Here is a 71,931-nt window from a genome sequence, read left to right on the forward strand (position 1 = left end):
AGGACTGGGGCCCTGGCCTTCCTGGTTGCCCTTTTCCTGGGCCAGGAAGAGCCGCCCGTCTGGGGCTCCCTGCCCGCTGTCTGCTGTCAAGCGACAGAGCCCACTGAGCATTCCAGAGCCGAAGAAACAGAAACTCTCCAAGTTCACAGCTGTGGAGAAACACTTACCCAGTTTGTTTTAAATCAAACGCCCCATGCTGACACTGGGTCTCCATTCAACCATTTAAAAAGTTCCACTAGCAAATAAACACTTAGCCAAATATTTGCCCTTATGTGTTTTCAGTAGTAAATACCAGCTATATTGCTCATCTCCATATAACACCCTGGCTGGGCCCATCCCTGGTTGCTCTGGAGCCGAGTGGCCTCTCCAAGGATGGGTGGGACCCCCTTCCTGACCTCCCACCGCGGAGCCAAGAGCAGAGGGCCCTCCGGTGAAAAACGGCCCCTCTTACCCCAAAGGCCAGACCCGCTTAAGACCTTCGCGTGGGATTTGTACTGACGTGTAGCTTAGCCCCCAGGATGCAGAAATGTATTCCTGTTTCCCTCTCTTTTCCTTGGGCGCTCAGCAGCCAGCCTGCAGTCGCCAGCTCATCTCTGAGGGTCGGGTCAGGGTTTGCTGCCGCTTCTCACCCAGTCCTCTGACCCGAACGGACAGTGGGGGAGAGTTTAGGAACTGGGGGTGCAGAATGAGAATGAGAGTGAGAGGGCCTCAGCTTTCACAGGGACAGCAGGGTATTTGGGCACTCCAGTTACACAAAACACAATTCCATACAGACGCACATGCATACACACAAACACACACCTTCCCACTCAGCAACCATGGCATGGGTGAGCATTCCTTGGTTGCTATAGCAACAGATTCCTCGGCTTGGAGGAAGTAAGGGGAGCTTATAAGAGAAAAGGTTGAAAACCAGGTTTGGAAGAGACAGTGCTCTCACTGGAAAGAATGTTCTACTATTTTCAGTCCCGGACACTCTGCTTGTGAATCATGTTCCAGGGAGGAACCAGAGGAGGACAGGACACCTCCATTAACAGTCCCTCAAGGCTCAGTTGCATTGGTTTTCAACTTTTTTCACACCCCAACCCACACGAAAAGTATTTGCAAGACATAATGGGGTGAAAGGATGAGGCTGCTCTAGGCTGTAAGTCACTGCTGGACACTGCTCATTTCCCGAACGGGCCTGGGGCCTCAACAACTCAGCAAGCTTGTGCCCATTCATAGCAAGTGTTGGGAAGCTCAGCTGTTTCCAAGAGGGAAAGGTAACTCCTCAAAATACAATCAGGATGCTATCAACAATAGCACATGGCACAGAGGCGGAGTACCATCTAACCGCCAACGTGCACTAAGGCTTCCATCATGGTCCACGAAACGATCGGAGCTGCTCTCCTGCCTTGGTTGCTGCCTCCGCTCCTCTCCATCTCATTCCGGCCACAATATATTGACTTCCCACCTAATTCCCCTCTCAGTATAGGGATAGCAAGCAAATGCATTTATATCTCTGCTCACACATCACAAATCTCTCCTTCAAAAGACCCAAAGCCTGCAGAGCCCAGGCTATGGGTTATTGGTTTTTTTCATTGACACCTTGAACTGTACTCTACACACAAGTCATCTGCAAAACAGACCCCAGACTTAGCTGAACCCTATGCTCCAGACAAACCACTCCCATGGCCCCAGACACACTCTCCTGTTTACACGTCTGCTTGGGTGCCCTTCTTCTTTTAGGATCTCTGCTAACGGAGACTCTTGATGTATACTTATAAAATAAATGATGAGAGAGGTCAGGTGGACTCTCCCCAAATAATAATCAGGTTGAAGCATCAGATAATCCAAAGGTGTTCATGGTAGTCTTCGTTTTTCAAAGCTTGACATCTGGATTCTCTTATAGAAATCCAGTCTTGATCCAGTCTGCCATATTCTTGGGCTGGCAAAACCATAATGTTGAGGGTTTCTGCCAATTGATAACCCATGAGAAATAAAAGAAGACCTGCTCTGAGACGACCACGCACATTGATGAAGAAATGGGATTTGATTTACAAGACCTTTTGATGAAGTCTCAGGAAGTCTCAAGAAAAGAGAAAACTAACTTCTGAAGAGAGCTTACCTGTGCTAGGTAATTGCACTTGTTATCATTTCATTGCATCTTTTCATCTTTTCAGCAAACCTTTGAGGTAGATGTTATAATTCCCATTATGCAGATGAAAATACTGAGGAGTGATGTAGAAATATACCTGGGCTTGTTTTTTTAAATGACTGCTCTGAAGCAGAGCTGGGGCTCAAACTCAGGTGTTGTATGTTTCTGTTTTACCTCTGCAGCTCTTTGCCTGCCCTTTCTCTAGGATCAGTGATTTTTTTGAGCTATGGTTTTTGATGCTAACTGGCACCAAAATTACATGACAAGCCACCAGACTTCTTGCAACACGGGAAAAAGACACTCCTATTTGGTTAAGCTGCTGTTACACGCGGCTGTGGTGATCCAATCCAATATTAGTGAAAATATTGAATATATAAGTATATAAATGCATAGTTGCACTTAATAAAGGTAGCTATTATTAGGATAATATACAGATATACATTTTAAAAAACATTCAGTGTATGCAAATCTATATTTATTAATGGGATACATTGATGGAAGATTTTTAAAAGGAAATTCTGCTTTGCTAATGACTCAATAATTCATGTGTTTCTATAGAAAAAAGAACTGGACACTACAAAAGGGTATAAAGTCAAAAATGAAGACTTCTTTCTGCCATCCCCTCAATACTTCTCTCCAAAGGTAACCTGTGTATGAGCCAAAAACATTTTTCTATGCAGACAGGTTGGGACTAGGGTGAGGCAAGGAAGTGCCTAGGATGCAAAATGTAAGGCAGTGCTCACTCTCAGGTTTGTGCAGGTGCAGCGTGGATATGTCCATGAGCCTGGGGGTGGGAGGGGTGCTTCCTTACATTTTGCTCCCTATACACTTTGCTTGAATCCCCTCTCGTCCTGGCCCTGCTATGTACTGCATATATTTATGTGGGTCTTTATATGGTTAATTGAAGAAAACTGGAACTTCCCTGGTGGTCCAGTGGTTGACTCCACACTTCCATTGCAGGGGGCACAAGTTCGATCCCTGGTTGGGGAAGATCCCCATGCTGTGTGGTGTGGCCAAAAAAAAAAAAAAAAAGTGAAAAAAAACCCACAAACAAAACTGAAATAAACTATTTTATTGTGGCTTTTTTTAAAACTCAACAATGAATTAGGATCCATTTGTGTCCATTCCTATAAATTTAGTTCAAATTTTTAACAGCTGTGTAGTATTCTGTGCTATGAATGAACCATAGTTGAGCCATTGCCCTACTGATGAACATTTACATTTTAATTTTGCTATCATGATGTGTCTTAGTCAATTTGGGCTCCTGTAACATAATACCATAGACTGGAGGCTTAAACAAAAATTTGCTTCCTCAGTTCTGGAGGCTGGGAAGTCCAAGATCAAGGTGCTGGCACGTTTGGTTCTTGGTGAGGGCTGTCTTTCTGGTGGTAGACAGCCATCTCCCTGGGTGCTCACATGGCTTTTCTCAGTGTGTGCTCATAGAGAGAGCAAGACCCTCTTGTCTCTTCCTTCTTTTATCAGGGCACTAATCCCATCACGAGAACCCCACCCTCATGACCTCATATAAACCTAATCACCTGCTGAAGGTCCTACCTTCAAATGCTAACACATTGGGGGTTTGGGTTTCAACAAATGAATTTAAGGGGACACAAACACAAACATTCAGTCCATAACACAGCAAATGCTATGAAATAGATAACCTAGGGCATAGGTACTTGCAAGTATTTCTGGGTGATAGATTCCTAGAAGTAGAAATGCTGGGTAAAGGGGTATTTTACATTTTTGAAAGCTGTAACCGAAGCTCCCTTTGAAAGTTTGGCACCAATTCATATTCCCATCAACAGTACAGAAGGATACAATGGTAGACAGTTCACATTAGAATTATCTGTGGGATTTTAAAAAATAGCCGGCTTTCTTGGTATTTACGATTTCTCCAATTAGATTCATGTGCCATTTTCCAGCAGTCAGTTGACTGACTAGATCCAGACGGGCTGGCTGAAGCGTGTGTGCTGCCTTCTGGGCCAGTCCTTTGCCTTGCTGCTGGGGAATTCCACTGGCAGTGGTCGCTCTCGCTTTTCCTACAGGCCTGAGGTGGGTCTGGGCTGGCCGTGGGGAGCCAGGCACTCTGAAGGGCTTTCCCACGGGTCAGTATTTCATCCTTGCTGTCCAATCTCTCCAAAGATCAGTGCAGGATCGTGCAAGTGCTATGGGGCGTCAGGAGGTGACAGCTGTAGGGGGCAACTTCTTGGATACACAGGAGCTTGTGGAATCTTGATCTTTATATGTTGGAAACAAATAACTTGAGGTGGCATAGTGCTCAGCCACCTTGGCAAAGAGGCAGAGTGCTGGACCTCATGGCCATCTGAGATTTTGGAAATCCTCCTCCTCCCTGCAATTCTGGATGTCAATTCCGGTCCATCCACCTTCTAGATCAGGAGTTGGCACACTTGGCCTATGGCTCACATCTGGTCTGCAACCTCCGTTTGTAATAAAGTTTACTGGACCACAGCCATGCTCATTTGCAGATTGTCTATGGCTGCTTTCGCAACTGTGGTAGTTGTGACAGACGGCACGGCCCACAAACTCTGAAATATTTATTGTGTGGCCTTTTATAGACAAAGCGGACCAACTTCGGCTCTAAATGTCTTTTGCATTTGTCCCCTCTTCTCCCTTGTTAGCTCATCTCATCCTGCCTGGACTGCTACAGTAGCCACCAAGCTGGTCCCCTTTGGTGTGAGCTTTCTGAGATGCAGATATAAGGGTGGCAGGCCTGCAAATGCTTCCATTTCTCCTGGTTGCCTGCGGTGAGTGGCTTGTCCCCTAAAGCCCTCTGATTCTGCAGGCGGTGTGCAGCCATCTCTCCACTTCACGTATTTGTGTGCCCCACGAATACTCCATAGTCAGTTACTTCATCTGGAACGCGGGGCTAAAAGCACCTTCCTGGTGTTTCAGTCCCTATGAACTACTGACCTTCCCAAACATGCCGCTCGCTGTCTCACCCTTTACCCTTGACCCACGCTGGTCCCTTTGCACAGGGGTCCCTCCCCATGTCCCTGATGAACTGACATTTCTTCACTGATGCATTTTCAACTCTCTCATTAGCAAAGACCTTTACCCCTTCCTCTTTATCCCCAGTAAACTGCTCCAGGGCTGTCTCCCTCCACTGGAACACTTACCTGGCATTATTGGTGATTACAGGCATCTTTCCCTGTCTCCCTCCCTGATCTGTGAACCCCAGCGTGCAAGGTTCCATCCCCCCTGCCTCTAACAGGGCCTGGCCTGCACAGGTACTAAAGAAATGTTTGTTGAATGCATAAACACTAATATTGTTTGAGCCCTTGCTGTGTATCCATAGTATCTCAGAATCTTCACAGCGACCTTGTGGCATAGACAGTGTTATAGCCCCACTTTATAGATACAGCAACTAAGGGCATAGAGAAGCCACATGCCTGGTCTCAGAGCTTGCCAGAATACAAACTAGGCAGCTAGGCTCCAGAGCGTATGCTCTAACTCCCATGCTAATAGTAAGCTAGTGAAGGAATGAATGAATTTTGTGAGATTCTGTGAACTGAAGGCAGAAAAGGTAAATGTTTTTTCTGGACTTAGGAAACCCACTAGTAGGGTTTACAAAAGAAAAACACAAAGATTCCAGGAGACCTCGCAGGGATGGAGGCTACGAAGGGATCAATAGCCCACAGAGATAGGGCTTCCCTGGTGGCGCAGTGGTTGAGAGTCCGCCTGCCGATGCAGGGGACACGGGTTCGTGCCCCGGTCTGGGAAGATCCCACATGCCGCGGAGCGGCTGGGCCCGTGAGCCATGGCCGCTGAGCCTGCGCATCCAGAGCCTGTGCTCCGCAACGGGAGAGGCCACAACAGTGAGAGGCCCGCGTACCACACACACACACACACACAAAAATAGCCCACAGAGTTCAGCGAGAGTTTAATTTGAGTGAAAAATCAGACCATCCTGTGAATTCCTGGGAGTACTTGAAGAAGCTGAGGGGCCCCAGGTACACTACCAAGGCCTGTCCCTCTGCATGTAGGGAACTGTACCATTCACGGCATGCCACGCTTGACACTATGCCATCAAGTGTCATGTACGCTAGCTCACAGGATGAAGATTGCCCCCTGCCCACAAAAACTTTCTGACACCATACATTTTCACTGACTAGCTATTATGTGCCAAGTCCTTGAAGTAGATGCCAAGGAAACAAAAATGAATGGAACTCTAGGGGTCTCCAGCCTAGCAGGGGAGACAGATGAATGTATAATTCTAGCAACGTGCTCAGTGCTATCAGAGAGATACAGCCAGGAATACAGAGGGGACATAGCTCAGCCTGGAGACATGGAGGAAGACTTCTGGAGAGCAGTGACTGAACTGGGCTCTGAAGGATGAATAGAAGTGGACAAGGCAGGGAAGAGCTTCCAGACAGAAGGCAAGTCAGTGCCAAGGCACAGAGACAAGAATGTCAGGGACTCTCTCTCTCATGTGAGCATACGACAAGGAGGTGGTCATCTGGAAGCCAGGGAGACTGCTCTCACCAGAGCCTGACAGTGCTGGCACCCTGATCTGAGACCCCCAGCCTCTCAAATTGTGACATGTAAATTTCTGTTATTTATTTCACCCAGTCTATTGTATTTATTGTAACAGCCTGGACTAAGACAATAATTAAAAATAATAATAGCTAAAAAAAAAAAAAAAAAGGAATGTCAGGAACCTACCAACAATCTGCTGGGGAGGAACGGCAAGTGAGGTCGACCAGGGAGGGTCTCAGAAGGCGTTGCCGTGGAGACTGGCTTTCTCCTGTGAGGTGATGGAAATACAGCAAAAGGGTTTGTAAGCAGATGGTATTTTTTTAAAAAATGAGATGGTGTTTGCATGATGGTAGTGTGGAGGAGACAAAGAGAGGCACGGCTGGAGGCCGGGAAACTAGCGAGGAGGCTGTTACCTGGTCCATGTGGGAGGTCATGCAGGTCTGAGCTAAGGACACAGGCAGGGGAGGTGAAAAGAGAACCAGAAAGCCAGGAAGTCTTGCTCTTGAAATGTTAAAATATGCACTAACCACCCATTTTTTTGAAAAGCTTGGTTATTAAGATCTTCATTTGAGGAGGCTGCACACACACAATACTGGTAGAGTGGCCTGTATCTGGGGAGTGCACACGCATATGCACACATACACACATACACTGCAGATAAATAGTAGAATAAAAGCATCCAACAAAAGGAACAAATACACATAACGACTACTCTATTAGTCTAGTCTAAATAAGTGGGTGTGTTGTGTAGGATGGAAGTAGGCAGGGAAGGTAGGAGTGAAGGTACGGCTCTGGGAGGGGCGAGATGAATTAGTTATCTAATGCCGCGTAACAAATTACCCCCGAAGTTAGTAGCTTAAAGCAGCAAGTATTTTTTTTTAAATTGAGGTATAGTTGATTTACAAGGTTTCAAGTGTACAGCAAAGTGATTCAGTTTTGTGTATGTGTATATATATATATATATATATATATATATATATATATATATATATATGTATATTCTTTTTCAGATTCTTTTCCGTCATAAGAAAAGATATTGAATCTAGCTCACTGTGCTATACAGTTGGTCCTGTATATCTATTTTATATATGGTAGTGTTTTCTGTTAATCCCCAATTCCCAGTTTATCCCCCGCCCCCCCCTTCCCCCTTTGGTAACCATGTTTGTTTTCTGTGTCAAAGGAACAAGTATTTATTATCTCACAGTTTCCATGGGTCAGAATTTGGGGGTGGTTTTAGCTCCGGATCGCTCCTGAGGTTGCAGCTGGGATGGATGCGTGGGGCTTGAGTGGGGCTGGACCACCTGATTCTGAGATGTTGAACTCATCTGGTTGGCAGAAGGCCCCAGTTTGTCACCACAAGAACCTCTCCATAGGGTGGCTTGAGTGTCTTTGTGACATGCAACTTGCTTCCCCCACGGGGAGTAAGCCAAGAGAGCAATGTGGGAGCAGCAGTGTCTACCATGACCTTGCCCAGCCGTTGTTCCCACAGTGCCCTAGCGGCTATGCAGCTCTGCCCTCCTCATGTGGGAGGGGGCTCTACAGGGTTGTGGGTGCAGGCGGGCAGGGTCATTGGGAGCCATCTTGGAGGCACAGATGGGCCTGGGGCTAATGGGGGGCAGAGTAGGTGTGGTGAGCAGGAAAGGGAGCAAGGCTTGGAGACAGAAGCTGATTAATGAATGGTCATCCTGCCTACATTCTGCAATGAGCCTTGTCTAGGAGATGAGGCTCCACAGTCCAAATGCTGGTGGACAGTAGTGAAGGTCATTTGAGAGAAGGCTTATAAAATGCTTTTTGGCACCCACAGAGCACTATAGTATGGTGCTGTGTAAAGTGACTGCACAAACGGAAGAAATCCTTCTGGATGGGAAGTTTAGACTTGATGAATCTAGGGGGACCTCACTGAAGACACTTCATCCTTTATTTCTGTGGCTGCAGAAATCCAATAAATACCATTTATTTATCTGCTACTTCTACACTCCAGGAGAGGCACAGTCATAATTTCATTTCATTTTCTCAATGATGCTGACAAATGGGATCCACAAGCCACACTTTACAAGAGAGGAAAATGAGGCTCTGTGAGGTTAGAAAACTTGCCCCGAGATCGAGGGAGCTGGGGGTGCAAGCTCAGGCCTGCCTGACCCCGATGGGAGATAGGCCGATGAGAGACGGGCTCAGCAGGACCTGGGCTGCATCCCTGCTGTCCATATCTGGGACCTGGGACGTCCTCACGGTTGGGCTTTTGCAGGTTGGTGACAAGGGGAGAGGGAATGGGGAACAGCAGGGCCTCTCCTAGCCTACACCGCCCCCCCCAAACTCTTGGTCCTGAGCTGATGAAGGGTTGTGTGTGTGTGTGTGTGTGTGTGTGTGTGTGTGTGTGTGACCAGCCCGGCAGCTGCTGCCATCCCCAAGCTGGGGATTAGGGTGACGAGGCCCTAGGAGCTGGCTGCAGGCCAGAGCCACACGGGGCTGGGGCTCCTGGGAGTTGGGCTCCCAGGCCGTTCTGAGAAAAGTATTTGCAGCGAGGCCGCTCCAGGTGCGAGGCCGGGCCACCAGTCCCTCACTCTTTGGAGCAGTGAGTTTATAAAGCAGCAATTAAATAAGAGCTCTGTAAGTGCTTCTGGGAACTGCCCTGAATGCATTTTCCAAACATAAATAACAGGAGCTCCACTTGGCGCAGGGCACATGCAGAGCGGAGGGGCAGCCCTGCCGGCCAGAAGGGAGCCCTGCTTAGCCGGCGAGCCGGGCCCCGCGTCCCTGGTGCACGCTCTGTGTAGGTGGCAAGTCCAGTTGTGTTGCCTGCCTGGGTGGCATGGCAGCCTGCCTGGACAGGTTGTGGCGAGGGGATGGTGGCTGCGACTAGCTCCTTGCTGGGGAAGGCAGGAGGTCACTGGCTGTCCCAGAGATAGTGACAATGAGGGAGCAGCGTTAACAGCAGTGTGGCGTCCACCTGCTGAGCACCTACTGTGTGCCAAGAGCCCACAAATTCATATTATTGGGAGGTTAGGCAACTTGTTCAAGGTGATGGCCTGTAAGGTGGAGGGGCCCAAATGACGGTCTTCAGCATCTCACATTTACCAGGCCTCGTGATATGCCGGGTGCTGTTCTAAGAAGCAGATACTCTCATTACCCTGTTTTATGGGAGAGAAACTGAGGCAAGGAGAAGCGCTGAGACCCAGGTGGGCTGGCTCCAGAGCCCCTGCTCTGAACCCCTCACTGTGTTGCTTCAGAGCACTGGACCTGAACCCTGGTACCAGGTGCCCCTCCGTCTTCTCAGTTCAGGTTTGATTACTGTCCATGGTCTTTCCCAGCCCAAGGCATGACCCGCTCGGTCTGCTTCAGGGAAGAGTGTCCCGCAACGTCCTCCCCACCTGCTCCCCCGCCCCCGCAGTGGGCTATCCTGTGCGTCCTCCCAACCCCTGGAGCTGGCGCCCCCAGCAGTATCCAGACGCCATGGGCCATGCTCGCTCTCTTCTAGCAACTTCATGCCTCTGCTCATGCTGGAGCATCTTCCTGGGTGTTCTTTCCCCACTTGTCCATCTCACAAATACTGAGGTATCTTAAGTCACCGATGAAGGGTCACTTACTCTTACGAGTATTTCCTGACCATCTGCCCTCCCCACTCCCCCCACCATCCGGCTGAACGGGATGCCCTTCTCCGTGAATACCTCCGCTTACGGAGGTATACACATCAAACTCATTCTTGTTGCTTTTCTAGCCTGTGTAGATATCACTGAGTGGGTAGGTGGAGCCATTTTCCAGAAAGGGTGGACACTCACTCACACCATGTCTGATCCTGGATTCCGGAAGGCCCCATCCTTGACTATTCCCATCCCATCAGAGCAGTGGGCTAGTCAGATGACTGATTTGAATGAGAACTGACTTCGCTCTGCCATCAACTTGCTGTGTGACCTTAGCCACGTCACTCCACTTGTCCGGGCTTCAGTATGCTCATCGGTAAAATAGGAGCAATTATATCTTCCTGGCAGGGTTCTTTGGAGGGCTAAATAGAATACAGAAAGCAAAGGCACCCAGCACATGATGAGTGCTTAATAAATATTAGTTTCCCTCCCCTTTCCCCTTATCTGCAGAGACTGGGGATAATCGGGGTGGTACCATGGCAGCCCTTTGTAATGTACATCTCTGCGGGTTTATGATTTTTCCTCCACTCCCCCAAGCTGGGGGTCCCTACTTTCTGCAGAAGATCCTGACCACAGGCTCCTTTCCCTGCTTCTCCCGGGGTGATGGAGCCCACTCCACCACCAACTTGTCATGTCACAACTAAATGTAGCATTTCTTGAATGCTGTCTTCCCAGCACTCCCTCACCAGAGGATCCCATCGTAAAAACCCCCGTCAAGAATCTGGCCCCTGTTCATTCCTGAGCTGGGAGTCAGTGATTTCCCTGTCTCAGACTCTCTATCGAAGTTGCCAGTGATTAAGAAACTCATATATTTTCACACTCATTAAAAGAAACATGATGTTCACTTTTCCAAGAAAAGCCATCCTTGTTTGTAGACCCTGTAATATATTGGGAACGCCTCTTAATTGGCTTCTAGGACTCAGTGTCAGAAGTCAGACCCAAGTTTGTTTATTGACACAAGGAAAAAAATAAAACGTCGTATAATTAGTTGAGTGACTGACTCTAAATTCAGTAACTCCCATCGGTATGTGGCCTTGTCAGGGTTTAAGATTCCATTTTGGGTTATGAAAGAGGCCGGGTCCCAGGTAGTCCAGACGCGGGCCGCCCTGCATCACAGCTATTGTACAAACGGGCTCAGTGTGCTGTTTGTATTAAGATGGAAAACTTTTACATGTTTGATTTTTATGCAAGTCAATTAACTTGTTTTTTATAACTGTAAGGGCTTGCTTTGCAAATAAGATTACTTACCACTATAAATTACGGGAACATAGGGGCCTATTCAGACAAAATGTTACACACCCCTAACCCGTGCACCAGGCTGCATGCCGGCCTTCTGCAGGGGGGCACAGCCAGCCGAGGCAAAGGGGGAGGTGCAGGAGGAGGGAGGGGTTATTTTGGTGCATTCTAAGGGGCCCTTCCAAGAGGGATGCAGGGGGAGTGGGAGGGCCGGGGGTGGGGCCTAGGGAGCGAGCCAGAATACCCTCCTCTGTGCTGCTCCCGCAGCCCCTGCTCTCCCAGGTTGCGCAGAGCTGGCCAACGCCTCCCCTTACATGGCAACGGAGGAATCTCGTTGGAGGAGGGTGGTTTGTCTGTTTGTGTTTTTTTAATGTTTGCTTCTTGGTGACAGCACATCCCCCTGAAGTTTGAAGTCTGGGGCAGGGCTAAGGCTGGGCTTTATCCTCACTGTCGTCTTGTCACCCTTCCTGCAGCGACGGCCCGTGCCTCTCCCGGCACTCAGTGGGCCGCCCCCCTCACGATACAAATGGAGGGGCGAGGGCAGGGCAGAGGGAGGGGGAGAGGAGCAGGCATTCCTGCAGGCTCGGCAGCAGCGGTGAGGCGTGTGGAGGGTCCAGGCAGGAGCGAGAACCAGGAGAGTCTGTCTTCTGTGCACGCGCCGTGCAAGGCACCGCGGTTCCACACGTGAGGTGTTCCGGGAAGTGAAATCGGACTCTTGGCTCTTAGATTCCTTGGTGAGCTTGGATGGGCTCCTTCCTGTTCTGGGTCTCAGGTGCTTTCTCACGTGTGACAGGGAAGCAGAAACCCCTGCCTGGCATACCTCCTAGCGGGGTGGTGGCACAGGTGATTCTAAACATGGGGCATTTTGCCCCCCAGCCCCGTGGACATTTGGCAACGCCTAGAGGCATTTTGATGACTACATCCACGGGCTGGGTACTGGCACCTAGGAGTTGGAGGTCAGGAGTGCTGCCAGGTACCCTACAAGGCACAGGGCGGCTCCCACAGTAAAGAACTGTGTGACCCAAAATGTTGAGAGTGTCGAGTTTGGAAAATTCTTGTGGAATTGCCCTGCTTCTCCGAGGCATGTGAGGGAAAAGGAGATCCTTTGGGGGGTGGTCCACCTTTGGGACAAGATTTGCTTTACTGAGGAATCAATAGAGTATCTGGTCCCTCAGGAATACAGGGACAGGCCTTTGACAGAAACAACAACAAGATAATTTTCCACACACGAACAGGAGGTTGCAGCGGATTCAGTGCATGGGAATGCATGTCACACTATGAGACCTCACAACAATCCAAGGATGTAGCTAGGGAAATAACAACAATAATGATAATAATCCTAAGGAGGATTAGGATGATCATATTCCTATTCTGCTGAGAAAGAAACTAGGGCTTAAAAATATGAAGTCACGGGGCTTCCCTGGTGGCGCAGTGGTTGAGACTCTGCCTGCTAATGCAGGGAACACGGGTTCGAGCCCTGGTCTGGGAAGATCCCACATGCCGCGGAGCAACTGGGCACGTGAGCCACAACTACTGAGCCTCCGAGCCACAACTACTGAGCCCGTGAGCCACAACTACTGAGCCCGCGTGTCACACCTGCATGCCACAGCTACTGAGCCCACGAGGCACAACTACTGAGCCCGTAAGCCACAACTACTGAGCCTGCACGTCTGGAGCCTGTGCTCCGCAGCAAGAGAGGCTGTGATAGTGAGAGGCCTGTGCACCTCGATGAAGAGTGGCCCCCGCTTGCCACAACTAGAGAAAGCCCTCGCACAGAAACAAAGACCCAACACAGCAAAAATAAATAAATTAATTAATAAACTCCTACCCCCAACATACATATATATATATATATATATATATATATATATATATATATATATATATATATATATGAAGTCACTTGTCTAAAATCACACAGCTAAACCTCCAAGTGCTGGACCTCTCTCACATACTTGAGGAAGGAATCAGGATGCATATGATATTCTCATGAAACAAAGTCAAATGTCATTGTCAAATGTCACTGTTAGGCTTGACTTCACTGCATTTACAAATACTTCCCAAAGGGAGGCCTTCCTTCTTAACTGCACTCTCCTCCACACACCTTGAGTACTTTGTAGCCACTCTTTTTGGGTCATAGGTCATGGCCTCCATGTCTGTCACCTCTATTGAATTGGGGTCTCTTTGAGCGTAGGGACCATATCTTAATCATCTTGACAGGTCTCTTTGAGCTGCAGTTTCCTCTTCCCGAAAATAGGAACAATGGTTTCCACCTCACCAGGTAGACCTCCGTTAAATGTTTGTGGAACACCTGGATGAAATAAGAACGCTGACTTCCTTTCACGCCCCAGTCTCCGCGCCCACCCCTTCACCCTTCCTCCTCACTTGCTTGATGTCACCTTTGGGTGCCAAGTGTCAGAGAAAGCAAAAGATTTGCGGAGAGTGTGAGAAGCGTCATTGCACTCTGAGGGTTTTATCTTATTTTTGAAAGGGTGGTTTATTGGAACTCAGTGATATCAAGAGGGATTGGCCTTTGAGAATCCAATCTTCATGACAAATAGGAACCATAGTGGTAAGATTTCAACCTGCAAATAAATTTCTGCTCTGGCTCTTTGAATCACCCAAGAATCGAATGTCCCTAAAGAGATGAAAATTTAGGCGGCTGCTTGGCTAACCCACAGAACTGTGAGCGCCTGATATTTGCAGATGGCAAGACTCACACTTGGCCCAGTGTGCTCCCCCCTGTGTCACTCACGATACATGTCCACAGGATGGAAGCCTCGGAAAACTCACCGGACCTCTTGGCCTTTACTCTGTTCAAGTTGGAGTCTGACATCATTATGCAATTATGTCTAGTCTAGATGTTGGGTGGTTAGAACATATGATAAGAGCTTTGTTCACCAAATCATTAGTGTTTTTGGGGACACACCACTCATTCATTCATTCATTCTACAAATGTTTCTAGGGTCTTCCGTACAAACAGTTGTGTGCCCATGGGCAAACTAACCTCCGTCAGCCTCAGTTTTCTCTTCTATATAATAGGAATGATAAAGCTCACATCATAGGGTTAAATGCCCAGTTTCAGGCATATGGTAGCTACTCAGGAAATGATAGTTATTATTATTAGATTCTAGAAAGATGTGAATTTCACAGTATCAGTTAAGGCATAAAAGACATTTAAATAAATTCATTCAGTGACGTACAAACAAGTGTTAACTGTTGGCCCAGTGCATGTTGAGGACTCTAAATACAGCCCCTGAATGATCTTGGAAGGCTCCACAGAGGAGGTGAGACATAAGTCTCAAGTAGAGGACAGCCAAGATCTTAGAGCTTAGAATTAAGATTTAGTCAGTAAGGTCGTCAGTAAGTAAGGTCGCTTTGCCTCCAGCCTGGCACAGTACAGTTACTGTTATTTTCTCATTTTTGAGTTGAAGAAACTAGAAGTAAATGAGCTGAAGGGTCTTATGCCCAAGAGTTAGATACTATCAATATGTTCTTTTCACAAATGAGGAAACTGAGGCAGAGAGAAGATAACTCTCCCCTAGCGACGCATCATTAATCAGTGGTAGACCTCAAATGGGACTGCAGGTAGCCTGGCTCCAGAGACTACGATTGTAACCCCTGGACTCAATGGGATCAGAGGCTCAACTAGTTTTGGAGTCAGACCAACCTGGATTCTAATCTCTGCTCCAGTGCATACTATCTTGTGAACCTGGGAAAGGCACTTAACCTCCTGGGCTCTGGTTTCCTTATCTGGGAACTGGAAATGATGATGATATCCACCCTGTAGGACACTCATAGAATGATAAATACATATGTAAAGAGTTTTGCATAGTTCCTTAGATAGAGTAAATTATACCTCAGTTTGTCATAGACTCTTAAAGTTCACAAGAACTTTTGCAAACATGACTGCATGGAATTTGCTCAGATGCCCAATGAGGTATACAGGGGAGAGATTTTTATCTCCCTTCCATGGATGAGAAAGTGAGCCTGGGAGGGAGAGAAGGGTGAAGGGAACTGTTTTAAATTCTCCCATTTATTTAACAAATAACAGCTAAGCAGCTCTTATATTCCAGCATCCCATTATCTTGAGGGGTATAAAGGATTGACCCCATTTTTCTGGATGAGGAACTGAGACTCAAAGAAACTATATAACTTGCACATGGCTATAGAACCAATCATAAGCAGTACTGAGATTTAAACCAAGGTTTTGTGTGGACCCCAGGCATGCCCGTGGTAGAGTGATTTGCTCCTGGGTCACAAGGCAGAAAAGGGACAGCCAAGGAAGGCTCTCACCCTGGTCTTCCAGCTCCAGGTCTCCTCAGTCACCTCAATGTGTGGATTAGGACTTCAAATAAGTTGGATTCCAAATTCTAAGCAAGCATTGGCTTATGCAAAAGGTTAAAAAGCCAGAACCCCAGAGACAGGAAGTATCACCTTCCTTGATTAAACATAGGAAATCTGCCCATTATGGATAAGATTTGCTGTCTACAGGAAACCTTCCCAGACATAAACTGATCCTATCTTCCAGCCAAAGTGATTTGGAGATGGCTTAACTAAAGAGATTTAAGAAGTAGACCCACCTCCAAGGTAATCAATGAAAGGGGATAACTGACTTTGGGAAGTGCAGTCTACCATGAAAGTCTGTGAGAATGATGGGTGTGGTTCTGTGTTCTGTGCAACCAGAAGGTCTATATGGGTTCTGGAAAAGAGAGGGTGACCAGGAGCCAGAGATATGGGGCAAGTCCGGGTTTCTCCACTATCAGTTGAGTCACTCAACTTCTGTGTGTAAGATGGGAATAACAATTTTTTTTTTGCCAACACAGGATTATTTGAGACTCTAAAGACATAATGAATGATGAAACTGCATTGTATAATATCTCTGACACTCTTTTCTTAGGGAAGAGTCATGGAGAATAGTAAAAAGAATTGGAGAGTAAAGGTATTTCTCTGTATCAGCAGCACAGTCCAGAGGGGAGAGGTACAACTTGGTCCTTCGAAAAGAGTAGTGAATCCTGCTTGTGATGTGCTTCACCAGGTCCTGCCTTATAAACATGCTGCTGCTGCTGCTGCTGATGATGATATAGCATTTGGCTATCTACGACACACTTCCACGCATGGCGATTATTTTCAATTCCCTGAGTTGACCATGCACTCTCTTACTTTCTGGCCTTTGTACGATGTTGTTACTGCTGCCTGGAATATTTCTCCCCTCTCTTTGCCAGACTAACTACTTATCCTTCAACATCAGTTCAGGTATCTAGTTTTCAGGGAAATAGTTCCTGACCCATTCTACTCCCAACTTGGGTGAAGAGCCTTTCTGAGTGTTTTCTGATCCCATCACTCATGTTGTAATTGCCTGTTATTTATCTGTATCTTCCCATCCTCATTCCATGACAGCTGGTGTTGACTCTTATTCATCTTTGGACTTCCAGAGCTGCTAGAAAAAGGCTAGGCACATGAATAATGCTAATGGATATTGCAGTAAGAATGAATGAATGAATGAATTTGACTTTTATGACAATTGCATCAGGAAGGTAGATAGGGCTGGAAGACACTGGAGAGATGGCCCAACCCAGCTCTCCACCTCAGATGTAGGAACCAAAACCCCCAAATTAAATAAGAATCCTGAAGGCACTCTGCCTATTAGTGGCAGAGTCACATTAGACACAGCCCTTTGACTGGTTCAAAACTGTTCTTTCTGTTTGTTCTGAGTCTGGTCTCCAAGCAACCTCAGGATGATGTTAGATATTTAGGCACCTTGTGCTTGGGCTGGGAACACTCCAGACAGTAGTCAAGGTTATGTAATGGAAAGGACACTGAGGTTATCCTTGACTCTTCCCCTCTCCCCTTGACTCTCCATAGCCAATCAATCACCAAGACCTGTCAATTTTACCTCCCAAGAAGTTCTTGCATCAACTCTCTCCTCTCCATCCCTCATCTTTCTATGACAAAAGACTACTCAATCTCAAGTCCAGACATTGCCGAGTTTTACTAATTGAGCTCTTCTTCTGATCTACCCTCTACATGATATACAGAACTCTTCGGTGGCTTCCAGTGGACCCTTCCATGATTTCACATGAGAGTCCCCTTCACATGAACCCTTCTTTGGCTCCCAGTGGCCTTGGAGAGAGTCCAAATTCCTGAATGTGGACTCCAAGGCCCTCCACTGCATGGCCCCTGACTTCCACCAGAGTTTTAACTGCCCCGTCATTCCCAGGCACACTCTATGTGAACTGTACTGTATAGAGTTCACCCTGAACTGTATAGAGTTCCCAGTTCATACCAAGCTATTTCAGATCCCCAGGCCTGTGGTCATGTCATTCCCCCTGCCAGCAATGCCTCTTCTCTTTTTGCTTGACTCACTCGTACTCATCCTTTGACTTGTTGAAGCTCCTGGGCTGGACCAAGAGCTCAACAGCAACACTTGCCCACCTCAAGGTCAGAAACCATTCCTGCTCCATCTCTATAGCTCTAGCACCTGGCTTAGCAGGTACGTAGCAAAAGTATGTTGTATTAGACCGTACTAAGATTTAAGATAGAAGTTTTAATCCTATCCTCTTATTAGCTGTGTGGTCTTGAGCATATCATTTCCCCTCTTTGGACCTCAGTAGATATATAACTACCATGTGTAGACCTGATAAAAAGTTTAATTTCCTCCACTGTGAAATGGATCTAATCTTCAAGATCCCTTCAAATTCTAAATGATATGGTTGCCACATCAATTCCACAGGCACAATATTACCCCACTGTAATATGGGGTAGTATCTAAATGGTGGCTTGGGGTCAGGATCAGTTGTAGCATGATGGCCAAGAAATCAGACTTCACATCAGACGAAGAGGTTGTGAACAACTGATTGGTGTTTTCTTAGAGACTCAGTTTCCTAGTCTGAAAAATTGGTGGTAATAAAAGGCCTACCTTGGGTTGATGGGAAGATGGAGTGGGATGCTGTGTGTGATGTGGTGCGTGGACCCTCTCGTGCAGGGTAACTGTAGAGAATGGCTCTTCGTGACCTGTCTCACATGATAGGGTATCGCGAGAGCTGCGAGGTTCAGCATCTGATTGCTGGTGCAAGGTATGCATTCTGCGATTCCAGACTTACAAGGACTGGGCTCAAATTTTCCATCCGGGGAACTCACCAGCCAAAAAGGCTGGAAAAATAGCTAGCCGCCCTTAGTCATAACATACCACAGGGGCTGAAGACCCCAGTTAGCCTCTCCAGTGCCCATGCCTGGGGAAGGCTTGTCTGGCCCAGCCAGAGGCTTGGGTTCTTTCACTCTCTCCATCCTAGACAGAGGGTTGTTTTATTTGTTTGTTTTTAAAGTGGAGGTTCTCTAACCTCTTCCCCATTGCCTCCTCCCTTGGGAAACCGTCCCATGGCCTTTTGGGTGAGGTTAGCCCAGCCCTCCGAATGAGGGATCAAGAATGATCTTGATCAGTCTTGATCAGCAAGACAAGGGGATGGGAGAAACAGCAACTATGCCACCTCCTCATTGCTGCTGGGGTGTGTTGTCATGGATACCAAATGCAAGGAAGCAAAAGAAGCAGAAGAAAAACAAAAGCCACAGTATGCGTGTATGTATATGTCTGTGTGTGTGCATGTGAGTGCTTGCACACCCCTGCAGGAGGGCTAGAGAAAAAGGGAAGGTGGTCATTTTAGAGGAGGCCTGACATTTTAACGACTGGACTGAAATTGTCCAAGGTGGATTAACATTTCCATTCACTATAGGAGGTGACCCCAACATGATGCTACATGGTCAGAACGGGCCCCAGAATCTTGGTTCCTGTCTTTCTTCTTCTCGTTCCTTGCCATTTGCCTCAATCCTATAGAATGCTCTTCTGAAGTGTCCACATATGGCAGGCCTGGTGCCAGGCTCCTACATTTCTTACTTGCTTTCATCCTTGCTATACCCCTGCAGGGTAGATTTTGTTACTCCTATTGTACAGATGGGGGGAGTTAAGGAGGTTAATGATGTAGGCTGTGAAGTCAGGACGTCTGAGTGAATCCCAGATCTGCCTTTTCCTCACTGTGTAACCTTCCACTGCTGCTGTGTGTCCCAGTACTCTCGTCTGTAAGCAGTAGTACCAGCTCCTAACTTAGGGATGAGGATGCTTAGTGCAGGGCGTGGTAAGTGCCCAATAAATGACCGCTGCTGGCACTGATTTTTCTCAAGGACAAGCAGTGGGAAAGGAAAAAGTTTTCAATTCATTGTGACTGCACAGCACCTACCAGGAATGGAGCAATAACATTACCATCGTTTTGCTCCTGTCGGGGTCGGAGAAGGACTGACAGGATTAGAGCTGTGTTCTCCGAGCGGGTTGCCAATCCAGATCTCTCTCGCTCTAAAACTTGACCTCTACCTGCTCATCACATTCACCTGACTCAGATGCTGGGCTGATTTTCCCAGCCTGGAGAGGGTCGTGCCTTTGGAAACATTCAGAGGAGTGGCAGTGGCTGGTCTTGGAGAGCCAGACTGTACCTGGCAGGGAGGAAGGAGCTCATCCTGGAAACATCCCAGGCACTGTCCCTTCAGCACCTCCATCCCTCCCACACAGCTCTCAGGGCTTTGGAGACTTGAGGAGTGTCTCTCTGACATTGTGGGCTAATAGGTCTAACTATTAACTAAATGCTTCATTCAGGAACACAGAAAAAAGATAATCACCTTGAGTGTTTTTGAAAAGTGATTTGAATCTTGGGAGGATGGTAATCTGGCATATCATGGGTGTCACTAGGTTCTAGTCCCAGCTCCAGAGCTAACCAGCTTGGTTACTTTGGGCAAGTCTCTGCACCTCTCTGGGCCTTGGTTTCCCCACCTCTAATGTGAGAGGGCTGGAACAATGAGAGTCACTTTGCTCTAATGTCCCTTCCGCACTGGTCTTCTATGACTCTGGCCTCAAGTTGCTCCTGGTTTAAATAGGCTGCAGTTCCTCACTGCTCCATCTTTTGTCAAACCTTCTCCTTACAAGACAGCAGCATTTACACAAGAGTATCCCTACCTGGTGTTCACAGGCCTTTCCAGTGAGACACCAGTGATCTCTGGGGTTATCTCTCCCTGCTTTCCTTCTCTGGGTGGGGACAGGCTGAGTGCTCTTTGGAGAAGCACATATTAATAACAGCAACTTGTGTTTGCTCAGGGTTTTAGAGCTTACAAGGGCATTAATATTATCAGTCACACAGCTGGGATGGGGTAAACAGCTTAGGTTCAACTTCAAAGTCTCTACTTTTTTTTTTTTCAAAGTCTCTACTTTTAACAACCCCACATTACCTATGTCTTCAAAAGATCTCCTTAAGTTGAATTTGGAATTAACCGATGTTCGTTAAACAAACCAACACATTCTGTTTGGATTTGACTTAAAAAGAAAAAACTGGAAGCCCTTCTCATATCCAGTTACTCAGTTACTCATTCACCATAGGTTTATCAAATGGTTAGTATGTGTCAAGCACTATTTCGGATAACATAGTTGGAAATTAGAGTCAAATACAGCAGCTGCCCTCAAAGGGCTTCGAAATCCTGAGGTAGCCACATGTGGGTTCATCCCAACTTATAAGTGCTGGACTAATGTGGCGAGATGCAGTATGCAAGATTGGAAAGAGCATGGGTTTTGGAGTTTGGATCCTAGTTTTTTAAAAATTTATTTATTTATTTATTTTATTTTTAATTTTTTTGCGGTATGTGGGCCTCTCACTGTTGTGGTCTCTCCCGTTGCGGAGCACAGGCTCCGGACGCACAGGCCCAGCAGCCATGGCTCACGGGCCCAGCTGCTCCATGGCATGTGGGATCCTCCCAGACCAGGGCACGAACCCGTGTCCCCTGCATCGTCAGGCGGACTCTCAACCACTGCGCCACCAGGGAAGCCCTGAATCCTAGTTTTGAGTCATGGTTTTGCCACTACCTAATTAAGAGTCCGTGGGTAACTCACCAAATGTCTCTGAACCTGTCAGTAGTAATATATCACTTAGGATCTCTGTTGGAGTTTAAATGATATAATGCACATAAAGTACCTAGGACAGTGTCTGTCACACATGTGCAGTTAATACCTATTTATGATTATTATTAATCATCAGCACTGTGGGAGGGCAAAGTATGGCTTGACAATTCCATCCTGGCCGAGGACTGAGGAGGTACCGTGTGGGCTGTGCCCTGAAGTATGAGTAGGTCTTTCCTAGGTGGAATCCTCTTTGGGGTGATGGGGCAAGGGTGGGGCGGGACCATTTTAGGTAGAGCAGATGGAGTAAGAAAAGTGTCAAAGGGCTGACAAGTTCAGGCAGCCATGAACAAGTTGGTGTGGCTGGTTGTTGGGGTTAGGGTACAACAGAAAATGGAAGATGATAGTGGAAGGCAAATTGGGGTATAGACTGTAAAGGACCTTGGGAGCCATGCTAAGGAAGTTAACCATGGTTCTATGGCTAAAGGGGAGACCCTGGAAGTTCGGATTGTGTGCTAGGGAAATGGCAATGCAAGTGGCAATGTTGAAGATGGGACAAGGCTGAAGGTGGAGAAATTGACTATTAGGATATTCAAAGGCAAAGACAAGAGATGACAAGGGCCTGAGCTATATATAACTCATGGTGAGGATGAGGATGAGAGGATGGACAGAGAGGTAATTCAAGAGGTGTTGGCGGATACTTTGTTAGTGAGGAGAGGATGCTCACAAGAGGTAGACCAGAGTTTTTTGTGTTTTTTTGACCACATACGTGGGTGAATGGTGGGGCCATTACTCAGGAATGAGAAAACTGAAAACCGATTAGAAGGTTTAGGAATAATGTTAGGATTCAGCTTGGAACCTGTAGTTGATGTGGTGAGGTCCGGAAGGCAGTTGGCTCTGCAGGGATGGAGCTTAGGAGAGAAGTCTGGCCCAGGGCAGAGATCTGGGTGTTGGCCATCCAGGTGTGGTAGCTCCCACTGTGGGAAGCCTAGGGTTTCTCCTCAGGCAGTTCTATGAAAGGAGAAGAGGAGAGTTGACCAGAACTCTGGGGGCATCAATGTCCAAGGGTCCAGCCAGAAAGAGGAATCACACTGAACATGTCCCCAGGGGTCCCAGTGGGCGGGAGCCACAGCCCAGGGCCTACCTGTGGTGCTTGCTTTCTAAGGGAAGAAGGAAGACACAGCAGAGCCCAGGCCCCTGGGCAACCAGCCTTGGAATATGGCCTTTGGGGAAGCTGTCCAACCTTGGGGTGAGAGGCACTGGAGTCCACGGCTTAGTTCCCAGCAGCCCTGCACTTGCGTCAGCATTTCTCCATTTGTCTTGGTCTCTAACTTGAGGTTTGACCTTGACCAAGTCACTTCACCTCTCTGGGCCTCAGCTTCCTCATTTCCACGGTGGTGGTCACAGGTAGACAGATGCTCTTTAAAGCTCTCCATTCCCTGATATTACATGCTGACCCTTCTGGGGGCCTTGGCCCTACCTGGGTATGATTGTCTCCGTCCCTGAAATGAGGGGAGAGTGACACCAGTCAAAACTGTTTCTGGGAGCAAGTCACTTCTGGGTGATTCCTGCCAATAACTAGAAATGAGGAATTTCTATAATTAAAACAAATTAGGGCTAATTTACCTGGGCTGAATTCCTCTCTCTGTTCATGTGAAACAAATTCCCTGGTTTCCCAACTTCCCTTTATTCTGATTTAACCTTTTCTCTCAGCTTTGCCTTTGGTCACTGGTTTCCTCCTCATCTACTCTTTGGCTTATAATTTAAACAATAACAGGAAAAGCAACTGGCCATAAACATACAGCCTTTTCATCAGCAGAGAGAAAAAAGAATCCATTGGATTCTTTTCCCCAGGTGTGGACCTTGCAGAAATGAAGACCTGGGCAAGTAGCTTGTCACTGGCTCTGGGTGATAGGGCATTCAGCTTTTGTCCTGACTCGGAGGGGCACTGCACAGGCCCTGGAATTGGGGAGCAGGAAGGAGACCACCATTAGCTGGGCTCCTACACCCCACATGGAGCTACACATATGGAACACACTAGAACACCCTAACAACCTGGTAAGGTACATGTCATTATGCCCATTTTAGACATGTGGAAACGAAATCTCAGGGAGGTCAAGCTAATAGCCATAGACCAAGATTCAAACCCAGGCTCGTCTCACTCCCAAGTCCAAGATTCCCTCCCCACCCCCATATCAAACTCCTTTCTCTGGTAGAAAGGTTTTTGCCTCCAGGGCACGTTATTGTACGGCTAAAAATTCTGGCTGTGCCCCCCTGTGCACTTTGAAAGAGATAATGGATGTGAAAGTGGTTTTAAACTGTAAAGCATTAGGCCTGAGTTAGTCATTGTCTAACTTTATTATTCCTTGGGCAGGGAAAGATCAAGTTTTAACTGTCCAGCAGATAAGGTAATCTCTCCCATTTTTAAGGATTTCAGATATGGGGAAAGGTGACTCTTCCACCCATGCCTGAAGAGTCTTAGAATTTTCTCCATGGAATCACTCAATGCTATCTAGCTCCTGTTGGGAAAGCCATTTTTTTGGGGGTGGATTCCCTTTTACTGGGAGCGTCCTTGATTTGCTAAAAGAGTTTGTCTGGCAACTTAGCTATCCTTCCCCACATACTCCAGTGAGCAGGGACCTTGGGCATCAGTAGCCTGGGAGTCGCCATAATCTCCAGAACTGATAGCATCCTCTGAACAGCCCTGGCTCTCTGCTCTGTATCAAACACTGGGGCACATTCTTAAATTTTCCTTGGATCACTATTTAACTGGAGCTGAACTTTGAACTCCTAGTATCCTCAGAGTCCCAGATATATATATATATATATATATATATATATATATATATATATATATAGAGAGAGAGAGAGAGAGAGAGAGAGAGAGAGAGAGAGTTTGTATGGGCCCCAAACTGCACCAGTGCCCAGGAATACCATGGCGGGAGTTGACAGTCTACTGGAACAGACAGAGCATGCAAATAACTGCAGATTATAAATACTAATACAAGTTGTGACATATCCTATGAAGAAAAAGTCCTGAGAGCTGAGAGAGCACAGATAGAGGGATCTGACCTGCTTTCCGTAGGAATGGGATCTAAAGGACAGGGTGGCATTTAGGGGTCCTGGTGGCAGAGAAGGCATACCAGACTGAAGGTTTAGCATGTGCAAAGGCCCTGAAGCAGCAGCGAGCTCAGTGTGTGAGTGAACACACATGAAAGACTGGGTGGCTGGAACACAGAGGCAGGGGGGGGAGGGGCCTCAGTCGGATAAGGATTCTGGCCTTTATCCTCAGAGTGATGGGAAGCCATTGAGAAGTTTTAAGCAGGGGAGTGACAAGACCACATGTGTGTCTTAAGGTCACTTGGGCAACAGCGTGGAGAATGGATTGGAGCTGGGGCGAGCATAGAATCAGGGAGACTGGCTGGGATTATGAACTCAGAGAGCACTAACCCCCTCTGCTTCTCCCAGCAGCCCAGCAGAGAGCTGAGTGCTGTTTGGATCTTGGCTCCACCACCAGCTAGCTGTGCAATGTAGGGCGAATCACTTAAGCTTCCTGTTTTCCCCACATTGCCACATCTGTAAAATGGGGGAAGAACTATTTCCCTTGCTTGACTAATTTTTTTCCCTTAATTGAATAAACTGAACACCAGTCGGGAATCCTTTACAACCTGGGCTGGGAAGAGGTTGCCAAAACCAGTCGCTGCAGGGCCTGTTTGACTTGGCAGCTGCAGACCACCTTATCTGCCTTACCCTTATTCCACAGACCTACTGCGCAGTCTGCAGATGTGTGGTTGGTTTCCTGAGCCCAGTCCCAACCAGGGAGAAATAGCGGCAGCTGGATGTCCCATTACCGATGGCACCAGCTACTCCTGCTGCCACCATCTAGAATGGGCTCTGTGAGCATCTGTCCTTTCCTCAACCTCTGTGAGCTTCAGCCTTCCTATCAGTAAAACAAGCCTATGCACATTGATCCTTCCAGGCGATATTTGTGAAGCGCTGCTACTGGTCAGGGACTAGGCTCTGGGGACATTCAGACAGACCTATTTCCTGCCCTTGGGGGTGTTCACGTCTCATTGCACATGAAATTATGGACATGAAAGTGCTTTTAAAATTCGAACACTGTTTATACTTAGAACAACTCTAAAGGGAGGGTTGAACTGGAAATATGGAGATCTTGCTTCTGGCGCTAGTTCTATTCCAAAGTAACTGGACCTGAAACAAGTTCATTGACCTTGAGTTGACAAGCCTTGGTTTCTTCAGTCAAATGAAGGAGTGAAATTTAAGGCCATCCCACTTTATATGTTGTAATTCTATCTATCCTTGAAATCTGAATCCTTTTCCCAAATTCTGTAGCTGATTTCCTTTAGGACTTCCTTTTTTTCTTATTTCAAAGACTCAAAACTTGCTTTTGACTTTCAGTCTGCTACTTCTATGGAATCCAGGAGCCTCAGATGCATAACGCCTACAGTGGTTCTGGCAGGGAATATAATGGGTGAAGCATGCCGCAGGGAAAGGTGAGGACTGTGGCAAAGGAGAGGGGGCTTGTGCCATTTAAAGGGGAGAGCTTCTTCTCAGCTCCGACAAATTATTCTTTTATACAAAGAGGCAGGCTGGATCCAAGTTCCATTTTCCTTTAGAACATCTCAGGTTTGTCCTTTTCCCTCCCTTCCCCCCTGATCACACTGTCCTCCAAAGATAGACAGTAGCAGTCTCTTATGTGGTCTTCCAGCCTGCAGTTTTACCTTTCTAATCTTCTTTTACACAAACCTAAGCCAGAAGCATCTTCCCACTTCATCCCTTCCTCAGGAAACTACAATGGCTCCCTGTGGACCCCAAGTCAGTTCACTGCACTTTACCTAGGATTTACTGAACACTTACCGGGACAGGCACTGTACTGGATGCTGTGGAGGCTAGACACATGAGTTACAATAAACAATTCTGTCACTTAAAAATCTCATGGACTGGGACAGGATTTAACGTTTGTGTTACTGACCTTAGAATCTGATGAAAACGACAGACTTTCCTCCCAGAAAAAAACGTACGCATATAAGTAACTGCAAATTATAAATACGAACTACAGGGCTTCCCTGGTGGCGCAGTGGTTGAGAATCTGCCTGCTAATGCAGGGGACACGGGTTCGAGCCCTGGTCTGGGAGGATCCCACATGCCGCGGAGCAACTAGGCTCGTGAGCCACAACTACTGAGCCTGTGCGTCTGGAGCCTGTGCTCTGCAACAAGAGAGGCTGCGATAGTGAGAGGCCCGTGCACCGTGATGAAGAGTGGCCCCCGCTTGCCACAACTAGAGAAAGCCCTCGCACAGAAACGAAGACCCAACACAGCAAACATAAATAAATAAACTAATAAACTCCTACCCCCGACATCTAAAAAAAAAAAAAAGAAGAAAGAAAGAAAGACACTGGGAAAAGCATTTAAAAAAATAAATAAATACGAACTACAGACTGTGACACATCCTATGAAGAAAAAGTCCTGAGAGCCAAGAGAGCATGGATAGAGAGACCTGACCTGCTTTCCAACCTGGACACCCATCTTCTAAGCACCACAGGTTAAGAACCCCCTTCCTCAAGGAAGTGCAGCGCTGAGGGCTAAGTGTGATGGAGAGAAAGGGGATGATTCATTCCAGCCAAGGAAGCCCTAACGGAGGAGACATGATGCCCCTTTGAAATCACACAGTCCTGGATTTGAGCTTCCACTCACCAGATGTGTGTCCTTGGGCCAGTTATTTAACCTCTCTGAGCCTCGATTTCCTCATCTGTATAATGGCAATAATGCTCCTCATTTCACAATGAAGATGAATTAATCAACATGAAACACCGGCTGGTAGCATCACTCAAGGAGTGCCAGCACCTTCTTTGCCCCTTGGCCTCTCCCAGGTTTGCCTGTGCTCCTTTCTTCATATCACTGTCAAATGCAAATACATTTGGCTTTATCAGGACACTTCTGTCTGCTGGGAAAAATCCTACTGCTTCCAAGCCGCGCTTGTTTATCCCTTGCCCTCTTTCTTTTGCCCTGTCTCTACCATTCATTCATTTATCCATTCACTCACTCATCTTGATTATAGACTGAAATATTCTCCAGGCTTCTCAGATTCCTCTCTCTTCTGGACGAGCCTAGAACCTCCCTGTGTGTGTGTGTAGGGGAGAGGTGGGGGTAGGAGGAAGCTCTTCCATCTTAGATTCCTCTTCTGTGCCTGGCCCCTTGCAGGCCTGAAACATCAGGGGTCTTTCTGACGTCTCTCTCAGTCCCCACATCCAATCAGTCACCAAGTCCTCTTCAGGCTTCTGGCAAATGAGCTTTGTGTCAATTGGCTTTGATGTTTCTCAGGTTCAGCTCTTATTGATTCTTTCTGGACCTCAGCAATTTCCTCCTTAATGAATTTCCCAGGAGCCGTTATCCCATTTCCAATCCATCCTGGACGCTGGCACCAAACTTATATTGAAAATGACTGTACTTTTTTATTTTTGTGTCTGGGGCATACAACACAGAGCCTAGCCTATAGAAAGTGATTGTGGTAGATTAAAGATGGCCCCTGATTCTTTGCTATTGCTTCCATTGAGGGGTGATGTCTAATTCCCTTCCCTTTGAATCTGGGCTGGTCTTAGACACTTGCTTAACCAACAGACTACAGCAGAAACAAGGTCATGGGACTTCTGAGGCAATTTCATAAGAAGTCTTGCAGCTTCCATCTCAATCTCTTGGAATGCCTTCTCTTAGAGTCATGGGCTGCCATGTAGGAAGTCCAACTGTTCTGAAGCCACCAGGCTGTGAGAAGACCCAAGCCACATGGAGAAGCCACTTGTAGGAACGCTAGTCAACAGGTCAGCAGAGCTCCCAGCTGACAGCGAGGGGCTAGAAGCCATTTTGGGAGTGGATCTCCAGCACTCAGCGAACCCCATGAGTATCAGAGATGAACTGCCCATCTGAGCCTTTCCCGGATTCCTGACCCACAGAATCATGAGCAAAGTAAAATGGTTATTTGAAGATTGTTAGTTTTGGTGTAGCTCGTTGCGTACCAGTAATAACCAGAACGGTGCTCGAGAACCTTCTGTTGAATGAATAAATAATTCCTTTGCAGTAGCGCACTAATGGTGTCCCTGTCCTCTTCGAGAGCTCTTCATGGCTCCCTATTGCCTGAGCAATAACGTTTTGTGCCCTTAATTGGCGTTCGAGGTCCTCCATACTTCGTCTTCAGCCTGCTTTTCAGACCTTATTGCCCACTCTCACTTGGTGTGGATCCATCCTACACTAAAGTTTGCTCGAGCTGTGTCCCAAACACGCAAATACATTTCCAACATCATGTCTTTGCTTATACAGACTGCTTTCTCCACCTAAATGCCCTTTCCTCCCATAAACCCACCTCAGTAGGTCCACAGTCAATTTGTCCTTAGAGATGTGAGTCAGATGCCTCCTCTGGCTTCCCAGGCCAGCAGGGAGCCCTCCTCTTTCTGGCCCAGGTTTGTCTGCTGGTTTGTTTAACTCCTCTTTCAGCACTCACCTTCTTCTTCATTCTTTACCTCCTCTACTGCATTGTAAGCTCCTTGTGTTTGGGGAGGGGGTGAGGGAGAGAGGTCCTGGCACATAACAGGGTGCCCAGAAATGTTCTGTGTGGCTTCCCAGGCATGAATCCCTACAGAGCTTGAGTTGAGACTGGACAGCACGTAATGTGGCACGTGGTGTCTCCCAAGCCAGGTGTACCTGTGGTTGAAGGGAGGAAGGGTATTTAGAAGAAACATAGGCTTTAGCATAAGCTCAGATTTTGAGCCATAACCGTGTCACTTACTGTGTGGCTTTGGGTGAAACGCTTAAACTCTCTGAGCTCCAGTTTCCTTATTTGGGAACTCGAGACTTTGGATGAGAATGTGTATAAATGTGCTCAGCGCTTGGCACATTGCAAGCCATTAATAATTGCTTGCTGAATAGATGCAACAGAATGGTTGATCAGCTTCCTGATGATCCGTTGCAATTATGTCAGTTTGGGAGAGAACTTTCCTTCAACCCCCCTCCCCCCCGCCAATAAATAAATATTGGGAAAAAAACAAACAAAGAAAAAGAGAACAGTGAAGAGGCACAATGGAGACCACCTAGCTACCCCCAACTATATTAATCTGTGTAATCTTCAGCAAGTTCCCACTGAGGTCTCAGTCTTCTCATCCGTAAATTGAGCGGTGGTCATTGGAATCTAAGCTCCCCTCCAGCTCTGACATTCCAAGAGCATTAAAGAAAAAGGATGAATCACCCCTTCAAAATACCAGTATGGGCTGGGCCCTCCCCCGGTCGTCCCCATCCAGCACAGCCAAGAGCTCTTAATACACAGCCAGCTTCCTCTTGCAGCTGCCACCAAACTTCAACCCCCTTTCCCAGGAGTCTCAGAAGCAAGACTGATAATGGACCCCTGGCCTTCTCCATCTCAACAGGGAACCAGATCCCATTCCCAGACTCTGGGGGCCAGAGGGTCCTCCCCTAAGGGGGCTGGCTTTCTGTGGACATTTGGCCTCAGTATGCTTGTGCATCAAGTGTCAGGATGCTGGAGGGGCAGGAGGAAGGAAAAAAAAAAGGGAAGAGTTGAAAATAGAGGGTTGATGAGTGAATTCCTGCAATCAGGGCAGGAGGGCTGGGGTGCTGGGAAACCGTGCCTTTCTCCTCCAGGATTTTGAAAAAGTTGATGTGTCTGTATCAGTAATGGTTATAAATCTCCATTCGGGGGACGCGTGGTCCCTCAGCAGCTGCCTAAGTTCATAGACACAGGCTGTCAAAGCCTCAGAAGACACCAAGATCAATTTTCCTCCTTACAGGAGATGGGCACTAGGTGACCGCAGAGGGCAGTTTTCTTGCCTCTCTGCCCAGAGCTCTTTACTCCTTTCCGCGTTGATGCTATATTATTAGTATTACCAACATTAATAATAATGGAGATGTAACCGGCTGTGCATTAGTCACAACGTTCCAGGAGCCAGCACCTCCTTCGCTCTCTTGTGGGACTGGCTGGGTCCTGCTGGGTCTTCCCTCCGTGTCCGGAACGGCCCTTTGAGGCTGTCTGTCCGGTGGTCTGTCTATTGCCGGTCACGTCTGCAGCCCGGGTCCTCCTAGCTCCCGCGGGCTCCCGCTCTGAAAGCCGAGAAGCTCGCCGGCTGCGAGCGGGTTTTCCAAGTGGGCAGGGGTGGGGAGGAGGGGCGGGCGGGCGGGCCAGCGGGCGGAGGGAGGAGGGGGCGTCGCGGAGGGGAAGACCTCGCATTGTAATCCAGTGACACTGCCAACATGGGGGTGGGGGGCGCTGGCCTCGGCGCGCTCTCCGAGTTTTGGCTGCCCGCCCAGCTGGGAATAACTCTCTTCGCATAATTCGCGTGTTTACCAGGCATGAAAATTCTTGCTTTCGGCTCCCCCCACCCCCCGTAAGCCCCCTCCCCTTCCCCTCGCCCCACCACCTCCGCCCCTCGCAAGTGAAACTCTGTCTAAAAAAATATTGGCCCGCGGCACAGAAAGTTTTGCATAAATTCATAAGTGATGAATGGCTGATTTTAACGTTATTTGGGTATTTGTCAGAACTTAACAAATATACATGGGGACGGCGGTTCATAAACTTAAACATCTCAATATCCCCTTTCTTCTGGAAATAAATTACGTTTGTTTGCCCGGCTCGGAGTCTTAAGGTAGCCGCGACATTAGGAATATTTTAAAAGCCATCATCCATCGAGCATGTCTCCCAGGCGCCAGGAAGATTAAATGAAAGAATCATAAGATGGAGGTCTTTAACTTTTAATCCTTTTACAATGAAGCCTCAGATAGTCGCGGGGGCAGGGTGCCCTCTCTGGGGGGAATAATGCCGTTACTCCGCGGCTCTCAGTTAATGAATACCCTAACGTCTGTCCCACGGCTGACGGAGGCAGCGCCGGGGAGGGGGCTCCGGCTCCCGAGCCAGGCTATTGAAATGAGGAGCCACCGAGGCTGCGTCGGGAGGGAAGAAAGCGCCCGGCTGGAGGGACAGGGCGGGCGGGGCCGGGGGCATTGAGACTGCGCCGGGGACCCAGCGCAGGTTTGAAATAATTAGCATAGATTCCCCGGGACTCCGGACTCGGGGTGGGAGGGACGCCGGGAGGGAGGCGCGGGGAGGTGGCAGGGGGGTGGGGAGGGAGCAAAGGAGAGCGACTTTGGAGTCCAAGATAAATAAAAGGAGCGCTGAGCAGTGTCAGGAAGCCGGCCCACGTGGAGCTGCGCGGATGGGCGCCACCGCGGACTGAGGCGGAGGGACGCACGCGAGTCAAGAGCTGGCCCCGAGGAGCTGGCTTTTTAAGGGGTGGGGTGGGGGCGAGGTCTTGCACATCCCTTTAAGGGGTAACACGTCTGTTGCCCCTATGTAACCCAAAGCTCAAAGATCCAGATTCTGATTTCTCCTCCCTCCCCCACCCCCAAGTGGAGTAAGTGTCTAGAGAGGGGGGCACACCCGCTTCCCAACTGCAGATCCCAGTGGTGGCATTTTCCACCCAAATTCGGACTCCTCTGAAACCTTGACCCTCTGAGTCCTCCTTAGGTCCCAGGGGAGGGGGGAGGTGAGTGTCAAATCTCCCAGCCATCACCAGCAATTCTGGCTGAGGGCCTGGGATTTCGGGGGCTCAGACCTGCAGGATCCCTGAGGTTGCGTTGATTCCAAGGGATCGCCTCAGCTAGCACCACCACAGCTTCCGGGAGTGCAAAGGGTTAACGCGGGCTGGATATTGAGGTGGGGGGGGGTGCGAGGCGGGAGGGGTGTCGGGATCTGGGTGGGCGCGCTCTGATCTCCCCCCCCATTCCTCGGGGGTCAAGTTTCAGCGGCACTCCGCCCCCAGGGTAGGTGTGAAAGACACGTGTCCCCATTGTGAAGGGCCTGTCAGGCAGGACAAAGCGGCCGCCCACCCTCCCTCCCGCCCCTCGGCCCAGCCTGGGGTCAGCTCCAGGGGGCCGGCTGGGTGTCGAGGTCACGATGGGCCCGAGCTTTGGTGACACAAGGAGAAAAAGCTGGGAGACTGGGCGGAGGCCACGTGATGCTCAAGTGAGGAGTTTGAGAATAGCTCCCCCCACCCAAGAAAAACTGAGCGGTCACTTCCATCACACCAGAAGACGGGATGAGCCCCTTCTCCCAACAGGCATAGTAAGCACAGCGGCACCCCCAACCCACCCCTCCCACCCCTCACCCCCCCATCAATCACCAACACAGAGAATCGCAGTGTCGAGCGCAGTCGATTTTAGTGGTTTTCTTTAATCCTGCTCTGCACTTCTTTCTCATTTACTACAAGGGATATTATAAAGAATAAATAGCAGATACTCTTAATTTACAATGATTAGTCATTCCATTTGTTCTCTATATTTACAATAACTGTAAAATAACATTGAACTCTATAGCTTCTTCGAGGTCCAAGGAAAACCAAAACACTTTCCGAAGAATGGAAAATAGCTTTTTAAAAGTCCTTCTACAAAAGTTCTCCCCTCTCTTTGTACTTTAAGAAAAAATAACATTTCCCCCCTGCTTCGCCATGCGAAGGGCACTGGAATATAAATAGCAGGTTAACATTATTAGCAACAACCAGAATAAGTCTCTCTTTTCTCTGTTCTTTTTTTTCCTTTTGCTTAAAAAAAATTTTAAAAATACAGTAGAAGCCGGTAACTTTTAACGTATAATACTGACCTTTTAATAAGTAAATTAAAACTGGGACCGTATATACATACACATATACATTCCTACACAGTTAAACAGTGCATTACATGAACCAGAAAGCTAGGTCTCTGTAGCCGGAAAAAAAAAAAAAAAGTTCATTGAATCCCCTCGCGAGAGGGTGGTGGAACTGGTTGGAGACTGTGCGGGGGGCGTCGGTGGGGATCGATCAAGTGTCCGGGTGCGGGCAGGGGGCCCTGAGTTCTAGCATGAGCACTTGCACTCGGAAATGATGGGGTACTGGATGGGAATCCAGCCGCAGCGCTGGCCCCCGCGCCGCTGACAGCGCCACCGCAGCACCGTGAGGTGCACGGACTTGGACGGCTTGCACACCATGCCCTCTGGCACGGAGCACGAGCGCTTGCTGAAGCAGCTGCCCACCTTCACGTAGCGCGGCCAGAAGCGGCTGCCCAGGTCGTTCCAGGCGTACAGCACCGGGCAAAAGGTCTGCGACCACAGCCACATCTGTAACTTCCTCCGCAGCTTCTTGCTCAGGCGCTGCTTCTTGCCCGGGGCCAAGCCCTCGGAGAACTCCAGCCCTTTGATCTCGCTCGGCATGGCCCCCGACGGCCGCTGCCGCAGCAGCTGGTCCAGCTCCGCCAGGTCCTCGGCGCCCCCGGCCGCCACCCCGCCCCCGCCGGGCCGGTCCTCGGGGGGAGAGGTGGCCATGAAGCCCGGGTCGTAGTGGCCCCCGAGCAGCGAGCGCAGCAGCGTCTCGTTCAGATCCTTCTCCTTGGGGTCAAAGATAGGGTCCGGGTGTTCGATGAGGTCCACCAGGGGCAGGTTGTCGCTGGGCGCCGGGCGGATGTGGAGATAGTGCTGGCCGCCGGCCGGTGCCGCCCGCAGCCCCAGGACCACCACCAGGGCGTAGAGGGTGACCCCCAGGCTGGGGCAGCGCTCCATGCCTCCGGCGCGCGCCCGGGGCTGCTGCTTCGTCCCGCGTCCCCGGAGGAGAGCACGCCGAGCCCGCGGCGCCGCCGCGCTCCCCCGTCTCTCCGGAGGCGGCTCACCCGAGGCTGGGCAGGCGCAGGGCCGGCAGCATGAGTCGCCGGCAGAGCCCTTCGCGCGGCGCCGGCTCCCACCGGGGCGGAAAAAACGCACACAAGTTGGCCGCAACTCCTCTCCCAGGTCTACTCGGGAAGGCGGCCGCGGCGGGGCATCCGAAATTACTCCAGGGCAACCGCGGGCGCTGGGGGCGCCGGCTGCTCGCTGCCTTCCCGGGCTGGCGGCGGCGCAGGGCGCGTGGACTGGCCGCTCTCCCCGCCTCCTCCTCTAGCTGCTCGTCGTCCGGCCGCTCTGTGCAGCGCCGCGGGCCGAGCCGGTCCTAGGGGCACTTCCCTCCGCCTGCTCGGGGCTCCGCGGCCGTCTCTGCCCGGCGGACTCCAGCGGCGGCGGCGGCGGCGGCGTCCGCGCACGTTGGCACCGGTTTGTCTGTCTCGCAGGGTCCAAGCCTTTAAATTTCCTGCACTTTCAGCTCCATCACCATGGAAACCACTGACTCTCTCGGCGTTGCCCCCTCCCCCTTCTTCCCCCCAAACAACAACCCCACCCCCCACTTCTCCACCCCCGAGGAGCCGGAGCCGCACAGGCTCCGGGGGAAGCCGCCTGCACTCGCCGCGGAGGCGGCGGCGGCGGCTTCGGCAGCGCCCGGGCTGTGCCCCGCCGGACCCAGATGCCCCGGGAAGCCGACAGTCCGGCTGCCCGCCGGAGCTCACAGGCGGCGGCGGCGGCGGCGGCGGCAGCGGCGGTGGCGGCGGCGGTGGCGCTTGGCAGGTCTCCGCGCAATTTTCTCTCTCCCCCACCACCCACCCCCCTTCTCCTCCTCCTGCAAAATGCACCGCCCCCCTCCTTTCTCCTGGGGCTCTAGGCGCCCCGCCAGGGCCAGTCCTGGGGAAAGCTCGCGGCGGCGCTGGAGCCGGGCTGGAGGGTGCAGGGCCGGTTTTGGGGGGTGCTCGAGGTGGGCCTGGGAGGATTCTCACTAGCTGGGTACTCTGCACCGGTAAGGGAGCTGCGGGGAGGTGCTGGAGGCTCGTTTCTTGGTGCAGTTCGGTGCAAGGAATTTCTCCATGTGCATGGAGCTTTTTCCCCGGGCGCGTCTCGCCTTCCTCTCTCCCAGGCTCGGTCTAAGTCCCCTGCCCCTCCCCCCAGCGCGCGCGCACACAGACACAGACACACACGCGCGCACACACACACACAGACACACACACACACACACTCTGCCCCGGAGGAGTCCGGGAGCCGCAGCGTTGCGCAGCGTGATGTAATTCCTAGGAAGCTGTTACACGGGCCCACAAGGGGGGTCCGCTCCTCACCCTCCTCCTCCTCCTCCTAGGCCGGGTCTTGCACCCGGAGTGGCCGAGCTGCAGGGGCGCGTCCGCCTTGCCTGCGGCTCCCCTAGCCGGCCTGGCTCCGCGTAGCTGCCGCTCGGCTCCCTGGGGGCGGCGCGCCCTCTGCTGGCCCGCAGCAAGCCCTGCACCCTGCGCTGGCGGGGCGGCCCTGCGAGGTGGGTTTGTCTGCTGTCCAGTCTGTCCAGCTCAGTTTCTGCTCTTGTGTCCGTGTCACTGTGTATGTGTGTGTAGGTACTTGTGTGCGTACGTACTTGTGTGCGTGTGGGTGCGTGCGCGCTGACGGGTCTGTTCTGGCTCTTCAAAGATGAACTGGCAGTAGGGGACCTGAGACCTGGCAGGGGTCCGTCCAGATAAAACTACGTTAACCTCGGACAAGTCACTTTTGTAGCACCACACACCTTACTTTCTGCATGAGTGACGTAACTACATTACTCCTCCAGTTCTACCTTTCTGTGATTCTAAATAAACCTTCATGATGCTTTCTCTTCCAGAAGCAGTTTGCTTTTGATGGTAGATGGATATTGAAATGACACTTACGGTTAATTTTCCTGTGGATGAGGAGCTGAATCCAAGCTTCAAAACTCAAACTCAGTTTCCTCTGTGGTGGATGTGATTGGAGTCTGGAAAAAGCTGGAGAAGAGAGACTTGGTGTGGATGACTCAAGCATTCACAGCGTTCCACAGAGTGGAGTTAGGAGGTCTCGTTGTGACAGCCTAAATCACTCTAGTTTCTTTCCCCAAAGATCTGGTTTTTCCTTTCAACCTGTGCTCTCCCACCCCACCCCCCACCCAACACACACAGAAATTTATCATCTGTCTAAGGAAGCAAACACACTTTGTTTCATGGCACAGTCTTTCTGCAAAACGCCAGCAATTGAGAGAGATGGCCAGTTTCAGCTGAAAACCTTTTCTTAAACTTTCGAGTCTAGACAATATCTAGAATTAGACAATTAAGGTAATGCCTACAAGAAAATCTTGCTTTAATGAATATGGGAGATAAGAACAACCAATTGGTTGTTTGAATTGCACTGATTCTGAAATAATGTGGGACTAGACCCCAGCACACAGTAGGCTCTTAAACAGTACTCCTTTCTTTTTGATATGCTTTAGGGGGCTTGGCACTGGTTTATTTTCTTAGGAAGATTAAATGTTCCAGAGCAGTTCTGCCACTGCTGTGAATTAACTAAGAGAATAATTTTTCAGTAAAGAGTTCAAAAGGCTAAATTCTAGCCCACCTCTCCTGAGGTGGTGGGTTCCACTGAGTGACATTCTCTTGTGCTGTTTTCTATTCCATCAATCTCCTCTCCTTTCCTTCAAATCACCTAGTTTTGTTTGAAAACCAGATCCTTCAGTCCTTTATTTAGGCGGAGTAGAATGAAAACAAACCACGTTAGACAGTAGATTGGGTGACCTGTTTATAGAGTGTCCGCTGGGTGAACACCATGGGAGGGGGGAAATGCAAAGGAGAAAGAAGTCACAATCGATTGCTACCATCCAAGACATTGCAGTTCAGTTAAAGGGAATATGACAAGTGTATGAAGAAAACATTAAAAGGGTGTGTAAAAAAAATCTATAAATTCCCCTAATAGCACAGACCAGTGTTTCACAACCATTTTTGGTAAATATTACAACTTCATGCTATCCTTTGAATGTTTGAAATTTTATAGTACATTATGGTGACCCAAAAAAGCCAAAACAAGTATAATATAAGCTATACTCTGCTCAAACCACACTTACTCTTCTTCACTGTGGGGTTCTGAAATGCCCCTCTTGGGGAGCCTGCAGTCAGTCCCCCACTCCCTGCCACACTAGGGTAGCTCACACACTTAGGTACTGTGTGAATCTCTGGGAATGCTGTTTGTCAGAGACTAAGCAGTACTAATACCTTAATGGTAGAACTGAGATTTAGCTGGGCTTGATGAAGAAAAAGGATATATTTATCTGAGTAGGGAGAGGAGGATATTTGAGTCTGCATAAAGAGGGGAAGCACACCATATCAGGGAACAGCCAAAAGATCTGGGGTGTGGGGAATGGGGGAGTAAATGTCTTAAACGGGCAGGCTCAACACAAAGACAACCTTTGGACCAGGTGGATCTTGGTTGGAATTCTGGTCCTGCCACTCACCAGCTGGGCTACACTCTCAACATAGGCATCTTAACTCCAAACTTTCATTTCCTCATCTGTAAAACGGGGCTAACACACCCCCCTCAGAACTGTGTTATACGTGGGAGATAAAGGATGCTGTGCTTAGCACAGCACCCAGGGCAGAGTATATAGTGGGCAATAGACTTTCAACACGTGTTAGTTCTTCCAGGAGCTCCATCACCCTCCATTGGCCCACCGTCTTTGATTTGAGCCAGAGGGGCTCGAAGGGGTTGCGATGCCTGTTGGAATCACCTCCAACACCTTTGGGCCTGCTTTCTGTCTGCTCAGCATGTGTAATTGAGCTATTCTCCGTGGCTGCTGGTCTTCAGGAGTTTAGGGGAGGGGGACTGAAATGTCTTGGGGGACACTCAACAGGCAACCCCTTTCAGTGCTTCTGCCACTCTATTGAAGAGGGAGCTTGACAAGCGAGACAAAGAGGGTGTATTTATTCCAAAGGAAGCTGTGGGGCGGGTGGGGCGGGAGATGGGCCAAAGGAGGGATGGTGATCAGCTCAGCTCTCTGATCAGGTCCTCCCAGGGGGTGGGGTGAGGAGGGGAGCAGTTGGATGTCAGTGGGGATTGGCCAGGGGCTCGGGCCTTGGCAGCCTATGTGGGAAGAGTCTAGTGGACGAAGTGACTCTAGGTCCATTCTTGGTTATCTGCATCCCAGGATTCCGTCCCTGCAAGGTACTCTGTCAAGGGAAACGGAAGCAGCCTTTTGAACCATGGCTTCGGCAACTCCAGGTGAAGGCAAGAGGACCTTATGCATCTTTTCTTATTTTCAGCTGATTCTCAGAACAATTCAACAATCTTGTTTTTTTGGCCCTGGAAGCATAGACCTGAGGCAGCTTTGGGTGATGTGCAAAGGACATGGGGCTTGACTTTGGAAAACCTGAAACCTAGCAGCTGTGTGACCTCGGGTGAGTCACTTTCCCTCTCTGGGGCCCCGTGACACAGAGAGGTCAAGGGAGCACGAGGCACCACAAAGGAGAAAACATGACAGTGGCCATCTTTGAGGCCCCGGATCATCCCAGGCACATGAAAATTGTGTCACCCTCTGATTCTGACTGTCTCTTGGGTCCCATAAATGTCGAATTTGATGGACTTCCTCTCAATGAGACCCAAAATGGCATTTTTGGACTTGACCCAACTTAGCAAAGTGAGGAAAAGTCAGCCACAAGGCTTGTCACTTTCCTCTCCTGACTGCGGAAGGAATGGGACAGTGGAGGCTTCTAGGGCGGGAGGGTGGTGGGCTCCCCATAGCCTGCGGGAGGCTGTGGGAAACCTGGCCAGTTCAGGACTCACAGCCAGGGTGGAGGCCAGTGCAGTTTCACCATAGGGTCTAAGTTTTTGAGTGTGATTTTTTTGGTGATGGGATTCCAGTTACAAGAGTGAAGTTCTAACCAGCATAGGAAGCGGGAATAGAAGGCGAGAAAGAGGGGAGAATGGGAGGGAGATGACTCTAAATCGTGGGCTGGGGTGGGGAAATGGGTAAACAAATGGGAAATACATTTCCAGAGATAGAGACAAAGCTAAAGGCCGAAGGAGGCAAGCGCTTTGCTCCAGCCCTGACAGCCCCTTCCCTTCCCCAGTCTGGTTCCCTCTCCGCCCCCGGCCCCCGCCCCGCCCACCCGGCTCCACGCTGGGGAACGGGAGCGACTCTGGAGCCCGGTGGCTCATTCATCTCCTGATAAACTGTTTATCTGAGTTTTAACGAGGGCGCCTCTCTTCCAGCCCTGGAGACAGAAGCCTCCTCATGTTTAGCCTGCCCTGGTGTGGGGGGCCTGGGGGTGGGTGGAGGCAACGCTGGCGGGCCCATCTTCTGCCCTTGCGGCGTTGCCAGCACGCGCTGCCTCGGCCTCGGCCTTCAGCTCTCCTGGCTTGATGTTGCCTTTCCTGGTCTGGGGTCTGGGTCTCTCTGGGCTCGAGGTTCTCATCTGGAAAGGAAATCTTTTTATCATTTCTCTCCGTTCACTCGTGTGCGGGCGCGCACGCGAGCACACACACACACACACACACATACTCCCTCTCTAAACACATACATACGTAAATACATACATTTAAAAATCAAGGGACTTCCCTGGGGGTCCAGTGGAAGACTCCCCTTTCCAATGCAGGGGGTGCGGGTTCAATCCCTGGTTGGGGAGCTAAGATCCCAGTACCTCGTGGCCAAAAAACCAAAACATAAAACCGAAGCAGTATTGTAACAAATTCAGTAAAGACTTAAAAAAAAAGGTCCACATCAAAAAATCTTAAAAAAAAATAAGTAAAAATCAAACCCAACTTGGTTCTGCATTGTGGACTTTTACCATATGTGACCCAATATTTCAAAAGGAAAGTGAATGGAATGCTACTGCCTCAGCATGTAGCAGGAAAGGATTCTCCAAAGTGATGGAGGGGCTGTTCTATGAAAAGGCAGCTGTCATCAGTAAGAGAAACTAAAACTCCAATTGTTCTAGGACTTGCTTCCCACTTGCCACCATTCACCCTTATGGATTCACATGGGTGCACACTTTACAGACACTGATGCATCTGCTGATGAGCATACCTCCCCTACCACAACACATACAGCAATGGGGCATACAAACAGACCCGGGTGCACTCCCATGCACACCCCCGCCTTTGCCACCCAGGCCGGAAGGGCTCCTGGAGACAGTCCCCCTTAGCCACCTACCATGAGGAATTTACACACAGCCTCCCCCCACCCCGTCAAACACACAAGCACCCATCTCAACTTAGGCTCCCATTTCCCCCACATCCTCTCATCCTGCTGCCTGAGATAGATGTTTATTGAGATAATATGGTCTAGCCTCCCTTATCCCCTCGAAGACTCAAGATAACAAGGAGACAGGAACTCAATGGAGTGAAAAATAAAGTGAAAACCTCCCCTATTTGAGTTGGGTGGGGTGTTCGCAGGCTCTGGCTACTGAATCCACCTAATACAACAGTCTCACGTCTCTGAATTTTTTCCTAGCCCCCAACTCTGTCTCCTCACCAACCAAGTATTGGTGCCGACTTGGAATGACTCTCCATGATCACCTACTGTCATCCGTCGGTCTTATTCCTCCACCTATTCACCAGGCATGTACCCTGTTTCCGGACACTCTCAAAGACTACTGGGGGGGGGGGAAAGAAAAATAAACCCAAGATTACAAGTCAGGATGTCAACTGCCACGACAAAGCACAGAAATGTTGGGGTGGGATGGAGGAGCCAAAAAAACTCCTTAGGAAATGCAATGTCCAATGACAAATGGGAGGGCACAGTCTAGTGAGGAGGGGACAGTGGCTGGATGATATTTGGGGCAGTGGGGGGAGGGGAACACCATCCAAATGCTGTGACAAGTTGGCAGTGCTAAGTGCTGGGGCTTGAGGACTAAAGGCTGGAAGACGAGGGGTTTATATAGTGAGCCATCAAGGGTCTTAAGCAGTTTCAAATCCAATTTGAATTTATACTTGAGTTTAGAAATATATGAAAGAAACTTTGGAAACCATATGAATATGATGATTATAGGTCCTAAATATTTTAAGACAGCCCCTATTAAAAAACAAAAACAAAACTTTATTCTGATTGAAGTCGAGGCTGTTCAGCCCTAGAACCCTGGCTTTTAATCTCTATGCAGGGATTAGTTTATGTGTAGGGGAAAATCCCTAAAAATATGCTTATAAATCATTCATTGTAATGATTACCTGTAAAGAATTGGGTAAGTTGCTGGGGTGAGGAGGGGAGAGAACCTTACTTTACGTTATTTGTATGTAAATCTGTTTAAAAAGAGAGAGCAGTCATAAAACATTTTTGTATTTAGGAAAAAGTCAATGAAAGATTAAAATCAGTGAATTTAGTGGCAACAACTTGCCCCAAAGTAACTATCAGGCATGAGTAAAGCTGGAAATGGCATGTAAAGTTCTACGTGTTGAAAAGAGTTTTGAAGCCAGCACCAGGCTGCCGGGCAGGGCTGACTCGTATTATTGGATGATCTTTGTTTCAGGTTTAGTTAAATGGTTCAGCGCTCATGTGCAATGGTGAGGCGAGGGAGAAACCCATTTGAGGAGCTTTTGTGCGCAGGGGTGAGTGTTTGTACGCATGCATGTAAGTATGTGATAGGCACTGTTTCATGACACTTTAATCTCCCGTCACGGGCGTCTACAGAGAAATCAGATTGCTTTCAAAATAAAGTGATATCCACGTCAAAACCCACCACTGGGCTGAAAAACAAAACAAAACTAAAATGCACCAAAGCCCAATCTCACGCTTGATCTAAACCCTACAGTCTGGAAAGTCTGGAATGAGTTTGGGGCGGGGGCTGGGTACTGGAAGTAAGTCACCTCAGTTGAGGGTTTGGAGGACAGGGTCCCCAAGTGACTAAATAAGAGGCTTTCTCTCTCAATTGCCAGTCTTAGAAACAGGGCTATAAGTTTAACATGTGCCAGGAATTTACCATCTGCCTTACAAACATTTTCTTATCTACATCTTACAAGAGCTTCTGGAGTAGGGGCAATTAAATCCCCATTTTATAGATAGGGAAATTGAGGCCCAGAGAGGTGAGGGAGCTGCCGAAGGCCATATTCTTTGACTCCAGGATTATCTAAGGAGGTAGGGAGAGGATTCTTAGCTCAGGACTGCAGGCGCAATGGGGCCTTCCTAAGGCATCCATCTGTGTTGGTCCGTTACTGGTCCCTTGGTCCGATCCATATCTGGCTTACTTCAGAGGTCGTCGATACCAGCAGGCTAGGGAGATTTACTCTGGCCAGTGACTTTTGACAACCTGGTCAAGTTGGAGCGAGGGCTCATTTCATCCTCCCCTCCCCCACCCCACCCACAGTCCCACCCTCCATAATGGAGCATGACTGTAGTAAAACAAGGCTTTTGATCAAGCTTCCTCACATCACTTTCAAGACAAACAATGTCTCTGAAGCCCCCAACTGCTTTTATTTTTCTTATATCTAAGGTTTCACCTTAGGGTCTTTACCCAGCTTCATTGAAAAATGACCTCAATTAAGAAAAGAAAATGATGGCATTTCATTATTGTAATTCACAAAACATACCTACAGAATTGAAAGAGAGGCTTCAAAGTTATAAAAACAACCTTCGTAATTTTCTAAAAGGGGTTCCTACCTTCCCTCTAACCCATCAGGTGTCTCCCACATACCTCAACGATTTTTCAAACTTTTCTTCGGCATAATTAAGATCATAAGCAAACATATTAATTAAAATACAAATAAAAGTAAATAAGACAGTGGCTAGTCTTTCACCAGCGTGGTTGGCGGATATACTCGTGTTTCAACACAAGACTTTTCAAAGGTACCATTCACTATGTATAGGATTTTTAGAAAAAACTTAGTTTTATAAATTATTTATAAACATATAAATTAAAAAAGTTTTTTCCCATCCATGGTAGAGAGGTGGATAAGTTTAGAGCCGAGTCCAATGTTTGGGCCTCTGGGTCTCCTCCCTACAAAATGATTCCAGTACACTACAGTTTCAGACAAGCATTTCTTTCCTCACACAAAGGCTTAACCATGTTAACTAGTTAATGTAAAGCTTGATTAAACTCGCAAAGATAATCCCTAAAATGCTGGGAGAAGGGCCCTTGAAGTGCCTGGAGGTGGCAGGGAGGGGGCGGGCTGGTAATGAGGCAAGGTTGCGGTTCAAACCTCATTTTCACTTTGCTGTGTTTCAAAAGTGAATTACTGCAGCGGTTCGGCAAAATACATTGAGACAAATGCAAAGCTGCCTTCCTCACATCCTGGAGGATTTGAGTCACCACAGATGAGCCTTTAAATGTAATAAGAGGCATCGTAATTATCATGCCACGGGGGTAAGAAAATCCTGGCAGATCACATTTTATAGAACTCTGCTTTTCTTTCAAGCCCCCAGCCCAGAAAGAGAGGCAGCTACATTCGAGGCTAAATGTTTATGGCTTAGGCTGCTCAACAGCATGAACGTTTACTTCTGAGGTAGTCCTATTGTTCCATGTGTGATTTCAATATGCTTCTTCTAAATATTTTGACAGCTAGGCAAGTTTTGGGGCACTTGTCCTCTTCTAGGGACCACAGGGCCGTGACGACGGATTGTGGGGTGGGGGGTTGGTGAGGTCTCTGACTTGTCCCTGATAGCAACTCTTCTTCATCTCACAGCTATTAGGGTCCTAGGCGAGGCCCTCATCTCTCACCAAAGCTCCCCTAAGTTCCCACAGAGAAGGAGGGCTTGCAGATAGCACTGGCCCACCCAAGGCAAGAAGCTTTCTACGGAAGTGCACCCAAGTGCCCCTCTCATTTCTCCCAAAGTCTTGGCATTCTTGAAGGAGAAACAGGCTAAAATAACTCGTATATAGAAATGGAATTATTTACAATCGTTCAACAACCTCTAAGGATTCTCTTGGTGACTCTCAAGATAACGTTACGACACCGGATGCCTTTTCCATTCTGACCCTGATCTACCTTCTGTTTAGAGGACTCCTTGGAGGTCTCTACACATAGCCTGCTCTGCCTACTATCTCCCTCATCTGCAAAATCATTTTTTAGATTCTGCTTAAGCGTTGCCTCCTCCATTCTCGATTCTTTCTGTGCAGAATGAGGTCCCTCCTCTCAGCTCCTATGCCATCTGGACCTTCTTCTAGGTTATGGATTACCAGATGGCATTCTAGGCAGTTGTCTATCTTGACCACTAGTCTGCAAGCTCTTTATGGGAGTTTATCTCTCTAATCCTGGTGCCTAGCGTTGTGTTTGATGTACAGTAGGTGCCTAGTGAGTCAGTGACGCCCTGAGCTGCTTAATTTCTTTTGGGGACAACAATGGATCCTGGTAGTGGTTGGAGGGAAACCATGGTGGGGAAAACTATGTCCATGTCTTTTTTTTTTTAATGTAGTTTTTATTTATTTTACTTTTATTTTTTATTATTTAAAAAAATTTTATTTTTGGCTGCTTTGGGTCTTCGTTGCTGTGCGTGGGCTTTCTCTAGTTGCGGCGAGCGGGGGCTACTCTTCGTTGCGGTGGCTTCTCTTGTTGTGGCTCACGGGCTCTAGAGCGCGCGGGCTTCAGTAGTTGTGGCGCACGGGCTTAGTTGCTCCGCGGCATGTGGGATCTTCCTGGACCAGGGATCAAACCCGTGTCCCCTGCATTGGTAGGTGGATTCCTAACCACTGCACCACCAGGGAAGTCCCTCATGTCTTAATTAATGCAGCAAATCCAGACAGCAATGGCTTGTGTTTGATTTTATTTATTTATTTATTTATTTATTTATTCAGCTGCACTGCTCAGCTTGCAGGATCTTAGTTCCCCGACCAGGGATTGACCCCTGGCTTGGCAGTGAAAGCACCGAGTCCTAACCACTGGGCCACCAGGGAATTCCCTGTTTGATCTTTTCTTATAAACTAGGTCCCTCATAGGTATCTGGAAAATAAAAAGACCAAGTGGACCCAAATAGCTGCTTTATTATTTAACTGGTATACACCAATGGCTCGCCCATGCTGAACTGGAGACAGCCTGATTGTTGTACCAACACCTTCAGCAGCCTGAATCCTCACAAATTAGCAGCTCAGTATCTTGAGGTCTGCTGTCTTTGGCAGCAGAAGCGAGTCAGGGCAGGGGAGGGGGTGAGGAGAGGTTGGCTCTATCCCAGGAAGCTGCAGCTTGGGCTGGGGGTCGGGAGTAGTTGAGTGATGTGATCCCAGCTCATTCTGGGGAGGCACAGCTGCTGTGACATGTCAGGCTCAACTCAGTCCATGCCCTTGGGAAGGAAGATGGTGGAGTCCCCCACCCCCACCCCTGAGACCCCAGAACACAGTCCTTCTGGGAACTATTCTCTCTCCCTTCTGCCTCTACTGCTCCAAGTCCCTGCTGTCTTCTTAGAGAGGTGGGTTCAGAGGCGTTCCAAAAGGTTCGAAGATCACGAATCTCGCTGAAGACTAGGCTCCCCTTGGTGTCTGATTCTTCTTTGTGTAGCCAAAGAGCTTTGCACACCATCTGGCTCAGTCAGCACTCGCTGGGGGTGGCTGGATCAATGGCTAGGTTCACTGTCAACACTGACGAGGTGCAATTCCCTAAACATCCTTTAGGTCCTCGAAGCTGTCATTCCATAGCCACAACTGTCCAGATAACCAGGTCAAAGGCGCCCCTCTGGGTATACTTTTCCCAGCCTGAATGACACAGCCCAGTGCAAAAGTTTCTCAGGGGCAGCTCGGCATCACTCGGGTTCTGTCCACCTGGCACACAGGGCAACGCTTTGAAGAAGAAATGGATTAAGGTATTGGATTACAGTTTCTGTAGCCAGGCTCAGGGCCTGAGCTGAATGTCCTCCCCCAAGTAGGGTGACTTGGCAGAACAGTTCAGGCTTCCCTCCCTCCTTGCTCACTTTCCTCCAGTCTCCATTGCTCTCTGGGTGAGGGGAAGAGGGGGAGGAGGGGGACCCTCACTCCCACACCTTAAATCCACGTTTCTGTAAAGGGTGAACCTTATACTTCTGCACACGGTCTGTCCTACCCTGTGGCAGCATGAAGATGTGGGCAAGAGCAGTCAGTGGGCGCTCTGCGTGAGTAACAGCAGGGCAGAGGCACAGCTCCACAAGAAAATGGATGTTAACCTCTTTCTTCTCTTCTGCTTTCTTACCAGTTTCTGAGTTCTTGCTGTGTGCCTGGTACGGTGCATTATATTTGTTATATCATTTAGTCCTCAAAACATCTCAGTTTATAAGCGAGGACACTAAAACTCAGGGAAGTCAAGTGACTTGACCAAGGTCACCCAAGTAGAAAGTGGCATAGCTGTGGTTGAACTCTGCCCAACCTCAAAGCATGTGGTCTATTCTTGATGGCCCTTTTTTTGTTTCATCTAGGATTCTGATTCTGGTGTTCCTGATACAACCAGTAAATATGGAAAGTGGTGGTGAAGAGAGACACAAAAATGGAATTCAAGGTGACTTACAAAATAGTAGTATAAATTATTAATGGATGCAAATATATGTGGTAAATCTTATAATGAATGGGAATTATACACACCAACTTGGAGACAGTGGTTATCTTTGGGGAGAGAGAGAAGGAGGGTGACGCACTTGGTGGGTATTTATGTGTATTTATATTTCTTTAGAAAGAGAAAGAGAGCTATCAAAGCAAACACAAAACAGACACAAATCTCTGGCGTCCCAAACCACAATGAGATATCACTTCATACCCATTAGGATGGCTATTATATGTATATACGCATAATGAAAAGAAGTGTTGACATGGATGTGGAGAAACTGGAACCCTTGTGAACTGCTCGTGGGAATGTAAAATGATGCAGCTGCTATAGAAAACAGTATTGCAGTTCCTTAAAAAATTAAAAATAGAATTACCATAAGATCCAGCAATTTCTTCTCTGAGTATATATCCCAGAGAACTGAAAGCAGGGACTGCAACCCATATACACCCATGTTCATAGCAGCATTATTCACAATAACCTAAAGGTGGAAATAATCCAAGTGTTCATCAACAGATGAATGGAAAAGCAAAACTTGGTGTATACGTACAATGGAATATTATTCACCCTTAAAAAGGAAGGAAATTCTGACATATGCTACAACATGGATGAACCTTAGGACGTTATGCTAAATGAAATGTCAGTCACAGAAGGACAAATACTGTGTGATTCCACTTATATGAGGTGCCTAGAGTAATCAAATTCATAGAGACAGAAAGTAGAATGGTGGTTGCCAAAGGGGGGGGGAGTTAAAGTTTAATGTGTACAGAGTTTCAGTTTGGGAAGAGGAAAAATGTTCTGGAGATGGATGACGGTGATGGTGGCACACAATGGAAATGTACTTATGCTATTTAATGCCATTTACAAATGGCTCAAATGGTGAATTTTACATTATGTGCATTTTGTCACACATACACACACACACACACATCCTTGGTGCCCAGCAAGGAGGGAGGAGGAGAACAGCTTCACAGTTCCCTGTCACATGCCACCCTTCTTTGGCTTGGTCCCCATCAGGGGACACTGGACACAGGGTGAAGGGAAGAGCCCCCTCCCCTGGGCACTCCCAGCAGGCAGCCTTCCTGACTCAGGTAGGCCAGCAACTCTGGACACTCAGGCTCAGAGGAAGTTCATCTGAAAATAAAAGCAGTCCTTCAGGGGTCCCTATGGATTGAAAGACTGCCTTCCTGGTTGTCTCTGAGGCTGAAGCGTGACTGCCGCTAGCCCCCTGGGTATAGTAACAGCCCTGTCAGCCAAGGCAAATCTGCCCGACCTCAGAATCCCAAATTAGCACCTGGCCCTTAGATAGGGCAACTTTGGTTTAAAGTTTAAGTGAAACCTTGACAGTTCTACTGCCTTGAGGGGAGGCCGGGGGCTGCTCTCATAGGATGTTCTTTCTTCGGAGGAATGCGGTGGTGTGTACAGTGTGGTGTCTGCAGTCAATTCCTACAACTGCAATTAGGGCCTTTCAATGGAGGTGTCAGCCACATTCAAACTCTGAACCGTCTCAGCCATGAAATTCATAATGGGATAAAAGTTCCATTCCGGGACTGACAACTTCAAATGGAATTTGGTGTAATCTTTTATTTATTTACGGGGCCGTGGGAGTGGGGGAGGGGGCTATGAAAAATCCCACCTGCCCCCACTCCCTTCCTCCCCAAAGCTTCCAAGGATAAAAATGAGGGTCGGGATTACATTTGGAGGGGAGCAAGGCTATGTTTAAATAGGCTTTGGAAAGTGTGGCTCCACGTCTGAGGCAGTCCGGAGCGACAGCTTCGTCCAGCCCAGTCTGGGACATTCCAAAGAATCATACTGAGACCTTGTGCTAATTGGTTCCAATTTATCAGTTCCAATGTCTCAGTGGACCAGGGCCGGGTCTCGATGCTCGATGATCTGCGGAGACAGCGACGCCCTGGATCGACTGCAGGAGCCAACGGAGCCTTCCATACTTTGCCTGCTTTTCACTGATGGCGATGGCTGTTTAATTCATTCTCGAACACCTTCTTTTTAACCTAAGCTTCCCCAAGCCATATGCCATTAGCTGCCTCTTGGTAGACCTTTGAGTAACTTCGGTTCATCTTCCCTACACAAAAGCAGAGGCTTTTTGCGGTATTAAGGGAGCCGCAGAGCCCGGGCTGGGGGCGGGGGGCGGATTTAGTTGTAATTACAGCCGGGTTCTCGCTTAGTCCCACCCCACCTTTCTGCCCATTCACAGGCTCCGGCCAGGGCTGGCGCCAAGATCTCCAAGTTGCCCTGTGTTTATGTCATTGAGACGAGGACAATATTTCAGTGTGGAGCCAAGCCACAGGGATCCACTCTATAAAACCCTCACTAAAAATAGACGCTCCAACCCCTGCCCAGCCCCCTCCCCGCCTCCGCGACTCCCCACCGCCTGCCCCTAGCGCGGCAGCACCCAGCTCCATACACTGGGAGACAGGCGTGCCAAATCGGCCGGATCGCGCAGCTCGGGGGGGCCGTGAGCTCCTTTCTTCCCGAGGAGTTTTAATGCAGAATAAAAGGCGTCAATTAGCAGCCTTTAGAGCTGACAGGGCAATTAAAGCTAAATGGCAAGACAGAGGGAGAGCTGGAAGAAGAAGGAAGAGAGAGAGGGGGAGGGAGAGAGGAGAGAGATTTCCAATGTACTTTTGGTGGCAGCTGCCATTTTTGAGAAGGGTGAGCCTCTCAAACTACAGCTGGCTGTTTGGATATATTTTCACTTCTGAAGTGATATTTTCAGCGAACACTGATACTCCCCGTTTATTGCACTTTTCATGTTAGAACTGAGCCACTTGGGAAAATGAAAACAAACACAAAGTGAAAGGATCTTGTCTTTACAAACTCTCCCAACCAGCCTGGGTCCCAAGAAACACGTTCCTTTGCAGGCTGAATTAGATGCAGCATGACATGGTGAGGGTAGACGGATGGGTGGGTGGAGCCACTGCACCAGTTAGCAGCTAATTTGCGCTTTGGGGATCCCAGAATTTAGAGTTGGTGACTCTGTCATAATGCCTTTGCACACTTTCCGTCATCAGCCCAGTCCCCCAAGGTTATAAAACTATTGGAAAATAGTCTTCTTTTGGTCTCCTCGGGAGTGACCTTCCCGAAGGAACAGTCAGGCTTTGGTTTGGGACTTGGGAGCTCTGAGACTGTCTTATGCAGATAGGGGTCGGTAACAACGGTGGTATTGATTTTGATTCACTGTTGCAACACACCAGTTCCAGGGAATGGATTCGAGGGGGTGCTGTGCACCAGGGTGGGCACAAGAGAGAAATACACCATTATCAGAGGAACAGTCAGCCTGGGGAAGCTAGAGCTCCATCAATCCTTCACAGGCATCCTACCCTCCCCTGGCCCCCAACCCACGGAGGAAACAGTAACCGCAGTTCCTGAGAGGATGCTCCCAAAGTCACCTTTGCTTTGCTGGACCTCACATCTCCCATCCTGTAACTACAATCCTTTTCACTTCATCCTCACTCACTCATTAAGAACTACCATTTCTACAACCTCTACCCTGCTCCTGGCATTGTGTTAAGGACTTGCCAGGCACTGAGTGCGAGGTAGGTGCTATTATTTTACCTGTTTTATGTAAGAAGAGACTGAGGCTGAGAGAGATTCAGTAACTCATTCAAGGTCATCCTTCTGGTAAGTGGTGAAGCCGGGGTTGGAACCAGATCTTAGTCTAAAGACTGTGCTCTTGACCCTTATAATGTACTCGCCTTGCACAGGGATCTCCAGGAAAACTTAACTTGGGATCGGTGTTCATTTGGTTGGGGCTGAGCTTCGAAACCCCTGGAAAGGGGGACTTGATGTCTTAGGACACTGGTGATACTGCAAGGCCACAGTTCCACATGCTTAGGATCAGCAGTTTTGAGCTGAAGGGACATAAGAGTGACATTTAGTTGTTCGTGTCTGGAGCTAGTGTCCAGAGCTCCCGGATTTCTGAGAATCTATTCTCAGGAGCATAATGAGATTATGTATTTTGAGACAATATCTAGCTCAAGCCTTGCCATTTTGACAGCTCAGGAAGATGAGAGGCCAGAGAAGGTCACACAGTGAGTTATGGTGGGTGAAGTCAGAACCAGGATTACAACCCTGCCCAGGACTATGTCTGCTAACAAGCAACATTTTCAAACACTGAATTTATAGGTCCACTTGCACGGCTTGATTGAAGCCCCTTAGGGGCTTTAATAGATATTTGATGAGTAAATGTGTAAAAGCAATTTAGGAGTGGTTACAGGTAGGCAAACACTTGATATACTAATTACAGACTAGTCTTAGCTGCACTCACAAGTATTGGTATTTGGTCACAGTTTGGCCTCCTAATCTCAGTTGCTTAAATCAAGTAAAGTTGCCTTTCTGTGTATATCCTGAGTTCTTCTCTGTTCATTCCACATTCAGTAATTTTTTAATAGAATGCCTAATATGAGCCAGGCACTGTCCTGGACTGTCAACAAAACAGACTAATTCCCCACCCTGCTCCCTGCTAAGCTGCTTTGTAAGGCATTGCTATGCTGTATTGCTATGTAATTGGGATTTGCTCTGGTGAGGTTTGGATGGTGAGAGGCCATCCATTTTGTTTGTTTTTTCTTATTTTCTTCTATTAGGCCTAAATGAATGGTTTTTACCTTTACATTTTTTAAATTAAAAATTATAAAATAATGCCTTGTGAACAATAAAATAATGAGAAGTATAAAAAGTAAAATCATGGAACTGTCCTGCATCCCTCCCTAGAGGGGCCAGTGTTAATAGTTTGATGGTATATATTCTCCCCCTGTGGTATGTATGTATAATAGTTGTACAATATATTATATAAACTCATACATACAAGAGGAGGGTACACAGCTGGGGCAATTCAGTCAGCGGGGCAGGATAATCATAATTTTTTTTTTTTTTTGGTGGTACGCGGGCCTCTCACTGTTGCGGCCTCTCCCGTTGCGGAGCACAGGCTCCGGACGCACAGGCTCAGCGGCCATGGCTCACGGGCCCAGCCGCTCCGCGGCACGTGGGATCCTCCCGGACCGGGGCACAAACCTGCGTCCCCTGCATCGGCAGGCGGACTCTCAACCACTGCGCCACCAGGGAAGCCCTAATCATACTTTTAATTTTGTAATCTGCACCGTTGGTATCTTTCATAGGTCTCTTAGGATATCATTAAGAACAGAAACTTCAAAATCAAATTTTAATGATGTTCAGAAAAGAGCAGTCCAGGGCAGCACCTCGCAGCTCTCTCCTTGCCTCCCCCTCCCTGAAATCATAGGCCCAGGACAGCCTGGGCGTCTATTTGAAGCCCAAGGGGTGGGCCTCGATCTGAGTTTTTTTCCCCGCTTTTGTTTGTTTTCGAAACAGAAGTGTTTGATCCTATTATTCATGTTATTTTCAACTTGCTTTATTTATTTAACAACATGAATATACATCCATGACAGTACAAGCAGAGTAGCTCATTATTTTTAATGGCTGCATGCTCTTCCATAGCATGGACATACCATGATTCAAAAAAATGTTGTACTAACAAGGAGGATTTTGGTTTTCTTCAGTTTTTGGTTTTTATAGGCAAAGTTACAGTGGAACAGCTTTGATGCATGTCCTCTGCTCACTCACGTGAAAACTTCTTTCGGATAGGTTCCTGGAGGTGAATTGTTGGCTTTAAGGGTATGTACATTTATGATTTTGATACTGCCAATTTTCCTTAAAAAATGTTTCAATTCGTACGCCAACCAGAAGAGAGCCTTTGAACTACCCATATTACAGTGGACATTTTTTGTTCTTTATGAAGCTAAGTGTAAGAGCTGACCAGTGACAGACCTACCAGTGAGGGAGGAAAGCAAACCCCGACTGTCCTAAGAATTCAGCTCTTGGTAAGTCTCCCTTAAACAACCATGCCCAGCCAAAATGGAGCTGAGATGATAATGTTATACCTGGTGATGTAGGAGATCACCCTTAAGGAGATGCTTCAAAAATGATACATCAGAAAAAGGCCTTCGACAAGGAGCTTGCTTCAGGAGAAAGAGCACTAGACTGAGAAGGAGGGATTCGAAGATTGGCTCCCACCTGGTCTTTGCCACTTACTACCTGTATCACCTGGGGCAGGTCACTATCTAGAGTTCCAAGAACTCCAGTTCCCCAACGTGCCAAGTGGGAGCACATGATATACTCTTCAAACTTCATGGGATTGCTGTGAATTTAACATGCTCCGGTGGAGTATGAGAAAGTGTTTTGTAAAAGGTGTGTCATTTTGATAACTGCAGATTCAATGGTTCTCTGATAGGGAAGACAACTGCTTCAGTCCAGATATGAGAGTGGCTTGGATAAAGATATTAAATGCCAACAGACTGAAGCCCTGGTATCTGAGTGTTCTGGATTCTTCTAGATCTTGGGTTGAGTTTTTAAACCGTGTTTCTTGGGGCTTCACAGGAAATTTTGAGGAATGTGCTGAGTAATGAGTTGTTTCTGGGGATGCTTTGTGATACAGCTGAGGAGAGGTTAACAGAATGGTGTGTAACTGCCAAGACCGTTAGGTTGATTTTTATGTTTGCTGGACTTAGCACATAGTAGGAGCTTAAAACATCTGGAGCATGAATAGTACTCACACTTATAACCCCAGTATGAGTTTCATCTTTGACCTTGAGTTGGAGACCACATGCTGGCCCCTTACATTTTGCTCTCTGATTTAATGGATTGATGCATGCCATTGCCTACCACTGTACCTGACTTATGGGAGATGCACAGGCAATGGCGCCCATTTTGCTTCCTCTGCGCTTTATGTCTGAACCCTCCCTTCATGGCACAGTTCACATTGATTACCCATTTCCTCCCCCACTTTTTTGTGTTTTTTTGGCATAATAATTATGTATCATTGCAGCCAGACATAACTGTGTTCCAATCCCAACTTTGCCATGATCTTCATTATATGGTATTAGACAAAGTGCTTAACGTACCTCAGTCTGTTTCCTCATCTGTAGAAAAAAGAGAATACTAGCACACGAAAAGATGCTCAACATGACTAATTATTAGAGAAATGCAGATCAAAACTACAATGAGGTATCACCTCACACCAGTCAGAATGGCCATCATCAAAAAGTCTCCAAATAACAAATGCTGGAGATGGTATGAAGGAAAGGGAACCCTCCTACACTGTTGGTGGGAAGGTAAATTGGTGTAGACACTATGGAAAACAGTATGGAGTTTCCTTAAAAAACTAAAAATAGAGCTACCATATGATACAGCAATCCCACTCCTGGGCATATAAACAGAGAAAACCATAATTCGAAAAGATACATGGACCCCAGTGTTCATTGAAGCACTATTTACAATAGCCAGGAGGACATGGAAGCAACCTAAGGTCCATCAACAGATGAATGGATAAAGAAGATGTGGTACATATTTACAATGGAATATTACTCAGCCATTAAAAAGAATAAAATAATGCCATTTGCAGCAACACAGATGGACCCAGAGAGTGTCATACTGAGTGAAGTAAGTCAGACAAAGACAAATATTGTACGATACTGCTTATATGTGGAATCTAAAAAAAATGGTACAGATGAACTTATTTACAAAATAGAAATATAGTCACAGATGTAGAAAACAAACTTATGGTTACCAAGGGGGACGGGGGGGACATAAATTGGGAGATTGAGATTGACATACACACACTGCTATATATAAAACAGATAACTAATAAGGACCCACTGTATAGCACAGGGAACTCTACTCAGTACTCTATAATAACCTATATGGGAAAAGAATCTAAAAAAGAGGGGGTATATGTATATCTATAACTGATTCTCTTTGTTGTACAGCAGAAACTAACACAACATTGTAAATCAACTATACTCCAATAAAAATTAAAAAAAAAAAGAAAAGAAAGGATAGTAACTGTCTCAGAACTCTTGTGAGGTTTAGATGGTGCAGGGTGCTATTCCAGTGTTTATGACCCAACATGGTGAGGCGTTTTAGATCCATTACCCTTCACATCATTTTAGTTGAATGTTAATGACAACAACAACATTTTGGTGTGTTCCAGCTTACAAATGCCTCTTACCATTTACTTTACGTCCATTCTTATAAGATGTCATGAAACTGTGTCTCAGAGAGGTGAGGTAACATCCCCGAAGTCCCACAGCTAGAAGTGGTGGAGCTCCGTTTCTGCACCAGGCAGAATCCCGAAGACTAATTCCATCATGCTTTCCTGATCTGACTCCTATTCCAGCTTCAGAGGCCCATGGGCACTTGTCAAGTTTGGAAGCAAATAAAACCCATCACCTGGGTTGGTGTGAGAAGACCTAGCCTCTTCACCTAGGCCCTAATCCTACTGAGTTCTACCTGGATTCTTTCCTTGGAGCCTTAGGAAGACCAGCGAGCTAGAAGGGTATGGGGCCCTTAAGTTAACAAGTCTCAAAAGAGTGAAGGCCAATCCCCGAGTGAGCCTCTTTTTGAAGCCTGTGGTGGGAGATGACCTCACGGGGGAGCAGGTCCCTGGGGAAGAATTAGGTTAAAGACAGCCAGACTAAGAATGACCTCTGGATGCTGGCCTCTCCTTTCTGGCCTCCATCCATTACTGCTCCTCTCTCCCCATGTCTCCAGTCTCCTGGGGGATGGCTATCTATCTCCTCCTTTCTTTTTCCTTTAGCATCAGGGAAGATGACTCAAACACTGCTTTAGGGCACCAAAGGCATCCACAAATTGGTCCCAATCCCAGCTAATGAGGAAGGCAAGGGAGGAGACAGGCAGACTGTCCTGTGGCTTGGGCCACAAGAGGAGAGGAGAAGGAGGCCGCCAGCTAGGGCCCTCTGATCCCACACAGCTCTAAGGCCCAAGGCCTCCTGCCCTGGGCCTGTGGGTCAGGCTTTTCTAAAATTTCTTCTGTTCCAAGGTGGTGAATAAACCGGTCTCTCTCCAGCTTCCCTCCCTCCTTCTCACACATGGACTTTCTTATATCAGATCAGACAGAATAGAGGATAGGTTAAGAGCACATCTTTCTGAGTCCAAAAGATCTTAGTTTCCATTCCAGCTTGTCCACATAGAGCTGTGGGCCCCAGGATAAACTGCTTGACCTCTCTAAGCTTCAGTTTTCTCATCTGTGAAATGGACACAGTAACACTCATTTTGGAGAGTTGTGAAGAGGAGGTGAGTTCAGACAAGTGAATTGCCTGTAACCCAATCCTTCAGGAAGTGGTGTCTTTGATTAGTTTTCAAACCTCCTTCCCCTGACACCACCCCTGCCCCCCAACACACACAGATTAGAGCAGGCAGCTATAGCACTGACACAAAGCCAAGACCCATTTCTCAAATCATTCCCTTTCTTTTAAAATTGATCCTTATATGGCTACTTGTAGCACAGGGACCCTGCCCTTTGAGGCTGAATTTCGACATTAGCATCACTGATTAAATGTCCATTGACAGCTGAATGGATAAAGAAGATGTGAGATATATATATATATATATTACTCAGCCATAAAAAAGAATGAAATAAGGGCTTCCCTGGTGGCACAGTGGTTAAGGATCTGTCTGCCAATTCAGGGGACACGGATTCAAGCCCTGGTCTGGGAAGATCCCACATGCCGCGGAGCAACTAAGCTCGTGTGCCACAACTACTGAGCCTGCATCTAGAGCCTGCGAGCCACAACCAGTGAGCCCGTGTGCCACAACTACTGAAACCTACATACCTAGAGCCTGTGCTCTGCAACAAGAGAAGCCACTGCAATGAGAAGCCTGCGCACCGCAACGAAGAGTAGCCCCTGCTAGCCACAACTAGAGGAAGCTGGCGCACATCAACAAAGACCCAAAGCAGCCAAAAAAAATAAATAAAAATAAAAAAAATTTATTAAAAAAAGAATGAAATAATATCATTTGCAGCAACATGGATGGACCTAGAGATTATCATACTAAGTGAAGTAAGCCAAAGACAAGTGTCATATGATATCAATTATATGTGGAATCTAAAAAAAAAAAGATACAAGTGAACGTATTTACAAAATCAGAAATAGATCCACAGACATTGCAAACAAAATTTATGGTTACCAAAGGGGAAAAGGGATGAGGGATAAATAAGGAGTTTGGGATTAACATATACACACTACTATATATAAAATAGATAACCAATAAGAACCTACTGTATAGTATGGGGAACTATACTCAATATTTTGTAATAATCGCTAAGGGAAAAGAATCTGGAAAAGAATATATTTGTATGTATAACTGAGTCACTTTGCTGTACACCGGAAACTAACACAACATTGTAAGTCAACTATACTTCAATTAAAAAAAAATCAACAAGAAAATCACAACCTCTTAAGGTCAGATTGGCTCAGCCCATTGCCTCCCATGACATAGATGTGGGGGAGAGGAAATAAGTAGCCAACTAATGGTCAGGAGTGTTCTGAAATCCTCTCAGCTAACTCTCCTTTCCCCATCACCCCGTAATCTCTTCTAATTTAAGGTGGTCTGCTTGGTTGATAAACTCAGCTCATTTCCCTTTTTTTTTCACGCCTGGCTTGAAGTTGGAAATTATATTGGTAAGACTCACGATGGTGGATGTTACTAATGTGCTTAATGGGCACTTAAGGCAGTTTAAAGATCTGAGCCTTTGCACAGTGCTTTATCCCACCCCCGGGGGTACATAATGGAGATGCTAACACAGTCTGTAAATGGGAAAAAGCATCCCATTTCACAGGAAGGGGATGCTTTGATGACCTGTCTGCAGGCAGGGTGATGAAATCTGTTTCCCTAGTTTTCATACCCCTTTCAAAAGGCCAATTCTCCCAACACAATACACATTTCCATGTCGTTTTAAATTTGGCATGAAAATGTCTCCCTTATTCCAGACTAGAGCCGGTGGAGTTAACGGGAAACACACATCTGGGCAGCTGTGCTCTTCCAAGTGAGGAGGTGAGCAACGGGGGGCAGGAGTGTGATGCGGGGATTAAAGGTAGTGGCTCCCAGACCCCATCAACCAACAGGGATTCAAACCATCCCATTGGAATTGCAGATTTTCAGAGCTGTCTATGGCTCCACCAGTGGCCATGGTTCCCTTCTTTTCCTCTGTGGAGGTGAAGTATGGGTGTCAGTTAACCTTTTGGTGGTCCTTAGTTCCTGGTCCCAGGCTATGGGGGTGGGGGGACTTTCTTTGTTTCTCTACTAAGTGAGTCCAAACGATTTCCTGGCTGGTCCCTCTTCTGCTGCGGACCTTTTCCATGCCTGGCCCTCTGTGTGAGTGCTGAGGATGGGGCATTTGGCACAGGGATAATGGGTAAGGGAAGGCTTTGAGCACACCCATGTCAAGCTTTCGGGATTCCCCATTCCTTTCCTTGCCCAGCTTTATGGTGTGTGAATTCAAATTTGGAATGAATCTGTATCTACGACAGTGAGGCAGAGGCCCTGGTAGACAAGTGTATATCAATAGTGACTTTGTCTATGAATGCCTAGGGTCCCAGAGGAGGCTTCCTCTACTTGAGCTCATCCCATCATTATTTTAGCCTCAAGTTTTAGGCATACTTTTACCATACTATGGTTTGTGTCTTATGGTTTTTAATCGCTCTTTAGGGCTGGATGTGTAACCTGAGGAACCCTGGGGCCTGTGAGTTCCTTGGGATTGTCTGCAAAAAATGTGTCTGCCCGTGGCTTTCATCAGATTCTCAAAGGGGTCTCAAAGGCCAAAATTAGGGTTAGCATACATCCTGATTTGCTTGGGACAGTTCCAGTTTACATCAGTTGTCCTGGTATAATTGGTAGTAGCAACTCTTTTCACTCATAAAAGTGTCTTGGTGTGGATGATAAATTACAGCTGATCCTCAGTATATGCAGATTCTGTATTTGCAAATTCACCTGCTTGCTAAAATCTATTTGTAACGCCCAAATCAATACTTACGGCACTTTTGCAGTCATTTGTGGGCATACATAGCAGCAAAAAATTGAGTTGCCTGCTGTGCAGTTTTAGCGGAGGTTGAACAAGATGATACTTTGCCTTCTTTTTCAGCTCTCATAGTGTATCCTTTCCATGGTCTGTTTAGTGCCACGTTTTGCATCTTGCCTTTTGTTGGTGATTTTGCTGTTTAAAATGGCCCCCAAGCATAGTGCTGAAGTGCTATTTCATGTTCCTAAGTGCAAGAAGGCTGTGATGTGCTGTACAGAAAAAAAATAACGTTTATTAAATAAGCCTCGTTTGGTTCTGAGTTATAGAGCTGTTGGGTGTGGTTCAGGACTAATGAGTCAACAATATATATTAAATAAAATGTATTTAAACAGAAACACATATAAATGCATTGACTGATTGACAGAAAAGAGGCTCTCAGGAATCTCACTGTGCATTTCCCCTAGGAGCTGGGGTTCGGTCTTCAATATTCAGGTGTCTTTATAGAACATAACGACCGTGAATAATGAGGATCACCCTTGCTAAAATTCATTGTTTTACAGGAAGATAACCAGACTCAAAGTGAACCAGACTTGGTTCTAAATCCCTGCCCTGCTTGTTACTAGCTATGAAACCTTGAGTCATCACTTCTCCTTGGCAGGCACTTTTCAGTTTTCTCTCAGTAGGATGAGAATGGTGCTCTTGGGGTGCCCTTCCTCTTTGCCTTGAGTCAAGGAGCCTGTTACTTCCTTGGAGAAGCAGGCTGTCTCTGGAAGCTAGCCCCAGATATCAGTCGTAGGTGCCTACCTGTGCCGGGGACATAGTGACCATTCTGTTGTAGACTCTTGTGATAATAACTGGAGTGGGCCCCTCCTAGGGCCTCTTTGTTGGGGGAACTGGTCATCGCATGTTACAGTGGGATCCATCCCGTTCACCATGGCCTCCTTTCTTGGACCATCCACCAATCTGGAGAAGTTCTCAGTCCCCCAACAAACAGTCTTTCCATCCTGGGAACATCCTGGTTGGTTTTACAGGTACACTATAAAGCTGAGCGGGAGGCATCCAAATGAGCCAATAAAAACCAGAAAGACAAAGGGGTCAGAACTGTCATGTGCTGAGTGCCCAGAAAGAGTTGGGCATTGTGCTGTGTACTTCCATCAATTACCCTATTTCCCATGACAACTTTGCTGGTTAGATATTATGGTGTCCATTTAAAAACAGATGTGGAAACTGAAGCTAAAAGAAGCAAAACATCTGCCGAAAGACATTCAGTAAGTAGCTGCATGAACAATTCAAACGCAAGTCTTTCTTACTCCAAATCCCATCATTTGCACTTCCCTATGGTATTTTATACGAAAGCCAGCTTTTGGAGGGTAGGGGCTTGCCTTCAAAAGCCCATGATCTCTGACTCCCTAGGGAATTTTGAGAGAGAGAAAGAGGGTCCTATTGTATAATGCAAGACCCAAGGGTATCAGTAATTTCTCAGGAACCCTTGGTTCCAGTTGCCCGTCTGCAGAGCGCCATGCTGGGAGCGAGAGTAGACCTCCAAATGAGTCGTGTCCCACCCCCCACCCCTGCCCCGTGGGCTGCTGTCTGGTGAAGGTCACCCTCTTAGCCTTGCTTGCTTTATGCTGCTTTCGAGCACCCTTTTTCAGAACAGGAGCTCAGTTGCAACTCTCTCTTTTGCTTGGCCCCAGGACAAGTTTTCCACTGTCACCACCCTGTAGCCTCAGCTGGCACAGAAATTCCAAAATAAATGAACGTGTTGTAAATCGGGAGAAAATATTGTGTCCTTGTGGTGTTGATGTTGATTGCAGCTCAGCGGCTCAGGCAGCGATGACCACAGCTCAAGCTGCATATTTCTTTACCCAAACACACAGAGGGCCTAGCTCTGCAGACGCCTCCGTTCAGTGTGCACTTCAGCTTCTCGAAGGTGTGCCTGCCGGGCTGACAAAGTGCCGTTGATCCGCAGCCCCCAGCCAGGCCCGGAGCCCGGCCATCAAAGCCAGGCTGAGACCAGTCTTCAGCCTCGAAGCACTTGGGAACAGAGGGCTGACGATAATACTTTGGCAGGAGGTAGCTCCCAGAGCAGCGTGCCGCTGGCCTTCAGAGTGGCCCCCGGGCCTGGGTCTGACTGGGGCTGGCACAACACAGCCTGTAGCTAACTGAGGCCCTGTGCTAAGAGGCTTCTTGGGCTGAGGGTGGGACCTGGGCTTGCTTGTCAGGGTCTGGCTGCAGGCTCTGAGGGGGGTTTGAAAGTTTGGCCACCCAGCGTCATTTTGGTAGGGACATGAATAAGAGAGAAACAGAATCTCCTTTGAAGAGGGCTATGGGCAGGCAGAGGGAGAGAGTGATTTGTCACAAGGATTTTTTCCCCCTTAGCTCAAAGACTGGGCCTGAATTTTCCAGGGAGCAATGGGGATTCTTACGCAGGCCACTTTCCAGAGAGCTTTGGAGAAGACATCTGTTATTTTTTTTCTGTCTGTCCAGCAATCCCCCACCTCCTCCTTTAAGATATTGTTCCCAGTTCCCAATCGTGGGAGTCTGTGGAACAGCCAATCACAGCCTCTCATGCCCCTGGATGCAGGGGTGGGGCATAGTCTTGATCTGCCAATCACAGAACTCCATTTTTCTGGCAGGAGTGGACATTTGACATAAGCTAGAACCACCAGGATCCTTGTCTGGGACTTTTTTTCTTTCTCCCTGGGACTTTGGATCTGGAGAAGAAGGTCGCTTGCCTTTTAGGTGAGGGAGCTAAAGGCATATGAAATGAAGATGGCTGCTGGGCATCTTCTTTACACTTTAGGAAAGACCGATTTGTAGAATACGTGAGAATGAGATCACACACGGGAAGTGTCAGTATCAAATGATGGGCAAGAGAGTGAGAAAGAAGATTCCGAGTATCACCCTTGAATTCCTGGATCTAGGTGGGCTTGGAGCCAGGTTCATCCTTCGATTTCCTGGTTAAATGGATCCATATAGTCTCCTTGTCCCTTCTTTTTTAATCCTAAACTAGTTTGAGTTGTTATTAAAGTAGCCTTGTCTAAAACAAAGTGGCCTGTGGCTCAGCCTTGGACAGATAGAGTGTGTTTCTGAGGGGGAGCAGAGAGGGTCCAGGGAAGGAATCGTGGCAATCATTTTATGAAAACCGTGCATCAGTCCCACGTCTGTTCATTCCCATTCCTTTATTCCACATACAGTTATTGAATGTCCACTACGTGCCACGTCTGCCTGGGCCAAGGTTGTGGCTATTAAAATGAATAAGGTGAAATCTCTGCCCTCAAGGAGCTCACAGTTTAGTTGGAAAAACAAACAATGTGTGGCAACGATGATGCAGTGGGATACAATACAGAGCTAGGATTAGAGTCCAGTGCTAGGATGGAAGACCCGCGGCTCTCGGAACATGGAGGAAGCCCGCTGACCCAGGAGCCAAAGGAGCTCAGGACAGACTTCCCAGACGAGGCAGCACAGGTAGCATGTAAGCTGCAGGGGATGCTGGTGGGATGGGAAGGAGCAGTAGCTAATCCCTGGCCTGGAGCTCTTATTCCGGGGTTTGGGCTGAACGGACTGGGGATGAGACCAGCACAGAAGCCATGGTAACACATGACCAGGTGGTGAGGTGATGGGGCCTAACTGATGACCAGTCAGGAGCTACAGACGTTCACAAGAGCTTCCGCTATGCTTCTCAGGAGATGATCTTTCCAGGCCTGTCGCAATTCACCTGTTCACTCTGCATTCCTCCCCCACATTTACTCCATTCCTTTTGGCTACTGACTTTGCTATCGGCCTGCTCTTTGTATCCGTGGTTTTCAAATATTTTTGATCATGCCCCTTACCAGTAAAATGGTTTTGATGAGACACTGACAATATTTGTGATATTTACTTAGATATTTATAAATTTTATACACACACACACACATATATATAGCTGCTGTGCAAATATAATATGCAATTAAGAGTATGTTCAGAAGTAGGAAATTTAAAAGAATAAAAATCAAATTAGCAGTGTTTTAATTGTCTTGCTAACTGTACTAGCTAAATACACATTAACTAAAATGCCTTTGGGGTAAGGTTAATTGTAAATGAAGGTAGATTTATAGCCACTTATTTTGTGAAAAGCCTTCTTGATAATTTGATTTTTTGACAATTTTCTTATCGTATTTGATGATGCAACGGATGGAGAGCTCCTACTAGACGTAGGAAAAGGGAGAGTGTCACTTCCCATTTTCTCATTGGTCACTTGTACTGTCGCTCTCAGTATTGTCCTCCATTCACTTTCTTTGCAAGAATTCTTTTAAGCCATTTGTCCATTTTGTGAAGATGAGTTTGGATAAAATTAGATAATTGTCACAGTCCAGTCAGGCTGCTATAACGAAACACTACACAGACTGGGTAACTCATAAACAATAGTAGTTATTTCACACGGTTCTGGAAGCTGGAAGTCTGAGATCAGGGCGGCAGCATGGTCAGCTTTTGGTGAAGGTTCTCATCCTGGTTGCAGACTGCTGACATTTTGCTGTGTCCTCATGTGACAGAAGGGAGAGGCAACCCTCTGGGGCCCCTTATATAAGGGCCCCAATTCTGCCCTCATGGCCTAATCGCCTCCCAAATGTCCTACCTCCCAAAACCATCACACTGGGGTTTAGGATTTCAACATATGAATCTGGAGGACGCAAACGTTCAGCCTATAGCAGTAACAGAAAACATTAGTCTACTTAACCAGGCACGTGTGGACTGTAATACACAGAGATGCTCTGAAATCAAGCAAACAAATGAGGATGGCTTCACTGTCAGCCTCTGTCTTGGGGGAATCCTGCTCAACCCTCAGTGCCGTTCGTGCTGTGACCTGCGACATACGGAGCAAAGAAGACTGCAATGCCAACCTAGATATTAAACAGTCATAAAGCTTAATTAAGTCATTCTTAAGAGAAAATAAATATGCGTTGAAATGCTAACATTCTTTTCCAGTCCTGGGGATCGTTGTGTGTGCCTTCTGGAATGTTAAAGCCAACTTTGGAGACCATTTGTTGACATCATGGTGAGGTAGGTTAAAGGTGGCTGCAAATTCTTTGCTTCTTGAAAGCTAGATCATACGAAGCCTTGAAGCCTTGGGCTAGACCTCTCAGGATACTCTCTGTGGGAGCCCCGAGCCGTCATATTAGATGCTTGATTACCTTGCTACTGCTATGCCCAGCCTAGCCTTCCAGATATTCCTGCACAGGTGTTAGATGTGGGAGCGAAGCTGTCTTCTGTCTACCAGTGGAATACCACTGAGCTTCCTTTGTTGACATTACATGGAACAGAATGACCAGCCCGTTGTGCCTTGCCCAGATTCCTGAGATATAATCTGTGAGATAAAATAAATTTGTGTTGTTTTCAGACACTGCATTTGGCGGTTGTGTGCTATGAAGCAATAGAGAACCTGAACACATGCCTTTTCAGCCAGATGCCTATGTAGTCTCTCTCGACTTTTAGTGATGACTGCCTTCTTAGCCTGATTTTTCTCCCTGAATATACCACCCAGTAGTGCTTATAGATTGTGACTGCTGTTTCTGGTGGAGAGGGCATCACCAGCAAAACTCCACATCTGCTCTGATTCACAGGCAGATAGGACCGTTCAAATGACTCATGCCTAAGGCTGGATCTGATCTGATCTTTCTCTGGGTCCAATTTTGCCCAGTTTTCTCAATCCCAGGGCTTGGTTTCCACCTCATGGTGCTGACCATCTGCAGAGATTTTTTTTAAAGTCCTCAGTTAGTGGACCCACTCCATCTTTTCTTATCAGTCCCCAGTCCTCTGGATCTTGCTCTTGCATTGATGGAATTCTCTAAAATTGATGGAATTCCAGCCTCACTTGGAATTTGGCCTTCAGTGCTTCTCTGTTCTACAGCCTTAAAGTTGCATTCTTATTTCCTCCCTCCAGAGTGACTTTCTTAGGCCTCTAACATTTGACTTAGATCTGGTTTGGGCCAAGGAAGTCACTCAAGACCAGTTCCTTGGATGCTGGTCCTTCCTTGAGGGAGAGTCAACTTGTCCTCTACAAGGAGTCCTTGCCAACTCCTCCTTCCCCAGGTTCCCTTTCTTCCTCCCCCAAAGCAAGTCTGGCTGGGCAGGCTTTACTTCATCCCTGAAGTGAAAATAAATTAAGACACTGTATCTTTTTTTTTTTTTTTTTTACTGCTATTTTCTTTTTTTAAAATTTTTATTTATTTATTTATTTTTATTATTAGTTTCTGCTTTATAACAAAGTGAATCAGTCATACATACACATCTGTTCCCACATCCCTTCCCTCTAGCGTCTCCCTCCCTCCCACTCTCCCTATCCCACCTCTCCAGGAGGTCACAAAGCACCCAGCTGATCTCCCTGTGCTATGCGGCTGCTTCCCACTAGCTATCTATCTTACGCTTGGTAGTGTATATATGTCCATGCCTCTCTCTCGCTTTGTCACAGCTTACCCTTCCCCCTCCGCATATCCTCAAGTCCATTCTCAAGTAGGTCTGTGTCTTTATTCCCGTCTTACCCCTAGGTTCTTCATGACATTTTTTCCCCTTAAATTCCATATATATGTGTTAGCATACGGTATTTGTCTTTCTCTTTCTGACTGACTTCACTCTGTATGACAGACTCTAGGTCCATCCACCTCACTACAAATAACTCAGTTTTGTTTCTTTTTATGGCTGAGTAGTATTCCATTGTATATATGTGCCACATCTTCTTTACCCATTCATCCGATGATGGACACTTGGGTTGTTTCCAGCTCCGGGCTGTTGTGAATAGAGCTGCAGTGAACACTTTGGTCCACGACTCTGTTTGAATGATGGTTTTCTCAGGGAAGACACTGTATCTTTTATCTACTGTCACAAGGATGCTGTGTAAAAAGCTACCCCAAAGCACAGTGGCTTAAAAGAATAAATTGGGCTTGCCTGGTGGCACAGTGGTTAAGAAGCTGCCTGTCAATGCACGGGACACAGGTTCGAGCCCTGGTCCTGGAAGATCCCACATGCCGCGGAGCAACTAAGCCCGTGCGCCACAACTAGTGAGCCTGCGCTCTAGAGCCTGCGAGCCACAACTACTGAGCCTGTGTGCCACAACTACTGAAGCTCGTGCGCCTAGATCCCGTGCTCTGCAACAAGAGAAGCCAACACAGTGAGAAGCCCACGCACCACAATGAAGAGTAGCCCCTGCTCGCTGCAACTAGAGAAGAGCCTGCGCGCAGGAACGAAGATCCAACGCAGCCAAAAATAAATTAAAAAAAAAAAAGAAGAATAAATATTTATTGTTGCTCATGAATCTAGGCTTTACCAGATGGTTTTTGTGGTCTCAGCTGGGCTCACTCATGTTCTTCATGAGCTGTGGGTCTGTTAGGTGACTCCTCTGATCTTGCCTAAGCATTTTCATATGTTTGGGGGTTGGTGGGCTCTAGGCTGGTATAGGAAGCCTGGGCTGGAAGACTGGACTTTTAAAATAATCCTCCAGCAGGGTAACCCAATCATGTTGCGAGGCTATCACAGTTTCATGGTAATAGCAAAGAAGTAAGATGAAGTAGAAACATTCAAGTGTTTGTTTTTTTTACAATTCTTCTTTCCCATTGGCCAAAGCAAACCACATGGCCAAGACCAGAATCATTGTGGGAGGAGACTATGAAGTTACAGGGCAAAAGATGGACAAGGAAAGGCCAATAACTGATGCGTAATGAAGTCAATCCAACAATAAGCTAAACTCTCTCTTCTATCAAACACTGGCTGAAATCTCAGCTGGAACAACAGAAAGGCAGTCACTTGGTAGAAGTCCCTTGGTAGTCATGAGGGGAATGAAGTTACTGGCAGAAACACAGTGCTGAAGCAGGGAGGAGCACTGAAGAAGTAGCCTGCTCACTCTCTCTCCCTGACCTCCAGTCTCCTTTCAATGGCCAAACCCAACCTGAAGCCAGCCAGTGAAAGAGCCCCGAGGACACAAGCCATAGAAGTCAGTCTCCCTGGGCACAGAGCAAGGCAGAGGGTGGATCTGGGTGTGTGTGTCAAGCAGGTCGTTCTAACTTTAGCTGTAGCCCTGGGACAGAACTGAAAAACCAGTCTCATAATTCCAAGGTCAAGAACTTTTGATATGGGCTAGTTCCAAACTTAGCCATGCTCAATACCCTCCCTCTCTTAGTTTTTCCCTCCCTACATTGGTTAGGTTCTCTGAGATATAGACGCTAAGATGATGGTGAGGAAAAAAGGGGAGGGGGCCAAAGGAGGCTGGGAGAGCCATTAGACCATGAGGCAAGTCTGACACCTGTGGAGAAAGGAAGAAACGTTGGATAGATAGAGTCTTAGATGGCACTGCAGTTCTAAAAATGATTCAGCCAGGTCAATGGGGAGTCCTTGAGCCAAAGTCCACATCAAAGGGGTCCTGCATTCCACAGGAACTGTGGCCTTAGTATCCTGGCCATGCTTACTCTTTGGCTGAGAGCAGTGGTGGGGTGCATGGTCTTGGTGCACACTCAGAGGTCAGCAGCTGGACCCGTCAGTTAATTATGCACTTGGGAGCAGGAGATCTGAGAAGCACGTTCATGGCTTCTGCCCTCTTCCCTTCTTCCCTTCCCTCTCTTCCTCCCTCCCTCCCTCCCTCCCTGCCTCCCTCTCTTCCTTCTTTTCTTTTTTTCAGTTAAGATTTTTAAAGTGCTGTTTAAGTTCCAGGCTTGGTGCCAGGTATTGGTGATACACAATGAATATGGCAAACATGATATCTACTCTTGTGGAGCTTAATTACTCATCCTGCTTTAGGATTTTTGGGTAGGGTTCTGTTGAAATAACTCAACTGAAATCACTCTTGAGTGGAAGGAGTGAGTCTTACCTAGCTCTGTGCCCTCCCTCACCACTTCCTTATCCCACAGAGCCTGGTCAGTTGCCTGGTACATCATTAAGATGACCATATTTACTAAATCCAACACCATTCTTATTTGTGAATTTATTTGCAGAAAAAGTCATAAACGAGTGTGAAAGTTAAATCTTATTTCTTTTATAGTTGTAATAAATCCCCTTTCAAGAATTAGGGCAAATTCATGAAATTGGACTGATCCCAGGAAATTCAGGCTATATGTTAAATATAGCCAAGTAGGTTGATGTAATCAGACTTGTTTGGGTGAAAAAACAGAGATTCATTCAAATTATTCATAAGTTCATCATAAGGTTACATGTGTGTGGGAACTCAGGGAAAGCTATTCAGTTGGCCTTGGGAGGATCAAGAACTCCAGCAGAGTGGCATGGACATATATACACTACCAAATGTAAAATAGATAGCTAGTGGGAAGCAGCTGCATAACACAGTGAGGTCAGCTCGGTGCTTTGTGACCACCTAGATAGGGAGGGTGGGAGAGAGACGCAAGAGAGAGGGGATATGGGGATATATGTATATATATATATAGCTGATTCACTTTGTTATAAAGCAGAAACTAACACACCATAGTAAAGCAATTATACTCCAATAAAGATGTTAAGAAAAAAAAAAAAAAAAAAAAAGAAGTCCAGCAGAATCTGGGCCACACAGAGACTGAAAGCGGAATTGTGAAGTCATTTGGAATCCTGGGTGGTTCCAGGAATGTTGGCCTCAAGAGTGTATGGATCGTGACTGCTGTGTTCCATCGTTTTCATGACTCATGTCTTCTTCATGGCTGTTTTCCTCTTCCTGCAGCCTGATTTCCTCAACCTCTGGCCTTTGTACTTTCTTGACTTCCTAGTTTCTGACTCTCATAGCTTCACCTTGTTTATGATGCATCATGGTCTCACTGCTTTATTTCTGTCTCATGATCTTTTGTCTTCTGCTGCTAAGTGCTTTATTCTCCTAGTATCTCTCAGTTCAACTTTTAGAGAGAAAAAAAAATCTGGTTGGCCCAGGTCTTCTTTTATGACAGTCCATGCGTAATTGGTGCTGGACTGGGGACCTTTGTTTAGAAGTCCGGTTGTGGTCTAATCAACTTGGAGGGCTGGGTGGGTTTCATATGACTTCATGTACACTTCCTAAAGCTTTCTTTTCTCCTGGGGTAATTGGCATGCCGGTTTCCCTTAGGAGAGAACCATAACTTCTTTGCTGAAGATATAACATTTTAAAAGTCTTGTTTTGGGACTTCCCTGGTGGAGCAGTGGTTAAGAATCCACCTGCCACTGCAGGGGACACGGGTTCGAGCCCTGGCATGGGAAGATCCTACATGCTGCAGAGCAACTATGCCCGTGTGCCACAACTACTGAGCCTGCACGCCACAACTACTGAAGTCGTGGACCTAGAGCCCATGCTCTGCAACAAGAGAAGCCACCACAATGAGAAGCCTGAGCACAGCAACAAAGAGTAGCCCCTGCTCGCGCAACTAGAGAAAGCCCGTGCGCAGCAACAAAGACCAAATGCAGCCAAAAATAAATAAATAAATAAAAATTTAAAAAAGTCTTATTTTGGTTCTGTACCGCAGTCATGGTGAATGAAATAATGTTATTATATACCTGCCATATCCCAGTCATTTTCATATAAACTAATCCACTCTTCCTGTTTCCTAGACTGATGGAGGAGGGATGGATATAATGTTGATCAAGTCTCCCCTACATGCCAAGAATTCTGCTAGATGTTCTGCATTCATTATTTCATTAAACGATGACAATAACCCTATAAGATTGGTACTGTCCACATTTTACGGATGGCGAAACTGAGACTCGGGGCGGCTAAGTAACTTGCCAGAAGTTGTAGAACTAGCAAGTACCTTTTATGTCCTTCCAGAGCTCCACTTTGCCTGGCTCGACAGCACTCAAAACATTCCCTTCTCTGCCCTCCGTGGCCTGACACACAGGTTCCCTCAGGGTCCAGAGACGTGTTGCTTCTCTTTGTTCTTTTTTTTTTTTTTTTTTTTCGGTACGCGGGCCTCTCACAGGCTCCGGACGCGCAGGCTCAGCGGCCATGGCTCACGGGCCCAGCCGCTCCGCGACATGTGGGATCTTCCCGGACCGGGGCACGAACCCGTGTCCCCTGCATCGGCAGTCGGACTCTCAACCACTGCGCCACCAGGGAAGCCCTCTTTGTTCTTTACTTAGATAAGAATCCCAGTGACCATATAGTTCATGAGGACAGTGACCCTGTGCTGTCTATCCCCCTCTTCATGTTGTGCTGGGCCTCTACTATACAGCTACCTGGGTGGGTGGGTGATAAAATAATTTTGAATTAGAGGCTGTCAGAGGACCTGAGTTCAAGTCTGGGCTTTCCTACTAATGAGGTAGGTGACTTGAGGTCCGATTTTTCAGGTGACAGTTGAGAAGGATATTTAAGCTTCTTTCAGTCTCAATAGGCCATGCCCCCAAAGAAAGCCTGGGTTCTTTCTGCTTCTCTCCACTTCTGAGAGGTTTGACTCAGGGTCCCAAAGCTCTGAAGACTCAGTCCTTACAGAAGGTCAAGGTTCTTTTCACAGCCCGCTGCTGATAGGATTCACTATACGCAGTGTTTGGGAAATTGGAGGATGCTGGGCGGCAACTAAAAAAGGCTTGAATTTTGAGTAAATGCTACTTTCCATTTGATTTGGGGCCTTTCGTGTGGGAGGAATGTGAAATATAACTGAGTGGGAGAGAATGATTCTCCATAGTCTGAATTCATTTTCTCCAGCTGCTTCACAGGACCATGCTTTGGATTCCCCAGAGTCCCAGTTTCACACATATCATCCCAGCCTGCCTGGAGCCCCAGCCCAGGGATGCAGAAGTCAACCCAATGGGAAGTCCATTACCCTCACTTTCATTCATTAAATATGGAGTGCCACTGTATAGTTCTGGGTCCTAGGTTTACAACAGTGAGCAGAACAGATGTGGTCCCTTCTTGCTGTTGCTCACAAGCTGGAATGAAATATAATCAATAAATAATTGATATGTAAGTGATTCTAATTTCTTTTTTAAATTTTATTTTTTTATTGAGTTAACATTGGTTTATAACATTATGTAAGTTTCATGTATGTAACATTATATTTCTACATCTGTATACACTACAGTGTGCTCACCACCAAAAGTTTAGTTTCCATCTGTCATCACAGAAATCCTCTTTACTCATTTCGCACTCCCCCTACCCTTTCCCCTCTGGTGACCACTACTCTGTTCTCTGTATCTACATGTTTGTTTTCGTTTGGTTTGTTCATTTACTTTGGGTTTTGTTTGTTTGTTTTTTATATTCCACATATGAGTGATTCTAATTTCTCAGGCAACCCTTCTTTAGAAATCTCACAGAGAGTAAATCAAATCGGGCTAGTATTTTTTTACCATACTGCCTCTTAGCATTATGCATTACACTGTGAAAAATTCCTCCACGTAGCCAATGGGTTTATCGCAGTCAAATTCAGTTCTAATGAGACCTAGTAAATCACAGTCCCATCTTAGAAGCTGATGCTAAGGATGCAGCTGATATACTTTGATAATCTCCTGAGAAGCAGCAGGATATAGTTACATTTTCTTGGCTCTGTAGTCAACCAGGCCTGTGTTTAGATTCCCATTCCTCTACTTATTAGCTGTCTTACATGGGCAAGTTACTTAACCTCTTTCAGCATATATGTACCATTTATCAAATAGTTAGGATCATTGTGTAGCTTTGCATGACATGTTAAATCAACATACTTGGTGCACAGTAGTAGGGTTCCTTAAATATCAATCTTCAATCCTTTCTCTAAAGGGAACAAGTTAAGTGACAAACAGCAGAAGGAGGAAACTATTATACAGATCTTTTTTTTTTTTTTTGGTATGCGGGCCTCTCACTGTTGTGGCCTCTCCCATTGCGGAGCACAGGCTCCGGACGCGCAGGCTCCGGACGCGCAGGCTCAGTGGCCATGGCTCACGGGCCCAGCCGCTCCACGGCATGTGGGACCTTCCTGGACCGGGGCACGAACCCGCGTCCCCTGCATTGGCAGGCGGACTCTCAACCACTGCGCCACCAGGGAAGCCCTATACAGATCGTTTTGAACTAAGCTCCATTCAATGATTAGACAAAATTTGCACTTATTCTAATTATTCATTACATACTTAATTAAGGACTTACTATGTACCAGGGCTACTAGGTTGTGCTAGGTTATGGGTATGCAGTGGTAAGCAAAGCAAACATAGTCCTTGCTCCTATGAAGCTGTTTTAAAATTTTTCTTTGGCTTTGTTGCCTGCCTTCCTCCTCCACCGCCCCCCCCATCCTTCCTGCCTTCCTGCCTTCCTTCCTCTCTCTCAGTCTCTCTCTCTGTGTCTCTGTCTGTCTGTTTGTCTGTCTGTCTCTGTCTCTCTCCTTTCTATTTTTCCCACCAGTGGGCTTTTCATGTGGGATCATGCCTTAGCAAGCATGATTAAGATGATGTTTGAAATTGTATGGAAAGTAGTGAGTATAGAGACAGAAAGTGATGGCAACAGCATGAGAGGGCAGTTTTTCTTTCCCTTCCCTTTCCTCTTGTATAACGAAGAGCCCATAATTAGAATACCACTGCTGTAGAGAGTGACTCTTACATAGAAAGGATCTAGAGAGAGTATTTGTCGTATAGGAG

The 71,931-nt window shown here is 47.4% G+C and overlaps 1 protein-coding gene and 1 long non-coding RNA gene across 2 annotated transcripts; one reads left to right on the forward strand and one right to left on the reverse strand.

Moving 5' to 3' along the window:
• Positions 1-32,658: 32,658 nt before the first annotated feature.
• NOG (noggin) lies at positions 32,659-34,642 on the reverse strand. Its single transcript, XM_082604165.1, has one exon. The coding sequence runs from the start codon at positions 34,032-34,034 to the stop codon at positions 33,336-33,338; it is 699 nt and encodes a 232-aa protein (XP_082460291.1). The 5' UTR covers positions 34,035-34,642; the 3' UTR covers positions 32,659-33,335.
• Positions 34,643-38,386: 3,744 nt separating this feature from the next.
• LOC309793353 lies at positions 38,387-49,162 on the forward strand. Its single transcript, XR_014291911.1, has 5 exons — positions 38,387-38,542; positions 40,597-40,703; positions 41,609-41,687; positions 46,450-46,529; positions 48,433-49,162. It is a non-coding gene; the product is annotated as an uncharacterized lncRNA (long non-coding RNA).
• The last annotated feature ends 22,769 nt before the right edge of the window (positions 49,163-71,931 follow it).

Source organism: Mesoplodon mirus, assembly GCF_964341445.2.
Source record: "Mesoplodon mirus genome assembly, chromosome: 18".
Taxonomy (NCBI): Eukaryota; Metazoa; Chordata; class Mammalia; order Artiodactyla; family Ziphiidae; genus Mesoplodon; species Mesoplodon mirus.

Excerpts from the sequence above, each read along its gene's own strand:
- NOG (XM_082604165.1), bottom strand. The coding sequence starts at position 34,034 with ATGGAGCGCTGCCCCAGCCTGGGGGTCACCCTCTACGCCCTGGTGGTG.